At 38.8% G+C, this 60,823-nt stretch overlaps 1 protein-coding gene across 4 annotated transcripts; it reads left to right on the top strand.

Annotated features, from left to right (window-relative positions):
* The first annotated feature begins 24,541 nt into the window (after positions 1-24,541).
* Positions 24,542-60,008, top strand: CNOT10 (CCR4-NOT transcription complex subunit 10). Of its 4 annotated transcripts, XM_074150301.1 has the most exons (19): positions 24,542-24,790; positions 30,176-30,267; positions 33,028-33,189; positions 33,719-33,869; positions 34,864-35,009; positions 35,882-35,968; positions 36,672-36,755; positions 37,798-37,915; positions 39,622-39,771; positions 41,316-41,518; positions 45,119-45,240; positions 45,879-46,055; positions 48,673-48,753; positions 53,807-53,920; positions 55,776-55,906; positions 56,682-56,717; positions 56,832-56,959; positions 58,213-58,288; positions 59,723-60,008. In XM_074150301.1, exons 1-19 carry the CDS (start codon positions 24,769-24,771, stop codon positions 59,875-59,877), a joined length of 2,235 nt encoding a protein of 744 aa, XP_074006402.1. In that variant the 5' UTR covers positions 24,542-24,768; the 3' UTR covers positions 59,878-60,008. The 4 variants fall into 4 exon arrangements, with proteins under 4 accessions (XP_074006402.1, XP_074006404.1, XP_074006403.1 ...); XM_074150303.1 differs by lacking the exon at positions 48,673-48,753 and having other exon boundaries at positions 24,656-24,790; positions 59,723-59,877; XM_074150302.1 differs by lacking the exon at positions 56,682-56,717 and having other exon boundaries at positions 24,656-24,790; positions 59,723-59,877.
* The last annotated feature ends 815 nt before the right edge of the window (positions 60,009-60,823 follow it).

Raw genomic sequence — 60,823 nt, 5'->3', positions numbered from 1 at the left:
AGATGGGTCAAGTCACCATCATTTTCACAACTCAAATCTTACAAAAAGTCCCAAAAGAAGGAGGCAAGCATGTCAACTCGTTTCCCTGAATTTATGGAGGTAATGTGTTCACTAGGGTAACATATAAACAGCTTTACATTCCATAAAAAACTTGATAGGTTTTGTCCCTTTGATTCAGGGAAAATCTAACACAGGGGATGTTTCCTTGTGTACCTGTCTTTCAAACAAACCGTGCACGTTCCCAGAGCCTTTGGGTACAGGAGCTTCTCAGGAACAGGTTGCCCAGAGAAGTTGTGGGTGCCCCATCCCTGGAAGTGTTTAAGGCCAGGCTGGATGGGGCTTTGAGCAACCTGCTCTAGTGGGAGGTGTCCCTGGGGGTTGGAACTAGATGATCTTTAAGGTTCCTTCTAACTCTAACCATTCTATGATTCTATGATATAAAGAAAGGTAGTGGCAGTATTAGCAACTTATGTATGTCAGCAGTTTGTACTTTTTTTTTTTTTTTTCTGGCTGCTGTGTTTAATTTTTACTTTTCCCAGAAAAGACTTCTTTTTAAGTAGTATTTTAAAACAGGAAAAAATTATCTATTTTTTTAATCCATGTGTTTCTCTCAATGGCTTTTTCTATTGCTTTGCAACCCCAACTGTGGACATTCCTTTCATATGTTGTTTTGGTAGAGATCAGGCAAAATCTGGCTGGAACTTGTAGGTCACCTTCTTGAAAGTAAATTTCAGTAAGGTCCTTTAGGTATAAAATAGCTGAAACAGTGGTAGCCATATACTGACTTACAGGTACTTGTCATAACAGATACACAATTATTGGTCAGAAGTATTTCGTTGTGGACAGAATGCAGGTGCAGAAAACTGGCAAAGTTTTGGTGGAGATATGTCATCGAGTAAGCAGTGACCCCTAAATAGAGGAATGCTGCTGAAAAGCCACCAAGAAAAAACACTTGCTGCATGACGCTAATTTTTCCCAAGACAGCGGAGCAAATGAGCTTCTCACAGTTGAAAGAGGGAGTTTCTGCTCCCATCTATTCCCTTCTCTCCATGTGGCCTGCTAGGAATTCCCTTCTTCTGTTATCTGTGGTTTTTATCACTGTTGGGTCAACTGATTTAAATCACTAAAACAGCAGAAAATTGGTTACTAGAATGGTGGAAGAATGATATTCTTCTAGGACTTTTTTGAAACCAGAATGTGTATGACAGCAAGTAATATTTAAATATGTGAAAGTAGTAGAAAATAAAAGGCTACATGGAAGAATGATAATAAGAGCATGTTGCTTTGTGCAGAGTAGGGAACATATTGAGAAAAGATGGTGCAATGTTCCTGCTCTTCTGCTTTTACAGAGGCTAATGTTGCTAGCTGGAAAAAAAATTATATCTGGTGATTGTAAATCTACCAAAGATTATTCACAGTGAAAGACAGACCACCTCTTTTCTTTCTCCCGTCCTCCTTCCCCTGACATCTGTTCACTCTGGAGTCTTTTTTAAGGTGGCTTTCACTGTCTCATCCCCTTGTAATGGAGGATTTTGCTGTTTGCCTTTGAAAGAGATGTATACAATCAAGATTCACTGAGGATTCATTTACCAGATTGTCACACCTGACAGCTCTGATGATGGTTGTGTGGTATATTTGTTACTTTTACCAGAACCAATCCCTCCCTCCTGCCTCCTCTCCATTTTATTTCTCTCCCAGGAGCTGCAGTGGAGAAGGTGAAAATGGAAATGCTTGGTCATTGTACTCTCAGGTTAGGCTAAAAAAAATCAAGATGGAAACAAAAATGTTGAGAGAAGTCTTTGTCAACTCTACAGTATACTAATACAGTATTTCAATTAAATTATTAATAGAGTTAGCTGTGCAGCGTGATAGGAAGAGGAAATCTAGGAAAAGCCTGTAATGAAAATGAAGCAACCATAGAAAAGGAAAAAAAAATCAATAAGACATTATTTCCTTTCCTCCTCTGTAAAATAAGTTTCTGTCTGGCAAAATCATCTTGGGAAAATACGGGAACAACCTCTCTGTGCAGCCTTTTCTGAAAGGTAACAGTGAACAGGAACTGATGTTAATAATGCCCAGCAAACATAAAAGCCTCCAGGTACATTAAATATAAGGTCTTCCCCAGCTATGAAATTGTAAGTTTGAAAGTTACAAGTTTAAAGTATATTTTCTTACTTATAACTACCATTGTGGTTTTATAATATCTTATATCCAGTCGCTGTTACACTTGCAGAGGTAGGTGTGACTATAAAAGACAAACAAAGATAATGAAGGATCAGGTCCGTCAAATGTGATGAAAAATAACATTGTTTCAGCTGTTGATTGTTAGGAACAGTTTTAACTTGAAAAACCATTACCAGTGGCTTAACTACGTGCATCGGTAAGGGCGAAATATGACAACATCTCCTTGGCATTAATAGAGGCATGATCTACATCTGCCTGTGAGCTGCCCTGGGGTGATGTCAAAGTGCAGACCCTGAGAGGGAGTCAGTGGTGTAGCTGTGAGCTGGCAGCTCACAGGGAAGGCATCTCCTCTGCACAGCCAGTTAACAATCGCAGAAATGGGGTCCTGGTTTCTATCATATAATGTGCCTTTTTGGTTTCTGATGCACTTTGATTATCTGTACCCCTCTGCCTGTTCTTAACACCAGGGCTCCTTGCTGACTGTCTCTCTTAAGATAAAAACTTTAGTCCGAGTTACCATTGTATGAAATCCAAAAAGTAAAGGGCCAGCTTCTCTGTCTGCATGTATTGTCAGTGGCCAAATACTATAAAATTGGTTGCAAATTTAGAAGGCATTTTTTTCATAAGCCTGTGGAAATGAATTGTTGTAGTTCAATTACATTTAAAAGATCCATTTTTGGTTGTTAGAGAGATTTTTGCCTTTAGCAATGTTGACCTGGTTGTTGAAATCAAAATCATAAAGGTCACAGTGCTCAATACATACTAGTATTTCACTGTGCAGAAAGCATCTCTTTGAAAAGGCAGCAACGAAGAAGCAGAATACGTAGAATTTCCAACAAGATGTTTTTTTGCCTTTGGTTGTAGTTTATTAAAAAGTACAAGCCTAAACCTTAAAAAGAAAGACAAGTGTGATTTGTCATTATTTGTTGATCTGAATTTGTGTGTAATTACTATTCAGAAAGCGTTCATGAAGATGGTAATGATTTTTGAAAGTGCCTTTTTGTAGTATTAACAGCTAGTCATCTGAAACTTAATCTTGAAAGTGAATTACTGATTTTTTTCTTGTTTACCATGCTCAAATTATTCCATCAGGAAATGAAAAAATATTGTATGACTTATCTGAGCAGTTAACAATAGCACAAATTGCAAATGGATAACTTTAACACAGAATTAATATTTCAATCTGTATGCTGAAATTTGTTACTATAAACTGTATGGATAATACTTAGGAATAGCAAACACGTCTCAGGAGACTTAATGGGATGGATCCATAAGAAATATTAGACTATGAGCAGTTTTGTGTATCACATTTCTGTTTTTCATTTGACCAAGTATAAGTCTTGCTAGTCATCCAATAATGTTTTTTGCTGATTGGTAATATAAGCTCTGCAGACCATACAGCAATGTACCACTTCTAAATTTATTTTCTACATACTGCAACGTAAATTTTTAAGAATGTGCAGGCTAACTAATTTTATGAAGCAGAGTATTATGGCCTGCTGCAAAGGAGACTAAGACTGTTTTGTTTCACAGACACAATGTTTTATTTCTTTGATCTAAATTTGTTGCCATTCTGCAACAGAGCACCTTAAACATGTTTAAGTACACCCTTAAATTTGATTGGAATCAATGGATTTAAAATGTGCTTTACATGTCTGGCTGATGATTGAAAATATGCACTTACTATGCATTTATAGAATATAACTATGCAGGATCTGATCAGCTGAATGCCCTTACTTTCCATTGGGAGACCAGGTATATTCCCTCTCAAGGCACATTGAGCTCTTTCAGGGCCACACAGTATATGATTGTTCCTTTGATCTAAGCAGGATTATTTCTTCAAAGAGAGAAACATCTTAGTTACTATTTTTTTTAATGCAATACTGTTTATTCAGAAAAAAATACATACAAATTAATAATTTCTCTGTTTTCTGTAGAGGCAGTCAGCAGCAGGCACTTCCGTGTGCATTATTTACAATTCTGCTCCTTTAGTCAGTTCTTTACCTCAGGGAGCTGAGCGACTGCTTCTTAAGTAGCCAGCTTTATACTGGCTTTTTGGCTGTCAGATGGCATGGCCACTTGGATAGGTTACCATAAAACAAGGAAGGATGTGTGTTTGTGGTGTGGTAGCTACTTCATGCATCATTTTGCATCTTCAGTAGGAATAAGGTAAGATATCTTCCATTTACTGCAAAATCAGTGTTCAGAGAGACAATTGCTGGAGACTAGCTAAAAAAAAGTGTAAACCTGTACTTGGGCTACCACCTTGCAATAATTTATGTAAACATGCTCTTTAAGCAGGGGTTGCCAAACTGTCACCTAACTGCTTGGTTGTGTACTCTGAGAATCTCTCATCTACAGGACTTGGTTTCTAATTGGTCATTTCCCTCTGGCCCAGTCCTTGGGTGGTATTTCCGAAACTATTTATAAAAACTTTTAAAGGGGCTAATGTTTCAAAATTTGGAGTCCTCCTTTGAAGACACTGAGCATTTTTAGGTGACACCTAAGTAAGCATTCTGGAGTGCTTAGCTTGGAAAGAAATATTCTAGTTATGCGAATATTGTATTAAATATATTTTGTTTAGGTTTTCATCATCCCAGTGGCTTAATGATCTTGCGACCTAATCCCATTTTGTCCTGCCTCTGCACGGGAAAGATTAACTTGTTTTGTACAGGTTTTGTTACTTGCCAAAAGACGTCTCAATTTTCAGTTTGCTATCCATTAAAAAGCAAAAACTTTGGAATATACTTTATTTATTTACATAAACCAATGTGATTCCATCCTTTTTTCCCTTTAAAAGTCTAGTTGTTGAAGGTCTACAGAGGTCAGAAATGTACGTGTAGACACACTTTCTTAAACTACTGGGTTAGAGATTGCTATTTTAACTAAGTGATATGTTGTTTCATATGTTGGAGGAAGAAATTATTTTCCATATTTTTCTCTCTGTGAATTGTGAATAACATCTCTGATAAGGATGATGTCCTTTTCAATAAAACTGCCAGTTAAAATCATCCTCAGAACTACATAAAAGAATTATTTTGGTTAGTATAATCAAGTTATGAATGTAAGACTAACCTGTATTCTACTTTCTGTGAATTGGTAGAAAAATATAACCCAAATAGGAAAATAAACAAAAATTGGCAAAATGGAGAATTGCCTTGAATAGACTCACGGTGTCTTAGGATGTTTTCTTTTTCTTAAAAAAAAAAAAAAGTTATTAATGTGATTAGAGGAGAAATACTGGCAGTAAGAGTTCCCACTTGAAAGCAAACTTGAAATAAAAAAATATATTCAGTAAACAGAATCATAAAGGTTCTCTAGAGTGGAAGGAGGCCTGGTTGTTTTGGAGTTTTTTTGGCTTTTATTGAAGTTCTGAAGAAATCTATCCTTATGTTGTATTAAGAGATGTTATGCACAAAAACAATTAGCAGAACTGCACCCAGAGTGCCAAGAAGATGTATTGTCGAGGCACATTTTTAACATATAAGGCAACATTTAAAAAGTAAGATGGGAAAAAAATTCAAGTAATGAGTGGAGAAAATCAGATCTCGGCACCAGGCATTTGTAGCAGTCCTTGAGATAAACAGAGTAATGGGACAGGTTCATGTGGTGGCCATTTGCCTGGCTGGCCAAAAATAAACACTGCACACACTTCATATGCATCTCTCCCGTTAATGTGTGGGAGGACAGAAAAATGCACACGGGAACAGATGCTCCGTTCTTGTCCCTTTCACAGCACCCTCCCTGGTTCTTAGCCCTGCCCTTTGCTCAGTGAAGCTGCGCTCAAGTGAAAGGCTTCTGTTTATTTCTTAGTCCCTATATGATGGAAGCAGGTCTATGGATGTAGTTGAGGATTAACTGGTCTTTTAAAATAATGTTAATTTTATCTGCATTTAAAAGTATGTTATTCAGGCTTTTACATAAAAATAAAATAATTTTTAAAACCCAAACGAGAATATTTTTATAGATTTATTTACTTACAATAAAAGAATAAATCCTGCACCTCAGGGCTAATAAAAAACATTTCTCATTACTTTGGTAAGAATCTTGCCAGTGTAAAGAAAAAGGATCAAATCTTACTTCAGGGAAGTACTGTGCTATGAAACTGATTCACAGCAAGAATACCTGAGTGAGTAGAAGCACCAAAGAAAATAAAGGGAAGATTTTTGTTTTATTCTACATGGCATATTTTATAAGAATATTATTTATAAAAATATTTTATAAGAATATTATTTTATAAGAAATTCAGATTTCTTTGTCAAAAAAAGTGTTTATTGATAGCTGTCCAGACTTGTGTTTCTCACTGGGGGTTGCTGGGTTTGGCGGAGTTTTTTTCTGCAAATTCTTTGCCAGCTGCCAATGTAGCGTCTATCTTTTAGATGATGGTTTATGGTGGAAACTTGCTGACCCTTGACTGCAGGCATACAGTAGAAGTATTTTAGCTAGGTACTCTGAAGGCTTTGAAATGAGTATTGATGTTTATTAAAGCAATGTTCTGTGTTTTGAAAAGACATTAACAGTGGCATTTCAGTTGAAGAATTTGTCTGGTTCACATCACATTGCATTCAGATTGCATACGAAATCTCTGATTGCTTTGTTTTGCCATTGGACGGATATTCAAAATGCTAGTCAGGAACATTAAGGGCTTGTTGCATTGGTATAAGGGTTCAGTGGTGGGACGGTACATTGGAGGGCTGATTTTTCTCCTGACTTGAACTCAATTGTGAAACCTCTCTTAAGCCAGAGGTATTGCAGCAACGCAAAATGAGCGTGAAAGGACAGTCAAGCACAGAGACTTTCTACAGGTTTTTTCCTCTTATCAATTCATTGCTTCAACATGTGAGGAACACAGAAATCAGGTACGGTGCCAATAGGACATCTATCATGATGGCAGAAAGAGAATGAGGGAGTACCACTGCCCTGCTTCCTCTGCTAAGCAAATACAAATATCTCTCTAATTGCATAGCCTGATTTCAGGTACGTGTTTCAGATTTCCAAAATATATGTTAAAGGCTGCAAGTTGTAACCATTATAAATTACTTAAAAATAAACGTTTTGTAGTTTCATATTGTGGTAAATACGTATAATCTGCATATTTGACTTTGGTAATATTTTGCCTTGCTTTCATAAGAATTAATATGCATATACAGCTATATTACTGTTATGTGGTTATAGCTGATAACTAAATTTGTGTAGAAGGCCACACTTTTTTTTTAAAAAATGTCCATTTCAAATGTTGTTCAGTATGTCCTTTTTCCTAATCCAACATGTCTTTCACAGCCCGTCTCATCTCGCTATTTCTAATTCACCTATAAAACATGCATACTTCTCATCCTCTTGTCCACTAAGTCACTCTGGACCATTAGGGTCCTGGAGCTTCTCATGGTTATGCTTTGCTCTTTCTATGTTCCTGTGTTTTGGAGCCCTTTTCTGCCCTCAAATCCTTATTTAAGATTTATGTTGATCTTTGTGCTGGTCTTCCCTTCATGCTTGTGTTCACTTCATGGTAGAGTCCACTGTCCAAGGAATTGCTTCCATTCCCATTCCTAGATCCCTGCCCTTCCTCAGTTCAAAAAAAGTGCTAACTAATGTGACAGTGAAGCGTTCAGTCAGATAAGTGGTAAACTTCCTGAAACCGTTCTCTGTGCCGTGTCTGTTAGTAAGAGTGACTCGTGGTGGCAAATCTGCAGTGTGGAACAGAGCCAGAGAAGCCAGGAAGAATGAAAGATATCCAGGCTGCCTAAGCAAATTAGATTGTATGGGGAAAAGATGGGAATATCTGAGGAATTAAGATAGACTTTTCTTAAAAAAAAACAACCAACCAAAAAACCCCACCAAAGCCCAGAACCATTGTCAAATGTTCTGGCAATCTTAATTTCCTACTGTTTTAACTGCATATCTTTCCTTCTGAGGCATCTCATAGGAACTCTGTGATGGTGATACTAGTTATCTGCCACTACTATATTAAGGAGACGTTTCTTCCAAAATGATAAGCAGTGATGTCATTCTCATAATAGAGTTGTCACTAGGCTTCAAAGTCATTGTGGTGACTTCTAGGGCAAAGCATTCCAGCAAAGCTGTCAGTGCAAACTTACAAAAATCTTGTCAGTTCACATGTCAAAGATTATTATAGACTTTGATATGTATGAAAAAATTAGAGTCTGTTCCATGGAAATTCTGTGTTCCAGAAGGGAAAATCAGTACAGCGCCAGTGACGAGTGAGTATGGTGATCCATGGGATTAGAAGTGTACAGTGTGAGATTAGGAGTATAATTACACTGCACAGTGAAGTATGGCATAGAAATAATTGATCTAACCACCACTAAAGTGGTTCCAGAAGTGAATCAGTACAGCCACATCAGTTTGGCATTGAATACACGTTGAGGAAGCCTGGCTGTCGTGGTGACAGGGCACATTGGCTTGAAAGGAATGTGCTAACATATCTATACAGCTCTTAGAACCAGGGACGTGTGGGTGTCTCTGTGCTGCACTGCCTGCCACGGGGTCCCAATCAGCTTGAACCTCTTCACATTGCGTACCATATTGTAAGATAGATGTGCTCTAAAAGAGTTTGACTTGATTAGCCAGGCAAAATGAGTATTAACAGAAGATACGATTTTTTTCTCTGAATGTACCACCAGAGAGATAAAGCTCTGTTTAAGGGACAGTGTTAGTAGAAGAGAATAAGCCATTGACTGACTAGGAATACATTGAGTCTTAAAATAAAGAAGAATTTTGCTAGGGCAGAGATGCTTTGGGATGGCCATCTGATCAAGTAGTTATAAAAGGGGATTTGGTCAGTTTCTGAAAGGGATTAAGCGATAATTTGCAGTGATTCAGGAGTTCCCTCTAGTCCTATGTTCCTATGTCTTACAATTCTGTTCAAGTGGCAGAGTCAACAATAAATTCCACTTGAATAATCTGGGAAGTGCAGGGTCCTAATTATAACCTTGTGGAGTAATAATCTGCTCCTATCTTTGTACTTCTATTTCAACTGTTGTGTATATATATTTCAGTTACCAGAGTTGAGAGGTGAAAGGAGTGGGTTCTCTGGTAGCCAGAGTATATAACCTTGAAAATGTGTAGGGAATTAGGCTTCTTCAGTTGTACAGTTAATGAAACAATTTTGTTTAATCTTGATTCTTTTTAAATTACAGTGAGAGAACCAGGGAGGTCCTGGTCAAATTTCTTGCAAAAATATGCCAAACAATATATATCATGATTTCAGTCATTGTAGTCATGAGGACTTGAGAACTGTTGAATTCAGCCAGAAGAAAAGTCCACCTAACCTAGTATCCTGTCTTACTAAGTATATACTTATGAAAAAAACTGTACGGAGGCAGTCATGCTTACAGTGATTTTTCCATCGTGCTCTTCTAGCTGTCAGTGGTTAGGAGACTCTTTTGTTTAATAGTTACTGCTGACCTACTGAATAGAACTGCTGAATTCATGAAATCATGATTATTTTTGATCCATGTACAGTTTGGGCCTCGAAATTTCCAATGAAAATCAGTTTGTTTTTTTATTATCAAAAAATGTGCATGACTTCCAATATTTATGTTATGAAAACTGTGAATAACTGTTCCCAGCACACCTTTTCCATAAAATTCATGACTTACTACATCTCTATCATATCCTTCTTCGGATATTTTTCTAATTCTACCATTCTACCAATTTCTAATTCTACCATAATCTTATTAATAACAGAATAACTTAAACTCATATGGTACTCATAATGTGTCTGTGGCCTGAATGTATACTGGGCGGACTTTTTGCATTTGTTCTCTCATAGTTTTTAAATAATTCCTAAGTTTCTGTCCGTTTCTCTAAGTACCAGTTATTATCAGATTTTTTTTTTTCCCTAGTGATACTGACTAACACCCCATGTGTATACATAAATGTGTATTTTCCCTTCCTCTCTTGATGTGCATCACACTCACTGACACTGAATAGCCTCTGGCATTTTATCACCCATTCAGTATTGAACCATCCTCTGAAGCTTTTCACAGTCAGCTTTAGATTTCCTTAGCCTAATATTTTTGTGTCATCTGCTTTTTTTCTTTGTCTTATTATGTGTGTACTTTTCCACATCATTTATGAATATATTTAAGGGCCAGATCTCTCAGTTGAGCCTATGTCAGTGAATCATGATACTTTCTTAGTGTGCACATTCCTTTATGAGGAAAAGAATACAAGGAATATAAAATATGACCCATAAAAATCACTCATCTGTTTTTTGCTTCTTTCACCATTTTAGTTTCATTGTTTATTTATTGCATAAGTAGATCCATTTTTAATTCATTTTCAGGATGTAGTTCTGCTTTTCAAAGGATTCATAGGGTAACGGGAAAACAAGACAACAGAAATTCACTGCTATTTGATAATTTAATTATCACACATGTTGATTTTAATGGCTCTAATTAACATTTTTATTTCATCAGATTATTATTTCATGGATTCTGGCACATACTGACAATTGAGAGTGATTGTCAGTAAAAAGTATGTAAAAGGAACCGTTCTTTTTATTTTTTGAATGTTAGCATGTTAAGGTTGTCTTTGGCTGTCTACAATCTTCTGTTGGCGTAATCCACTATGCTTACTTATTAAGCTATGAATACCTGCAAATCCTTTAAAGGATTAACTGTATCTGCCTGCTAAGCTTTCCAAGGCAGTTAAAAATAACTGCAGGCTGATTCTACTGACACACTAAAAATTGGAGTTACTCTACATTTTATGTTGTACACGCTGCTGCTTTGACAGATGTAATACAGTCTGGAGGTACTTAGACGTTCTATGAAGATTCAGGTTGACCAAGTGCTCTCAAACCTCCCATTATAACTAGCAGCTGTTTTCCCTTACAGCCCATAGAGAATTTTTTGCCTTGCTTTGCCTTATGAAAAATGCCAGTGACCAAGGACATAGAAGGTGGCAAAAGAAATTCAGCTTAGACCAGTGCATGAAATAAAGAAATCCTTCTCTGTGGAAAAGGCCATGACTTGCACAAAGTGGTCTGACCAGTTCCTGCAGTGCAGTAGTTAATGTATCATATGGCTTTTGTTAGCTGCAGTCATTGACTTCAGAAAATGTAGATCTTTTCCACATTTACAGAATTATTATATTCTGATACAGTATGAGCATGTATGCTGGATGCTGCTGGATATTATTAGGACAGGAGCCAAAGAGATGAAATTCACTATAGTGGAAGCCTTACAAGGAATGCACAGTTTCTCGTGGTGCTCTAGAGAGTGTGTGACACAGCAAAACATTAAAATGTGTACTGACTACCTTTTTGCTCTATTATTTCTGCTGGCTATCAGGAATGAAGACTTGGCCTTCACCTTCTTCCTTGGTCAAAGAAGTTAAATTCTATATAAAATGGAAACTTTGAGACAAGGCTTTTCATTATTCATTGTTTTTTGCCAGGTATTTTCTGCCTGATGTCTTGTATTGGTACGACAGAAATTCCAGGCTGCAAAAGGGTATCATAGATACTGGTATTTTCTTGTTGGTAAAGGACAGAATACCTGATGTGAATCCTTCTTTGCTACGGTGATTCCTACCTTCCTTAACAGATTATTTAGGTTCCTGCAAAAAAGCAGAAGTCAGAGTGTGTATAAACCAGTTCTAGCAATTTTAAGAGCTGAAGGAATGTAACATAGCTACTTTGCTCCCAAGTGATAGGCCTCAGGCTAAATAATTCTTAGGTGGGTACATGAATCCTGTATTTGTTCTGAGATGATGATGGAGGAATATTGAAAACCAAATGCGGTGAGATGTAGGTGCTCACAGGAGGCAACCTTGTCAGCATTCCTTATAACGAACTGCTCCTGACTGTAAAGCAATACATCCTTGGGTCATGACTTGCAGCCACCTGGTCAGAGCGTAAAGCATTGTCACCAGTGCAGAAGGAAAATTGGATTCATCAGCATGGATTCAACCTTCAGTCGAAAAATGATGTTTTACACAGAAAGGCTGCTAGAGTTTAACGTTTAGCTACTCCAAGAGCTAAGTAGTTGTTATTTAATTACTTAATTATTATGCTGTTTGGCAATGGAAAGGCTAAAGATTTTCCTGCTCTTCTAAATATGTAAGCAAACCCTGCACAATCCAAGCTGAAGGCTCTAGCTTGGGTACAATAAGCAATATAATTCCATTAACATTAATATGTGCTACTTTATGTCTAAAATGCTTTTGGAGATGGATTAAAGTTTGTGCTGAGAAAACTAAATACTGAGCTAAATCAGGAAATCACATTATCCTTTTTACTCATTCTAGCTAAGGGAAGCCAACAAAAACTTGGGAGAGTGCTAACGTTTTAAACTGCTTTTATGGTCAGTGTCTGCCCGTGGATGGCCCTGGCCTGCCTGAGGAAGCGCCATGGTTAAGCAGAGACATTGCTCGTGATATTTCAGCAATGGGTCTTTGAACTAGTTGTAGAATTTGTACAATGCGCAGTATTGCACTATGCAGGTAATAGATGGCATGGATCTGTCAGGTAGATTATATGGTTCTATTTATTTCAGTGCTATTTTTTCTAATTAGGCATATATTGCTTAATGTGTGGTTTTTATCTGAGCGTAATGAAAATTGTCAGGTTACATTTTATTTGACATGTATTTTGCAGGGAGAAAATGGACTTTTACAAAACGCACTTCCTAATATAAACTATTTAGTACTTCAGTGTGAATAGAAACTAGCATTCTTATGTTTTAAATAAGAAATCTCGTGGAACCCAAGCTTGTCAGTTTTTTGCCAGGAATTTGCTATTTCCCTGCCAGCTCATCTACCCATCTCCCTGGCAGGTTGCCCAGCCCTTCCAAAAGCTGCAGCTGCCTCAGTGTCAAGGATGGCAGCGCTTCCAGGGCTGCAGGCTCCAGAGCAGGTGGCCAGATGGACTTCCTCAGGTACCACCCAAAGCGTCCCCCATCGTCGTGGGGTGGGGTGGTGTGCTGTGTAGACAGCCGCCCGGCAGGGTGGGACACTAAGGAACTTTCAGGGCTGGAGATGTTTTATCTTGTGCTAGCTTTTAGAAGTTTTCTAAGAAATTTTTTTGTAGGTGGACATCCTATTCCTGTCACTAAGGAAGACCTTGTATCGGAAAAGAGGGATGTAGTCATTTAATGTGTTACTTTGTAGCAGTTCTACTTCCAAGGTTCCTTAGAAATGACACAAAATGCAACAGCATGTCTAGAGGAATGTTGCTTTTTAAGGTGGAGTTTGGCTTCTGACAGAGCCTTAGGTTTTGTGTTTTCTTTTTATCTTAACAGATGTTCCTGTTTCTCCTACAAATACCTAATCTTATTTTAGATTCGACCAGACCTCAGCAATATCTTGTGGACTAACATGCAATTTTTTAACCAGTTAAATATTCATGGTAGTTAATTCACCCTTTGTATTAATAATGTATTGTGGAAGGACTGTAATAATAAATAAAAGCTGATAAGCTTCATGTTGATGTGTATGTGGTTGCTGACCTTAAGAGTTTTTTTCTCCTATCCTTATAGTCCTGAGAACAGCACAACTTAATAGCACAGAGCAAAGCTAGTGAAATTTTGGGGATTGTAACTCTTCATGTTTGTATACAAGTAAGTACTAACCATTACTCAAACAGGCTACTAAATAATAAAATCACACAAAGCAATTTTGCTTTCTTTTTCTGATTATTCTTTAATAGTTCACTGCATTTTAAATAGCTTGTTAGAAAACTTATCTTTCCTAGCAGAGCTCTACTCCAAAAATAAATCACTTCCATGACAGTAAGCATGATTGGAAAAGATCTTCTTTTTCTGCTCCAGCTATTGCTTGTATGTTGCTAATAGATGTCATATAAATAAATAAATCTGCATTTTACTGAAGTTAAATAATGATATTGAAAGAGAAATATTAACGTAATAAAGCAACTGTGATATACCAAATATTTTATAGACCGTTGCCTGGAGATGATACTTTTTTTTTATAATTACCCTGAAGGAAATTTAATGAAGAATTTTTAATTAACATAATACTCTAGAGCATAATGTAATTAATGTTCTTGTCATTAATTTGTCAAATAGAAACAATGATACTATAAAAGATGACATTCTGATAGATTTTCTTCTGCTTAGTAACTTTTTTCAGCAACTTAGTAACTTTACTTCATACCTTGTCCCACCAAAGTTAGTAAGCCCATTTCTGAAGTTCATAGTCAGGGAGAATACTGGTTTCAGAATCTAGATAGATAATCTTTTTGCTTGTACAGAGTTATCTAGCAGTGCAAGAACTGAAGAACCAAATGTTGCCTTCTTTGATGGGACCAATTGGACCAATGGCTCATCAAAATCAGTACAAAGGATGGAAACACTATAATTTTAAAATAAAAATTCCTCTCCTGTTTCTCAGCTAATACAATTTGTTGGGGTGGAGAAGGTTGGCCTTGTGCATTTAGCAGGTGCTTCCAATGAGCTGTTCAAAATTAAAGCAAGCTCAATTGATTTGCCGCTGTGCTACTCCAGCTCTATGTGTATGGAAAGCATTGAAGCTATGCTAATGAAAAAATTAGAATGAAATAGAGATAAATCATACACACTATTTCTTGCTGAAATGATGACAAGTAGTTTCTCTTTGATTTTATTATTCTTTAGCTCCAGTCAGTATAAAAATTTTGCTAACATGTTTTTCACAACATTTACAGGTTAAAAGTAGTTGCCTAACTCCATTTCTGCTTACAAAATTAATAACAACATGCTTATATAGAATAGACTATGATGCTTATATCTTCAGGTACATACTGGCATAGCTCCAATGGCATAGCTGTTGACTTCATGAGGATTTAGATACAAACTTGAAGTTAAGCCCATGCTTAACTGCTTTGTCAATGTCTCTCTCTCTCTCTCTCGTTACTCTTAAAATAATTTAAAATCTATGAAATTTAGCTCATGCTGACATACGAATGAATGTTCAGCTATTTCTATATAGAAATATATATTCCCCAAATATTGGTTGATTTAGTCTTGTTTCAAGCCCAAAGAAAAGACTGTGCCCACTGTGACTTCCATAGTGGTATGCTCTGGGTGTGTGCATGTGTGTGTGTATCTGTTCTCAATGTACAGGCCTCTTGTCTAACCAAAACTTCTGTAATCAGATAGACTGTGTTTCAGAACAAACCCTTTCTAGTGAGTCTGCTCCCAAACTCATGCTTTTTGCAGTAGATGTAAATGAAGTCCTCTTCCTTTGTGGCTTTTGATCTAAATTGCTTAATGTTTATCACAGTTATTGATACCTGTTTTTCATTGTATTTAAAAGTGTTTACAGGCAAATATTACATCAGTAATAGTACCAAAGATTTAGAAAGTGAATTGTACAAGAGCTGTCTTATAGCCTGAGACTGTAATCTCATATACAAAACTTAAAAGTTGTTATACAAAGGAAAGTATAATAAAATTATGGCTGTAGGCAGTGACTTTAATAAACAGTATAGGGTTTTCTAATCTTAATAAACTAAGAGATTTTACCAGAAGTGTAACCTCATATTTCTGTGATTTATGTACATTCTTCCCCAAAATAGCATTCATCTACAGTAAGATTTAGTTGGGCATTTATGCCTGACCAAACTAATGAGTGTGATATTAGACTGTCTAGAGAGCTATGGATATATTTAAATAAAAAAAGTTGTAAGTGTTCTAATTATCCTGATAAATCAGGAGCTAAGTGACAATATTGGCATAGACTAGAATAAAAAAATATATTTTTAAGAACAAGTTTCCTTAAATGTAAATTCCTAAAAATTTTGACAGCATGTCCATGTATCTCTTCATATTTTTAGTATTTGCTAGATGTACTGTAGTTTCCCCTGACATATGTGTCCTGTAAGGCAAGGGACAACAGAATCAAGAAATAAACATCTGACCATGTCACAAATCCAATTAACTCTGACAAGGCTAGTAAAGTCAAGTAAATAACAAAGCAATGATGTCTGGAAGCAGCTTTGTATTTTAGATCATACTGGAGATGGTAGGACACCAGCTGGACAAAGCAAAAATACTCCAGGCAGCAGAATTTTTCTGCATCCTCTAAGACCGTCTTATACCCTGACGAGGTCACAGCACTATAGCATTTTCAGGTGTCAGATCTCATCTCTTCACTGTTTCTAAGCAGCAGAGAGGAGGAGGGAAGCATTCCCTCACAGAATGTAAAATATGTGCTAATGTCATTACAAGGTAATGCAGTGAAGCAGAAACTGCAGTTAACATCACACAGCCTCTCCTCAACCACCACCACCGTGATTGGTTATGATAATAACCTTCAATAGATTTCAGTGCAACAATCCTCGGGCAGAAATTCTGGCGATTGTCTAATCCCAGGATTTATGCGTGTAGCTTTCCTTTTTCTGGCTCTTGGTACATGTAGTTATCCTGTGTCCTGTTTAATGAAACCAAATGATCAAATGATTGCTTCACTGGTCTGCTACATTCATTCATGCTTGAGACTCAAAAACTTGGGTGAATTTCTCATCTTGATTATAGCAGTGTCAATCTAGTGACACTCCTTTGGCAAAATTATTTTTGATTTATCTTGAGAGGAGAATCCCTTCCCTGACCTGACTAGAAATCTAAATTCTTCACTACCTGTTTCCATGGGAAGGAAATAGAAAGGAAATACATACTCTGTTTGCTTTATCTATGTAACTTAAACAACACTGTATTACATTTGGAAGTTCTACAGCTTTTTCTCTCTTTTCACTCAAACGTATTTCACAATCATGCAGTACTTTCAAGTAAAATACTCACTTTCCATTTCCACTTGAGTAATAGAAGAAATTTTAGACCCATCAAGTGTTACACAACATTTACTATTACTACTGTTAACTGTTGCTGTTATTTGCAGCTCATAATAACCTACTTTTCTAGTTGCCAGAGTAGTCAAACATGCAGTTTATCAGCTCCAATATGGGCCCTCAAATTGGAACAAATAGCTATCCTCAACTTTGGGGTGGAAGAAGGAACGTTTCTTTGGGAAACATGAGAATTTGGTTAGCTCATGTCTCACAGCTAGTTTGCAACTGACTAGCATTGGAAGTTTCCAGCACTTTTCTTATATTTCTATTAGATTGAAACTAAAATTGTATTAACTTCAGGAAATTTTTCCAAAGGGAGATTTCTTAGGTTTAGAAAGGGATTTCTGATCTAAAAACCAGAAACAAATACATAAAATGGCTCAGTGGTTACGTTATTAAGTGATTAGATCTAGAGCAGGAAGCTGAAACCATTTCCCTTCTCCTAATTCCACGTTTGTATGCATTAGATCTTTTGAATCTTACCCTTCTGCAACCTGAACAGATCGGAGTTTGTTCTCGCATAGAGGCCAAAAAAAGTCCAAGCTTCAGAAAGTCTGTAGTGCCTGTTTTGTAGTTAATCTTAGTGTTGGACCCATCTTTTCTGACACTGAGTATTTAACATGGGGTGAGATGGGTAAATTTGTTTTAACTGTCAGGATGGTCTCAGAGATCTGGTAAAGAAGCAAGGAAAGAATAAATAATGTCTAAGATTGATTCTGCAGAGAATTAAAATGAAACATATCATCATGCTTTTACATTTTTCTAAGTGCCTTGGAACTTGATCTTCTTGCTACAACTTTGGACACAACTAGACTTTAGGAAATGGATCTATGCTGTACATGCAGCACAGGCATATGCTGACATACGATTACCATATGTCAGTCCACAGAGGTTCTCTAGCTCCTGAGACATGCTCCGTTCTTTAAATAGCTTGCCATCTTTTTAACATTTTGGAACATGTGACTACTTTCATTATGCTTTTTTTCTCCTTCCTTTGAAGCCACATTAATTTACAACTGACTTATATTAGGCAGAAAGGACTGATAGAAAGAAGGTAAAATAGCTTTTAGACATTATTACTACAGCTAAATATATTTGGAACTTGAAGTGCCAACATGAACTATTGAAACAAAATAAAATCTACATTGATCTTTATAAGTAAAGAAATGTGGATTGGGATTGTTGTCCTGGATTCATCCAGGATCACATACAACATTTTATTCCTGTTATGTAACACAGCAAGCTAAAATTTAATCCAAAATACAAGAGAAAACCTTTGTAGTTAATCATGTATCATTAAATTTGACTTGAACTGGAGACTGCCTGAGTCAGCACCTTTTGGTCTCACACAGGGAACAATGGAAATACCCTGTTGGTTTTCACAACAACAACAACAACAAAAATTGATATCTTCATATGATCTTTAGATGTGCAGTAGAAAGCGTTTAGGTGCAAGTTTGACAGAGGCCTACTATTTTAGGCAAATAATAGATAAACAAACCTCCTATCTCTTAAAAAAGTAACTCCATCGGAATAGTCTTAACTTCTTTCAGCAAGTTGTGTGACATATAAAATACACTCAATCTTATGTCTTTTAAGTTCCTGAGGGTTTTGGAGGAAAAAATACATTGACTTAAATGCCTGTAAGAACTTTAAAAAAAGGACGTATGCGCAAAGATTTTACAGTTCTGTGTGAAAGCAGAAAAACTGTACTGAACAGTCTTTCGCTTTTGCAATGTCTCATATAGACTTTATCAGCAAAATCCTTCATTTGTATCTTTAGAGAAAAAAGAATTGCTTTAAACATCTTGAGAGAAACCATCTCTTTCTGAATATCTGGAGAAATGCTGAGAATAATAACTGCCACAAACAAGTAATCTTTCTTTCCTAATTTATAGATTATTCCTGCCTGGAGACATAACATAACTTCTCAATAACCTCCAGCTTCCCGACTGTTGCAATCCCAAGGACATCAAACAATAGACCTCCCTACAAAGTATATGTGTCAGCTTAGGCCAGCACAAGAGGAATTCTTAAGACTGGGCTGAAAGAACCAATGTTTACTCAAAAGCCTCTGATTCGACACAGGTAAATTCACTTTCTATTTCTGTATCTCAGAAAGGGCCAAAGTGCTCTGCGAGGCAGAAGGGCGGGAAGTAGCGCTTGATGCATTGGACATAAACACATATGTCATGCAGACATCCTGCTGTTAGGAGTAAATCAGTTCCTGCTTGGGCTAAAAGGCACTGATGAAATTACAAAATGTTTTAAAGACCTGATCCTTTTGCTCTTAACTGTGTGACACTGGAAATTTTGTCCATCTGCAAATTCAGGATTGGACTTCAGTAGGCTTCTGTTGAAATAAAGGCTTTTCTATCAATTTGAACATTTAAGTGGAAACAAAGTTCCAAAAGCTGTAGGCGAGCCTGCTCTACAGGAAAGTAAATAATGCAAAATGTCTCCTGATGTGCGTATAGTTTTCCTTCCACAACTACCGTGATTTCCAGGGTAACTGTAATGGGGTGTGCAGATTTCTTCTGGATGACACCAGAAGGGAAAAATGATAAAGATGATAAAACAATTTTTTGTTTCTTATCCTAGGAAAGTCTTAAAACATAACACAATTTGGGTGATCCCTGGATTTAAACCCATTAACAGAAAATGATAATGAGGCTATCATGAGAGCCAAATGGAGAGAAAATATGTAACAATACCATATACAAGCAAAATCAGAGCAGATCTAGAATGAGAGAAGGGGGAGGTCCGTGATGCCTTGAAGGAGTTATTTATCAGATACTATAATATGAAGAAGAGATAAGCACTTCTTTTCAAAAGGGAAATAAAATTTATTGAGGATATTGTAGCATCATTCCTCTAAATCCCTTATGCTCCATTGTTCTCTATGTTTCGCCTGTGCACCCTGAAGTTTTGCACCCACTTGTTTTCTTTCTACATCCGAATAATGAGATTCTGCCTGTTCTCCCAGGCTCAGCATCTCTATTTGACTGTGAGAAAAGCAGTCACAGTGATAAGCATTGCCATAAAGATATTCTGCCTCTCTTTTTTGTCAGGGAAAACAAGGTGTAAGAAGGACTTACTCCAGGTACTTCCCTGGCACAGCTACTGTAGCTGCAGGGTGAAGGCTAATGTTTCTCCACTGCACCACCAAGCAATGCATGTTCCAGCATCAGAGTGAAGAGCAGGATCAGGAAAAAGTAAACCAGTGTCACTCAAAAAACGCAGGAGTGAGAAAAATTTGAGGGCTGCCTTCCACCTGTGAAGTTTTTATGTAGACAGTGGAGGCTGGTGTAAAACATCTGCGTGAGACAGGTGAAAGGGGCACTTGCTGCTTCCTAGAAGTCCCATGGTTGAGGAAGTTTTGTGAGATAGCTTGACTTCAGGGAGTTTCAGAATGTGCAATGAGATGTGTGGTGCTGGGTACCACGTGCTATACCTGGTGCAAAATAACCTCCGCATGAGAATATACTGGAGATGTGAGGAACCTCAGCACCAGCTGTTTACAGCTGTCAATCAACTCCTGCTGCTTCAAGTGAATTGCTAAAGTAAACACAGCTTATGCTGGTTTATTCACTGCTCACAGACAGAACAAAAACTGTGATAGTTTGTGATGCACCATAATTTTCCAGGAAAATATATTCCATAGCACTGTGAAAGCAGAAATACTGTATTTAAATGAGATTCGCAGCAGTATATTTTATTGACTTTGAGAGACAGATTCAGAAAAAGAGGATTACCGAGCTGAGACTAATAGCTGCATTCAACATACTCAGATTTACACTAGTTTACATTTTAAATAAGAACTCCATCTGTAGGGGGAAAATAGCACTTAAACATGCCTTACTTTATGGTATAGTGCCACCTAGGGGTTAAAAGCTTTTAAATTTTAGAGTGGCAACGGATAGGAAGCCCTATTAATAGCAGAAAAAGTATTTCTTACATTAAATCATTTGTATTTTGGAATTTACTAGGCAAACAAAGTGCTGCCGAGAATTCCATACTGTTGTATCTGGCAAGAGAAGTGTAACTTTCACAGTTCCCTTTGGAGCTGGCTGCACTCCTCTCTCTTTCATAGTCTGGCAGTGATTGGGGATGTCGCAAATCCTGATTTTCTCTTCTACGAGCCAGGTCTTGCTGGTGTGATTGGTGGAGAGGTTATCTACACCTGCTGCTGCAAGGCCGGGTAGGAGATTGCCGTCTTGCTGGTTATGAGTCTTAAAATAGAGCCTTGAAAAGTTTGCTTTGTGAGGCCAAAATCAGAGAGGAAACCTTGGCCTACTTCTACTTAATCTAGTCTACTCCGGGAAGGTACTGTACAAGGGAGGAATGGGATGTTGGGACTACCCTCTGTCCGTGAGCAGATAAGCTTTATTCCTCCCGAAACTTCCCTTCCACCTCCCCTCCCCTTGCACATTACAAATTACAGTTGGCTCCTTTATGCTTCTTTTGATTTAGCCTAGAAATGGGCAAAAGAAACGTAGAAAACCCTGCCCATCTCTGTACCGTGTTTGTTTTTTCAAACTGACTTTTGAGTTAAAAGCCTGGATGTGGTAATTTCTTTCCTGAAAAACCAAAACTCCAGGAGAGGTGGTGTTTTAGAGGAAATGTTTTTTTCACACACTTTTTTTATTCTCTCAAATGGTATTTGATTTTATTCTGTATCTCCCACAGCAGATGGCGTACCTGCCACATGGAGACCAGAGACTCTTTCTGTGATCTCACTTGGCAAGGGCTGTTGTACCTCAGGCAGAATGCAAATTATATGTAGTCAAGAAACTCTCTCCCCTGTCCTTAGAGGAAGGTAGTGATGCTATCACAATATTTTTCAAGGAAGAATGTAAATACCATTTTTGATGTCATGACTGTATGCTTGAACTGCAGTGCTAATGAAGGGCATGTGTCTCTTCCTTCAGTACCCTCCACACACATAAGCAATTAAGATTTGATTATTAATAAGAAGGGCGGGAAAAACTGATTTTATTCGTGTTGAGTTCCTTTTTAAAATCGTCTGTACTGCAAACAAGAAAAAAGGCCAGCAGACAAAAATTGCTTTGTCTGTCCCTTAGAAATGGGAAAAAAAAGATAATTATTTTGGAACTACAAGCCACAAAGATGGCAAAAGTGACGCTGGAAGATAGACCAAAGATTGCTGTAAGTACCCCTCAGGTAAACAAGCCCTGTGGTAAAATCACAGCATGATGCATAAAGCAAATTCTTTTGACTGTCTCTAGATGCCATGATGTAGAAGAGATGAGGGGCCGGATGCCAGGGCTGCCATACTTGAAGCTGAATGAGCTTTGACAAGATTGTTAAAGAAAAAGGACAGTAGGGAACAGTAAATTCATAGTGGTACCCACCTCGACGTGGCAGGCTCTGGAACAAACAGGCTACTGGTTAGATACTGGCGACAACACCCTACCAAGAATGAGAGAAAGGCAGACGTACGCTCACATCCACATTAGACATTCTTGCTCTGCCACTCAGGGTGGATTTTTGATGACTTTCTTGTTTTGATAAAAGTCAGAGAGAATATGCAGTTCCAGCAGTAGTACTGTGCTTTTGCCTTTAAAGGTTCTATTGCTTAACAAAACAGCATGGTTTTTACATATGTTTGTGTATCTATGTGTATATAAATATACATATAAATAAATAAATAAAATGCCAGTATAAATAAATAATTACACTAGTAAATATTTACACATTAGGAGGGCTTGCTATTACAACTTTATTGGCAGATATTCTCTAATACAGATACGGCGCAATGGTCTGGGCCAGCAGCTCTTTCTTACAAAAGAAGATACAACAAAGTCAGAGACTTGGAATAAGATACTTACGAGTCAGGATTGCAGGATTCTCTCACACATATATATATGTCTAAAAGAAAGTCTGAAGATGAGCGTTTACTGAGGAGGAATTGGAGAAGTGGTGATTAATAAAAGTCATTAAACGTAATTTGGAATATTCAGAATTTCAATTACAAATGAAAAGAATCTTGCTGTTCTTGAAATTCCTGAAATCATGTTTTCAGGATATTTTTTTACAGGGCCTGGCTCGTTAAAAGCTGTGATGGTTTGAAAGTGTTCAGAGCTGGTGTGTCTAAACGCCTGTTTCTTTCTTTCCAACTGTACCCCTCTGTTAAACAAAGTATCACCTTTCCTTACCAACCTTACCTCTCTGAGGTGCCCGACAGCAGAGTCAGGGAAAACATCGCAGCTGGAGGCCTACCTCAAGAAGAAATCCTGCTTCCACTAAATCGCTTTTGCCATCGACTTCCCCAAGGACAAGGGGAGCGTGACCAGCAGGTCGAGGGAAGAGATTCTGCCCCTCTACTCCGCTCTGGTGAGACCCCACCTGGAGTACTGCATCCAGCTCTGGAGTCCTCAGCACAAGAAGGACATGGTCCTGCTGGAGCGAGTCCAGCGGAGGGCCACGAAATACCGTCAGAGGGCTGGAGCACCTCTCCTATGAAGACAGGCTGAGAGAGCTGGGGTTGTTCAGTCTGGAGAGGAGAAGACTCCGGGGAGACCTTAGAGCAAGCCTTCCAGTATCTGAAGGGAGCCTACAGGAAAGGTGGGGAGGGACTTCTTACAAGGGCATGTGGTGATAGGACGAGGGGTAGTGGCTTCAAACTGGAAGAGGGTAGATTTAGGTTAGATCTCAGAAGAAATTTTTCCCTGTGAGGGTGGTGAGACACTGGAACGGGTTGCCCAGAGAAGTTGTGGATCATCCATCCCTGGAGGTGTTCAAGGCCAGGCTGGATGGGGCTTTGAGCAACCTGGTCTGGTGGGAGGTGTCCCTGCCCATGGCAGGGAGTTGGAACTAGATGGTCTTCCAACCTAAACCACTGTGATTATAAACAGTTAAGAATCTTTAGTATTTATGACATTACCAATTTAATTTATCCCATGTCTGGTACTTAAATGACAAAAAGACAACAATAATCCACGCTAATTGGAGCCTTCAGTCCGATGAGGGTCACTTTGCCCCCATGCAGCAGATCCCGCAGTCGGAGCCGGGCTCCCCCCGGTCCCTGGGGGGACACTGGGGCTCCAACACCCCTTTGGGAAGGAATTCCGCCTACAGACACCAGGCCGCCCTGTCGGCCCTCATTCCTGTGGCGGTGAGCAACTTAACGACGCTGAAAGGCTGATAACCCACATAAAAACACATACGCCAGCGGGTATTTTGAAGGTTTCCTCGTCACCAGCTGGTGACACCCGAAGGAAGCCCCCGGGTCACCGCTACCGGCACTGGCTGCTCCGGAGCCGGTGCCCAGCACCTCTGAATCGGCCAGAAAAGATAAAATACGTTAGGGGCAGCGGCCGACAGTCGCCGAGCGACTCCGTGCCGAGGAGGAGCACCCACGCAGGGGCTACTCGGGCTGCTCCCGCACGGCAACATGGCGTCCCCGCGCCGGGGCGGGAGGCAACGCGCATGCGCGAAACCGCCCTCACCGCCTCCACCGCCCGGCGGGAAGCGCCGTGGCGTCCTGACGTCAGATGCGCGGTCCCCCGGCAACGGCCGGACGTCGCGAGGCCGCCAGGAACCCGGAAGCGGCGGGCGAATAGGAGCGAGTGGCGCAGCCAGCGGGGCGGGCTCGGCGCGCGGAGGGCAGCGGCGGCAAAGTAGTCCGGCGTGGGGGGGGGGCCAGCGTCCGGTTGGCTGTGGTGCGGTCGGCGCTCGGCGCAGCGCGGGGGGAGCCTCGGGCCTGTCGGCGTGTCGAGACTGCGCGGCCGCACGGCGCAGCCGGGGAGATGGCGGCGGACAAGGCTGCAGGTGAGTGCGGGGGGAGCTGCCGCGGCCGACCCTGTTCGCCCGTGGCCTGGGCCGCCGGGTGCGGAGGGATACGCTCCCGCGCGGGGGGCGGCGAGTGCCGGTACGTCGCGGACGGAAGGAGAAAGGGAGGCCTGTCCGGCTCTGTGCTCTTTCCTTCCGCCGAGGAAGAAGTGTCTCTGGGGCGGCGGGGCTGCGGGTGGCCGGGGTGGCCGGTGTGAGGTGCTGGCGAGGCCCGCCGCCTGTGGGCCAGTGTCCGGGCGTGTTGGCGGCGGGGCCGGGGCCTTCCGTGCCCTCGGCGAGGGGGGCTGAGCCGTTGCACCCGCCTGGCCTGGAAGGGCTCCGTGGGGAGGGCGTTACGGGCCCATTGGCCGGGGTAGGTGTCTCCCGGAGCTCCGTAACGGCTACAGAAGTTGAGCTTCTGGGTTAGTTTATTAAACTGGGACGTTCGGAAGGCGCTGGGAAGATCCGAACGCTTCGTGTTGCCACTGAATCTCTGGAGTTCAGTCAGGTTTCCTCTGAGTTGCCGCTTTGGTTTTAGGGGATGAGGGGGTCTTTCCTAAACTCCGACCTGAAAGGACACTGTAGGGAGAAATCACTGAAATTAAAACATAGATGATCTTCTGGTAAACACCCCAAACAAACCTCAAATACGGCTGCTGCGTAACTCGTTAGCATTGATAAGCTAGTGCTCGTCCATCTCCCGTAAGAATACCCTTCATGGAAGGAGTCCTCTTTGCAGGAAAGGTCCTTCCCTCAGATGGCAGCTCAGTGGGGACAGGGAAGAGGGCGATGTGGAGGAAAGCCAAAGGGATCTTTTGGGGGTTTTTGAGTTGGTTTTCTGTGGTGGGAGCATTATTTAAGATCATGTCAAGCTTTTTTTCTCTGGATGCTAAATTTGAAACTCCTCAGTGTCTGAAAAGGACTGTGGGGAAAAGTTAGTGTACTATACTGAGTGATGCGTACTAAACTGCCCTGTGTTTATTTATAAGCATTGTAAGTGTCTCCTCAACTACAAAGAAAAAAAGAATTCTCAGTAAGTTTTTTCTGGTGGGTTTTTTTTTTTTTTTTTTTGTTGTTCTTGGCATTGTTGAAGGAACTTTTCAGTTATACTTTCTTAAAAGGAAAATATGTGCCCAAATGAATCAACGACATGAGCTATGGCAAGATTTTCTACACACTGTACTTGTTCATAGCAGTGAGTTGCAAATAACTTTCCACTAAGAAGTGTTTGCTTTTTGTTGTACAGCATTGAAGAAGTCTTTTATATTTATACTATAGTGTATAGTAGTGCAGTGCTGCTTAGAAAAATGTAGTCTTGGTGCCACAAACTGTCATTATCTTATAAAGGCTGAACACTCTGGCTGGTCTTCATACCCTTCAAAATGCTTTTGGAGCAAGAGCCATGTGATAGATTCCTCCCCTTCCAAGGAAGAGATTATCCCTCTGCCTGTAGAGTTTGGAAATAAAAGATAATTCCAGAGATGCTCTGGTATTCATCAGCACAGTTCATGCAAGATGCAATTTACAGGGCCTAAGAACAAGAGAGCTCAGGAAGAGCAGTCCTTGGAGATATGGAGAACAGGTGTGAGAAGGATAACGATTGCAGTCACTCTCCAGGTGTCTTCATGTATGTGGGAGATGTCTTGTTGCTTACATGATGTGGCAGCAAGCTGATGAGGAGAGTCATTTGCACCCTTTCCAGGTGGCAGTTTCATGCTTTTTCTCTTTCTCTTCTCATGGAGCCAGTTTTCCCAAAGTTCTGCTGTCCACCATGATGTAACTCCTGCAGTAGGAACAACTGCCTGCTTGTGCAAAGCAAACAAGCCTCCGCGACGTAGTGTTTTTGTTGCTCAGCCCCAGGACTGCTAACTAGGAAGATAACCTCCTGACTTGCTTCTTTAACTTCAGACTCAGTGCAGCAGCTTCCTCCAGATCAAAATCTGAGCAGCTGAATTTTACATCCTTTTCCAGGTTGCCCCTTTTGCCCCGCATCACTAGCGTGACAAGTGTTAGGTTTATAGTTGCTATGTACTTGTAAAAGTTGGACAAAATGAAAAGTTAAACAAGCAGGTCTGTGTGGAAATACAATTTGCAGAGATAAATCAAGTCCTGTCATTTGCAAAGCAGAGGATCTGCATTGTTTCTGGTATTTCAGCTGGTAATTGTGCTACTGTATGGATCAGAGCATGTCGGTAGTGAGTGGTGTGCGTGTGTTACTGGCACCACTTGCTTCTGCAAGAATGCTGAAAGTGACTAGACCTGAGTGAGCAAGTGGCGTGCTGTGTATTTTGCCAGGGAACAGCACACCTACCTGTTTCATTTTCAAATGCTTCAAGAAATATAGAAGTAATATTTTTATTTGCAAGCACTAGGTAGCCATTTGCAGCCAAGAGAGCAAGACTACTTTTTTCTCCCCCCCGTTTAGGTGGAATTGGAGGGTTCTTTTCAGTGTCTTGCACTAACCAGCATTTAGGTGATTCTTGTCTGTGAGATCCATTGATAGTTAGGATCAACTGAAGCAGTAGATCCTGGTTTAAATAAATGGCAGGATTGCAGTAGATTAGAAGGACCTTTAGCTCTTTAACAGGTTTCAAGCGTGCTTGGGCAGAAAGGGTAGAGAGTAGCCAAAGTGGGTTTTTTTCAAAGGAAAGAGCTGTGCTGTGAATTACACCAGCTGGACTTTAGTTTTATTCTTTCTTGATAAGCTTCCAGGTCAGGTTTTGCAAACTTGCTTTGTTTACTGAGTCATAGTAGGTGCAGTTGATCAGATTACAGCCATAAAACTGACTTTATAGGAGAAGGGACAACTCTGTTTTTGCTTGAAGTGGTCCCCAGTTTAATTTTGGATGTTTTTTTAACGTACCAGCAGACTTAGAGACACAGTGAAATCTGTAAACCTGTCCTGATTTTTCCCAAGGAAATACATCAAACAGCTATATAAACGGTGCTTTTATTGCACAACTCAGACAACAGTTTGTCTGGTTCATTCTTCACTTAACTGAAAACATTTTCCTTCAGGATTCAGACTTCCATAAGCCCACCTTCATTTGAGATGCTTGTTTTACGGACTTGCATACAATGGCAGTACCAGTAACACACTCAGTAGGTGATGACACTCTGTATGTGAGGAACCTCTAGACCAGACCGAGTGTTATCAAATTCAAAAGTTTGAGAGTCCCAAGTCTTCACACTATGGCTATTTTTACTAGCATAATCTGAAAAGCAAGCTGAGCAAGTAAAGCAGATAACATAACTTTTAGCATGAAAGATGTGTTTGCTTATTTGCTGCTGTTTTAGAGATCCTTGGAGGGTAATAGCTTTCTGTCCACCTGTATAACTGCAAGATTTAGAGCAGGAACAGATCTATTCTTTATTTAGCTTGAAGGAGAGGTGCTTCTTGTTTCTTTTCTCTTTTCCCGCAGAAAACCTTGGCACATCAAAAGTTTTCTGAGCTGTTTCGTGTTTTAGTTTTCTCTCCTGCCTTTCCCTTTCAAGGAAAGGCACTGCAAGTGGTGTTGATGAATGCCTTATGTGCAGTCAGATTTTATAGCAGGTGCATGGAGTTCTGCAGCCCCTTGAGGATCCCTCCAGAGTACTGAAACTGCTGAATTCTGAATTTTATCTAAATCACAGTGGGATACTTTGTAACTCACGGGTGTAAGATTGTTGAGATTTTAAAATCTGAACTTTGTTGGCATCTTGATGCAGGATGAAAGTCACAGCCAAATATTTACAGTTCTTGCTCAAATGTGTTATTGCATAGGGCAATGGAAGGGATCTTGCTATCTTCCCAGGAACAAGCAAAAACTATGAGTAGATTACTAAGTCTGCTTTATTCCTGCTGTGGATGTTAATTGATGAATCTTCTGAGGTTTGGCTGCCCCTTACTCTTGTCTGTTGTATATTTTTAAATTTTCGTAGTCAGTAGAAGATGATGCAGATATATTGGCGATGATGGGGAATGGATTTTGCAGTGGAGTTCACAGATAAGTGTTTTCATTGGTTCAAAGTGGAAAAAAAAAAAAAGCTGAGTTCACATTGCATCTGTGAATTCTAGGGGAAAGAAAGAAAACAGTAAATTTACAAAGCCTACCTAGCCTATTAAGATAGCAAAAAGTAGGGTAGAGCAAAGCTTTCACTCTGAAATTCAAGAAATTATTTTCTGCAAAAGTGGAAACCCTTGCTGGTTTATGAAGTCTTTGTCTCAAAAACATTAAATGATTTTTGTGTGTTCTAGCACAAGAGTATATGTTTCTATAAGTGGTGGTTGTGTGGTGGTTTTGGGTTGGGTTTTTTTTTCCTCCAGTAGTTTGTGTTCAGTACAGGGAAGGGTTTGGTGGGCTTTTTTTCAGCTTTGACATGGAATGTCTGTACTGTGGTTTATAATGCAGCTTCACTGAATTCTTAATTATATGATGGCAAAAGGGTTCAGTAGACTTCTTTCTGAAAAATATGCTCAATGGGGACCAAAAGGTAAAACATTAGGAATTTTATGTCAAAGAAACTGAAGACAAGTAAGACCATATTATAGTGCTATATTAATGCTTAAAGGGGCCACCATCATAATTGCTACATGCTGTTCTTGGTGTCTTAATCTGGAAATGGATATAGTTTAGTTTTTTCTGGGGAAAACCCACATGATGCAGAATAAGCTGCCTGCTCACCTCAGAAGAGAGATGGTTCAAAGGAAGATCTGTAAGATCAGGAGTGAGACTGAAAAAGTGAATAGGCAGCATTTGCTTGTGTCTTGCAGTATAATCACTGGATAGCGTTTGATGGAGTTGTTGAAGAGTACAAAAGTATAGAGACTTTTAAAAGTATATATCAGGTCTGTCAGTGATTATTAACAATGATGGTTCTATTGCAGCCTTATATTTAGGGAGAGTTTTTCTTCCAAAGCAGGGAGCTGGGTGGAAGTTCCAGTGTTTGCTCTGTTTTTTATGTTGTTCCCTAAAGCATCCATTGCTTGCTGTTCAGGAAGCAGCACATGCGATGCATGGGTTTTTCATGTGTGGTACTTATTTTATGATGTGTGGCTGTCACTGCTAATTTTTGCACAAATAAAGACAATCCTAATATATGGTTGGAGCTTTAAAGATAAATCTAAAATGTATGCATTGACAGTAAACTTGCAGGATTTTAGTTATTGACTGAGCACAGTAATTTAGCTGGGATTATTACATTTGCATTTTATTGAGAGGAATTCACTAGGAGTATAGGGTAACTTGAGATATTTTAGTGTGGCAGGGAGACAGTGCTGCAGTTATCTGAAAAGTTACTTGTACCAGCAGGAGGATCTTGAGAACTGGAGGAAACAAAATTTTTAAGCTGAATAGCTGTCATGATATTTGCAAACTTTCTTGTAATCTTCTGTCCACTTTACAGATCAAGGTACTGAGAAACATGAAGGAGCAGGTACTTCTGGGATTACTGATCAGGAAAAAGAATTGTCGAGCAGTGCGTTACAAGCTTTTCTGGTAAGACAAAGCCAAACTCTGAGACTTTTAATTTACCACGTAACTGCTAAATGAGCTTATATAATTATTTTTCCTGTTTTCTTAGCACAGTTGCAAATCTGTTAGCGGGATATTCTATCAAAAGTAGCACATGTGTGTAAAGCCAGCACATGCGTTTTCTGTCTGCTATGATATGAGAAGACTGAAGGGAATATTTGAATAAAGTGCATAAGAGCACCTTTAATCTTGATTCTCAAAACTCAGTAGCCTTAAAAGCTATATGGTGAGTTAATTAGAAGAACGAGGCTGCTATTTTGTATCAGCATGATCTCTCTGAAGAATTAATCGCTTCAAGCTAAAAATGTTGTGCTGAAGGGTTTAAAGGAAATGCATGTTTAAAAAAAACAGCAAACAAACCTCTTTGATGTAGCATCTTGTTATATTCTTTCACAAAAAGCATTGTATACTGTTCTGTCACTTTATATTAAAACATATTCTTCAACACATAACACCTACAGGCAATATTTAGTGTTTTGTGTTTCTTGGAAGATTTTTTTGTATGTTTTATAAGTCAGGCACCAGGTCTTTCAGTTTGTTTCTTTCTTTGCAATGTCTCCTAATTTTATTTAGTGTAGCAAGTGACAGAAAGTATAATTTGATTTTCTTTCAATTGCTGTATCTCTATCTCTGCAGTGCCTTGCATAATTCAGTTTTGGATGTGTTAAATAGGTCAGGGGAAGAATTTAAGTACTGTCTTTTGAGATTCCTCCCTGTATATTTCATTCATTACTTTTATTTTGTATGGAATGTTGTTACATGAAGTGCATGTAGTTGGTCCTTAAACAGACTACTGCTGATGTTGTTCACTGATGTCCTTTTGAGTGCTTTCTAGCTCAATTAACTCTTTTTAAGTAACTTTTTCTCATTGGCATTTGATCCTGACAACTAAAGGCACACGGGAGGGTCATCTGTTTTCTACCTTGCCCACAGATCTATATGCCTAAGATACTTCTCATCTGCTGATGACTTCATCTTTAGTTTTATACTTGTCCAGTGTATCTTGTTTGTCTCATGATTATTTTTTTTCTTGGTTTAAGAACTCCCTAAGTTCACGGAGTTGTGAGGTGGTGACAGATGTGAGCAGAAATAATCTTGTGCCTTGTTTGCCAATTTTGCTTGCTATTGAGTTGCTGTAAATAGCTTTGTGGACTATCTCGCATGGTGCTTTATCATATTGCACTTCCAATTTCAGTCTTGATAGAATTATTATAGAATTGTCTATTATATTCTATATCCTGTCTAGTAGAGTGGAGTAAAGGACTGTTAGCTGAGGGCAAACATCACAGAATAAGCTGAGCATTTGAGGGTTCAAGATTTTTAGTCCAACTGTGGTTAGAAATCTTGTTGCTGTGATCTGAAAGCTACTCCTGTTGAAGAGAAGCTCTGAGCTTGAACACGTGAAGAAAACCACTGGGAGATGAACTGTCTCAATTAAAGAACATGCCAGCAGTTGAGTTGCAAGTCCTTGTGTTTATGCACATGATCAAGAGCAATCCATGCTCTTGATACTTTGAGTTGTGGAAATACTGCATATCAATGTCTTGCTACCCATCTCTGTAAATTGTATAACTGTACTTTCACAGGAGACTGAAGGAGCTGGGATGGTACTGTTGAGAGTAGCTGCAGAATGGCAACTTCCATGGGCAGAGCAGAAGGACCAGAGAGCCTTTGTGTGTTATCATTCTTCCCTTAATAGAGGAAGTTAGGCAGGAGCCCAGGAGAAGCTCCATGGAACAGCATTTAAAAAGGAGCAGGAAGTGGAGAGTGGTCGTGGTACTCAAGAGCATAGCTTTTGATTGTGAAGCGTTAACAGAGATGGAAACGAATCTGCTTATCTGAGTGACCAGATTGGAAGTAACCCTGATATGCAAGAGGTGAAGGTGATTTTTCCTGTATAGGAATTGAACAGTACAGAGTGAGGGATCACTTAGGCTTAACATAGTTGAAAGAGTCTGTAGTTCTCTTTCATTCCTCGGTGCTGCTGAATTCCTCCAGCACAAACACAGAAAAGACTAAAACTGAAAGCTGAAAGAGGTGAGGCATTCTGAAGTCCTTGCCTATTCCCAAGGTCTTCATTAAATCACATCTCAGAGGAGCATCATGCTTGCGTCCTAGTTTCTGTTTAGGCATGCTTAGATGATTGAGTACTTCATTCAACAGCTAAAACTTGTAAAAATATTAAATAAACCTGTACTGGGAAAGTGACACCCTCTTTTTCCGACGTGTCTTAAGCTGATTTCCATAAACTGAATTGTAACTCAGTCTCTCCAGATGATGTGAAGGATGAACATAAAATTATGGGCTGGGACCTCTGTAAGCAACTGCAGCAACTCAATGTACATATGATGGGGAAAGATTATGAAAACTGAGGAAATAAAGAACCTTGAAAGTGAAAATGATATGATGAAGAGAAATCGGAGTAACACTTTTCATGGAAACATCTTTTTATAATAATCAACTACTCCATTTGTCCTTCCTCCACAAAATTCTTTTTGAAGTTTGGATATGACCTCAACTTTTAGACTTACTTCTCATACATGTTAATCTGCAGAAATGAAGAAGTGTGTGTGTAGATGCTTAATTCGTTTCACTTGCTGTTGATAAAGGAAATACTACTTTTCTCTCTAAAGTTACAGAGGATACTTTCATTGAAACTTAGTCGGCTGGTATTTAAACTTTGTATCTTCTAATGCACGTTTCTGGTATGTGTGCAATTTCCAGGCGGGAAACTATGATACTTGTTTACAACACCTAAATACCCTTCAAGACATAAACAAAGATGACTACAAAATAACTTTGAATACGGCTGTTGCTGAGTTCTGTAAAAGTAACCAGACGACAACAGACAACTTGAGACAAACCCTTAACCAGCTGAAGAACCAGGTAATGCGAACATATCGAGATGGTACTTGATTTTGAGTACTATTAACGGTGACGAAATCTTCCAGTGAAATGGGAATAAAACTTCTGCCCCTTGCACCCTAGATTTAATAAAGGAATATGAATGTAACTTTAAACGCTCTGAGTCTATTTAATCATTTTCGACATTGATTTTATAGTTCTGTTTTTAGTTATTGTTGAAATTGATCTGAAGCTGAAACATTTCAGGAGATTATAACTGTAGGAACACCTGCTATATTCTTTCAATAGAAAGTTCCTTTTTGAACCTGAAATAGTTTTTGAAATAATAAAAAAGTGAAAATGTTACTTCACTACTCAATTGACAGCTTTCTATTTCAGCTGCAAAATTTTGCTGGATTTATGTGGAATAACAATAAAGTTTATTAGCTTATAACTCTTACTGACCTATTTTTAGACACATTAATACCTTTGGATTATTTTTTTAAAATAGTTGATGCTTTTTAAAATCATAGGAATTGAAAGTTTAATGAAATGAGTTCTTTTTTTTTAGGTCCACTCTGTTGTTGAAGAAATGGATGGTTTAGATGATGTTGAAAACAGTATGCTGTACTACAATCAAGCTGTTATTTTGTATCATCTGCGTCAGTATACTGAAGCTATATCAGTTGGGGAGAAGCTGTACCAGTTTATAGAGCCTTTCGGTATGTAGACAGAAGAGTTTTGATCATGTGGTAACTGCAGAAAGATCATTCAGTCTTTCTCACTGTTAGACAAGTGATTTGTAATTTGCCTAATATGGTTCTAAAAAAGTCAGTAGGTTTCATAATGAAGAATATGTTTTACTTATAACAAGCTCAACGATTGAGTTAGTGGGGAAGGTACTTCAGAGACATTTAGCAGGTGAGTATAATGAAACTGAAATGGATTTTTGACAACTTTAAAAGGTATTTATGTGAATAAAATGTACAAGCTAATTAAATGATTTAAGATCTAGTATTTTGAGTCATCATACAACTTAATGGGTGGGTGTGTATTTGTCAGGGCACTCACATTTTTAAATAACTGCATTAGGTCATACATAATTATATGTGCTACATCTGAATATGAAGTCTCCAACTTTTATGAGCTATTGCACCCTTTGTAGTGGAGTTGCCATACTTGTATGAAATAACTTCATAACCCTCGTTGAATTTTAGAGGTCACAAGGCTGAAGGATGTATGTGTGTGGGTCTCAATAAATTAAATGCTACTGTGTTTCTCCTTCAATTCCTCCCAGTTTTCAATCTGCCTATTTGGGACTTGTTCTGTGAAGGAAGCCAAGCAGAGGTGTGTTTCTGTGGAATCTTTTCAAGTTCTATGGGATTCTGCGTATACATACGGCTCCATCTGTCTGTTTAGACACTGTATCTTTGGTACTGATCAGCTTAGACCTATTCTCAAAATCTATAAACATGAAATACATGTTAAGCTGCGTTGAGTCTATGCTGTAACAGTGATGCTGTTTGAACGAATTACCTTTTCAGTATATATATGATATTGTGTAGGTCTCTGCATTTTTTTTTCTGATTTTAATATATTGATTTTGCTCATAATGTTGCATAGATGCACTTCGTGGTAACTTTTTTTTCTTCAGTCATGGTTGGAAGGATTGGTATTAGAGCTGTAAAATCATTTTAACTTCTTTGCTTTATATAGAAGAGAAGTTTGCCCAGGCTGTGTGCTTCTTGCTTGTAGACTTATACCTGCTAACTTACCAAGCTGAGAAAGCCTTGCATCTGCTTGCTGTTCTGGAAAAAATGATTTCACAGGGCAACAATAACAGCAAGAATGGAAAAAATGAGGTAAGCTTAAAATCATATGGATGCCACTAAGTCTTTACCAGAAGTATGCTCTAACTCAATCCAAAATTACTCTTTTAAAATCAGAAAGTAACGTATACATGTTAGTAACTGAGTTAATTGTATACAGCTGCTGTTTATTTCCTCTCTTTCACTCTTTTCTCCTACTACCAGGGAGCTAAGAAGTGTTTGTGAAGTCAGAGACTTGCACTGCAAGGACAGTTGTCTTCAGGGTCAAATATTCATGGTTTTCCTTGCTTGTCTTGGATTATGACCGTATGAGACCCTGAGTTTGAAAGGGAAGTGAGTGTCAGAGAGGAATTGCAGTTGTGTACCATAGTATGGGAAATGAAGCATCTTTTTTATATAGGATCTAAAAGTATGGGACATACTTTCAAATGAAATATTTGTTGTACATCTTTTGGAAAAATCAGTAGAATGAGTAGTGGCTTGGAAGTGAAAAGAGGGCACTTCAGTCTTTTCCCATTGATGGAATGTCACATTTAAGATAAAACATTTTATCTCCAAGTATATAATAATTCTACTGAAGAAAATATTACAGAGAGACTATAGAATGTGTGTATCATCATTCTGGGTAAGAGAATTCTTAGAATACCTCAATTGCGGACAAACATAGCGAAATACTAATGTTAATATAGAATTCTGTTCTTCGTAGGCTGTTGTGATTGTTAGTGGATTTTGACTGTTAAGCTCAAATTACAGTATTTGGGGGTGTGTGTATTTTTTTCTATTATTAAATTCTTATTTTTCCTGTGAGTTTGATGAAAATAGCTTATAAAAGAATCTGTAAATTGAATTTAAAAGGTGACTAATAGTAAAACTTCCTCTTTTTTTTTTTTTTGTTTGATACTCAGTCAGGTAATAATACAAATAAAGATTCCTCAAATCAAAAAGCTGAAAGTGGAGCTTTAATAGAAGTTGCTAAATCTAAGATACATCAGGTAAGTGTCTGTGTGTTATTTATTCAAGAACATCAGTTCAAGTTTTTCTTAAAACTGAGTGCCATCTGCTCCAATCTAGTTCAGCATGAATTATGATACTCTTGTCTCTCCTTGAATTTCATGTTGTAAAACAAAAGAGTGAATTTGTCTAGCTCTTCCTTTTTGTAAGATCCATGTACAGGAAAAACTGACCTAACATAAAAAAGAATCTATTTCACTCCCTGCAGTTTATCATAATTTTTTTTAAACGGCAGTTAGCTGCACTGACTTTATAACTATTAGATCTCCAATAGTCTAAATCGGCTGAGGTTTTATTTCACCATACTGTTCTGTGGAAAAATATGTGAAGAAACAAAACGCTTCTCTCTGAGCATTCGCTTATTGGTGTTTTCAGTTTAGTAGGTAAATGTCTGGAATTAAGAGGTTAGATTATTCCCGTTAGTTTGTCATTTTAAGTGCTAGTATCTGTGTTTGAATATAGACCATTGAACGAAATGTGCCTCTGCTTACTGTAAATACAAAGCCTATAAACTTGTTGAAAGTCTGAATAGAATTTCTTTTTTAGGAAGACTTTCTAAACAGCTTTTTGCCACCTATTTTTAAGATGTATATAAAATATTCAGTATTGAATCTCTAGATGTGGTTCATCTTGCAAACCTGCACAGGTTACTGCTTTTTATTGAACAAATTTAATTTTTAACAGTATAAGGTGAGAGCGTATATCCAGATGAAGTCACTAAAAGCATGCAAAAGGGAGATCAAGTCTGTTATGAATACAGCTGGGAATGTAAGTATTCTTAAGGCTATTGCTTTTCTAATCTAGATCTGTTGTCTATCTTAAAACTGAATTTGCTAACTTTCTTTACAAAGAATGGTCTTATTGAGAATCATTGTCTGAAATAAGGCTTTATGTAGTCAGTTGGGTTTGTAATCTCTTTTCTGCAAGTGTAATTAATGTAGAGTTTTCTTACCTGTGCTGATTTCAGTTGCTCAGAAAAATGCACTTTATTGTTAACAATACCAAAATAACAGTGAATCATTATATAATAAACATGTTTGGTTTGCTTTATAATTTAAGCAGCGCAAAACAAGTTTTAGTTTACTATAAACTAGTTACAGGTATTACAAACTTGTGATGTCATTGGTGGTTTAAACCAGTTCATAAAAGAAGAATTCTGGGATACGCATTATTTTTTTGTTTGGTGGTATTTTGTTTTTTGGGTTTTTTTTTTTGGTGAAATTTTTGGAGGCTTACCTCTTGCTAGAAAGCAGTTTCTTTTTTTACATAGGAGTTCTCAACTCAGAATTACATCCACCATCCCAGATAAATTCTACATTAACTGAGGAGCAGGGACTAGGAGGAGAGCGCTTCCCTTTTGTTGCTGGTCTCAACAGCTGCTAGTTTGACAGAAATCATTCTGGATCATGAGGTCTCTGTTGGCAGACCAGGAAGATCACGGCCCAGGAGGAAGTTGTTGAACTCCGCAGGGAGGGAAGCGTGGGGAGGAGTGTACTAGAAGACAGGTTGGAGAAAGATCCTCTTAAACAAAAAGAGGATCTTCTGCACTTAGCCATTGCCGTGACAGAGTTCTCTAGAATAATGTTGGGTTTTAGAGCAGTAACAAAGAATGTGCAGTGTTGTATGCAGTTCAGAGGAGGGGAGTGTTAATCATGTGCTCAACAAAGAAATGCTACTTCTTAAAAGTACTAGGGTCTAAACCTATATATTTTTAAATGGTAGCAGAGGCAAGCCATTTGTGGAGTGATTTAGCACTAGAACTAGAAATCATAAAACAAGAGGTGATTAACTATTGTTTTCTCCTTCACAGTCAGCTCCTTCTCTCTTTCTTAAGAGCAATTTTGAATATTTGAGGGGCAATTACCGTAAAGCAGTCAAACTCTTAAACAGTGCAAACATTGCTGAACATCCAGGCTTCATGAAAACAGGTAAAATAGAAAAGCTTCATCCTGCAAGTATTTAAATGTGTAGTATAACTGGACTACTCGTTAATATTACTTTTAAGCATATTAATGATTACTTAAGGGAGTAGGCCCTGAATGTCATGGGTTTATATGCTGGATGTGTTTTCATCTTTCTTGTCCTCCCTCACGTAACACTGTTGTGTTTTTCATTGAACGTTCTTCTTGACAACGCAGCGGTTGTCTATGAAAATGGATTTGTGAAGGTGTCAATGTAATATTTGCAAGGCTCATACTTGGGTCTCAAAATCAAGACATGAAACAAAAGACAATGTTCTAGATCTAGAAATGAGATTTCAGATTGTACTCAGGATACCATAGCAGTTGAAATGATGATTGTGGGGGGAAATGCAAATGTTTCATGAAGTGTTAAGGTTTGACTTCTGTGGTATGCCATTTTAAGTTACTTTTATATCTGGAAAGTGTATATGTGTAGACATGCGCAGAAATATAACAGCACATAAATATGTATAATCTTTTAGATATACAAGTTACTTATATATGCTGTGTTTATATACACTCACTGTATATGTATTGAAATATATTTGAGATTTTAGTTGACTTTAAAACATCAATTGACAAATACAGAGAGAAAGCTGTCTTGTGTCAATAAAGAGTTAGAGTTTAAAAAATTACTTGTACTGTAAAACTACCGAATTTCTTTACTACTTTGTTCGATGCTGTTTTTATGATAGTTCTCTGAATTTCTTGTGCTGTAAGATCTTTTATCTAGTAGGTATTGATGCATAGATTGCAATTAGATGACGGAAGTCACAGGGTTGGCCCTCTGAGTAAATTTTTTAAACTTCTGCATTTACAGATAAGTTTTATAGAAAACATTCCAAATATTTGCCAGAATGCCTATTCTGCCATGTTTTGACACTTCTTTGGAGTTTACTGTAACTTATTTCTGACAGGTTTTATGCTTAAAATTCTCTTTATAACTTAAAATTTCTGGAAAGTTTTATTTTGATATAATTTTTTTTTTTTGCACAGCAGAATGTTCACTTAATAGTCTTCTTAGGTTATGATTAAAATAATGCCTGGTTACTTTGTTAATGGTCAGTTTCTTGGTTGTTTGGATTTTTAGTTTGCCTTTTTTTTTTTCTTTTTTATCAATGGTAACCCTGTAAACCCTCAATTACCAGCAGATAAATCAAAAGTTTATTTTTCTGTTCTTTTCTATTTAGAAGGAATTTCTTACTTTGTTACTTGAACATGATATATTTAGGAAGGAGTGCATTTCCTGTTTGTGTGGTTAGGTTGACGTGTTTGTTTATTTTATAAAATTATTTGATAATTTCCTTTTTACAAGAGAAAACGTCAAGTGCTTGCATGCTAAGTTCTGTGAAACCCTCCAGGTGAACTTACTTCACTTGCAATCTGTCAAATTGGCTTTATACCCGGCTCTCCTAGAATACGGTGCTCAAGATCTGGAAATCTGTGGCTGCTTATATATATATATTGGTCCTTCCAGGTCAACTGTCCAAGAGAACTAGAATGGTATACAGAAATGTAGGTTATTAAAATGCTTCTGAGGCAGGGATGTAACTGCATCTCACTGAAGAACATTTAATAGACTACCATAATATACTGACCCATGAGAGAGCGGTGGGAGCATTTTATGGGCTCAGTGACGTTTTTCAGTTTCTTGGTCTTTTGTGTTCTCTCAGGTGAATGCTTAAGGTGTATGTTCTGGAACAATCTTGGCTGCATCCATTTTGCAATGGGAAAGCACAATTTAGGAATTTTTTACTTTAAAAAAGCCTTGCAAGAGAACGATAATGCGTGTGCGCAGCTAGGAACAAGCAGCTCAGATCCAGGTAAGACTTTTAAGAGATGAAAACAGATGGTGGAAGAGGGGTGGATGAATCAAGAAAATAAAGGATAGAAGCTTTCAGTAATTATATAAGCAAAATTCCTGTTCCATCTCTTTGCAGGGGACAGGATAAGGAGGGTGAGAGTTTTAATTGTAACTTGATTTCAGACTATAGTTGCTGTTGCCAGAAATAGATGATGATGATGAAATATATTCTTTTTTTGCTGTTTTCTTTGACGTGCCATGGGGCTGGGGCAATTACTTCTGTCTCCTTTATAATCTTTGACCGTCAGTCGGGGGGTTATATTACAAAATAAAGTCTCTGTGAACTATTATGCATCATTAAAGTTATTTATAGTCCTGCCTATATGCTACCTGTAGGTAGAATCATCTTGAAGGACTTGGAAGATATAGAAAATGTGGAGTGCAATACTATTAAATTAGCATTTGGAAGATAGTGTGTTTCTCAAAATTTCTTACTGAACAATTCCCATACTTGTATGAGAAATGTGTATCTATTGTTTAGTTTTATGGTTAGTTTTAGCCATCTCCTTTTGTTTTTAAGTATACAAAAGGCAAGAAAATGAATATTATAATGTTTTCTTGCTTTGATTAATAATACTTAAGGTTTCTTTCTCTTCCAAGTAAATTATTTCATGATGAAGTGATATTTTTTCATTTCTTGTTTCTTTAAAATCTAGTTACTATCAAGCATTTTATTGCTTTTCCCTATTCCTCTGCTGGTCCTGTACCTAAGTGCAGTCTTAGGTGCCAGTGTGAAGACACAAAATGTTTTATGCTTGTTAACAGCAAAGTGGTTTTCTTCTGGAATCTGTATGAGTAACAAAGATGTATATTCTCACACTATTATTATCACAGAATCACAGAATCACCTAGGTTGGAAGGGACCTTTTAAGATCATCTAGTCCAACCGATTAAACAAACAAACAAACAAAAAAAAAACCACACACACACACAAAAAAACAAACAAACAAAAAAAAAAACAACAAAAAAAAAACCACACACAAAAAAAACCCACTAACCACCAAACCCAACAAAAAAAACCAAACAAAAAAACACACACAAAACACCACCCAACACTAATCCATATCCCTGAGCACTATGTCAACTCCTCTCTTGAATACCTCCAGGGATGGTGCCTCAACCACTTTCCTGGGCAGCCCATTCCAATGTCTGACAACCCTTTCAGTAAAGAAATATTTCCTAATATCTAACCTGAACCTCCCCTGGCGTAACTTGAAGCCATTGCCCCTTGTCCTATCATCTGTAACTTGGGAGAAGAGACCGACCCCCGCCTTATTATGTAACATTTAGCTTGCATGACAAGGAACTTAAATGGTTAGCATTTAACGTACTTCAGTCTTTATTAAGAATACAATTAATTTGTCTTTTGTATCTGGAATTTCTGCAGTTAAAGGGATTTTTGGTAGTTTTTGGGTGTTACCCACAGCTTCCCTCTTCTTCCCAGAGTTATGTTTTTGGCTCTCTTGAGCTGCACATCCAATGTGATGTAATCCTTTTCTGCAGGTAAAAAATTTTCAGGGAGACCCATGTGTACGCTACTGACTAACAAACGGTATGAGTTGCTCTACAATTGTGGAATTCAGCTGTTGCATATTGGGAGGCCCTTGGCTGCCTTTGAATGCCTGATTGAGGCAGTCCAGGTTTATCACTCAAACCCTCGTCTTTGGCTGAGAATAGCAGAATGCTGCATTGCTGCCAATAAAGGGGTAAGTAGATTTGCAAATTCCTTATTTTGATTGTAGTTACGAAATGAATGGGTAATCCTGAATTGATTTGAAGCACATAATATTTCTCCAAGTCATCTGATGGTTTACCTTACTTTGTCTTGAAATAATTTTAGAAATAAACATAAAGATATTTTTTGTAAATAAGCTTGTGTTATTCTCTAATGAAGCATCACTTTGTAACAGGAAGCAATATGTTCTTTCTGTAGTGAGTACTCTTTACTAAAAATGTAGATACTACCATTAATAGTTTGACATGATATTCATGGATATTTTATGGTGCCTCAGCTTTCCACAGTCATTTCATACTGGTTGCAAAATCCTGGGGTTTAGGTATAATTATAACATATATTTTATATGGGTTTTGTGTGTGTGTGTATATATATAGAGAGAGAGAGAGAAAACCACCACCACCAGAACAACCCCTTTAAGTAATTCTGTCTTTTTTTTGTGTGAACAGAAGAATTAAACTTGCTCAAGATATTTTCTCTGTACTTCAAAGTATTTCTGTTCCTGCTTGCAGAAATAGTAAGGCGAGATTGGAGTCAGTGACCATTTGTAGTATCTAAGGAAGGAAATTTTTGGGGCTGCTCTTGGAGGTTTGATACTCACTTTGAGGTCTGATGCACAGAAACAACTTTTGTTGCTAATACTTTGAGGTGAAAGGGTTGTTTTTCTTTTTTTTTTTAACTTTTGGCTGAAACATCTTGAATTTTTAGGTTTAGACTCTAGAAATTGCATTACTGCTTCTGAAACAACAAAGTTCTAGCTTAAATTTTAGCTGGAGTAGTAGGAGAAAACATACATTTATCCAGTAGAGATCCTTTGCCTCTATGGCTGAAAGGATGTTGCTACTGTTTTAGCAGACAGTAAGGTTAGTCTTTTGATGTTTTAATGAATGTGGTTATTGGATCCGACTGGTGAAAAATCTTGTTTAAAATCAAAATATAGCACCATGTCCTAAACTTTACTGGAAGATGCAAAGACTCTTGTAGAGGACTAGTAAAATATTTGGTTAAAGAGAAGCTTTCTTCCTGGCATAATGTTCTTGATTATTTACAGTTTTCTTGATGTACAACTGATATAAACTCCTTAAACTTCTTTTTTAATTCTGTCTACTGTAAATCCACTATCGAAATTCAGATGTCACTCCATTTTATAGGACTAAGCTGGATGAAGATAACAAGATGTGCTCTGATTTCCACTGAAGTCTTTGCACATGATCTTCCTTCTCTTCATGGAGCCAAAACTCATAAAAAGCTTTGTTTTTTCCTCACTGAATAGCTGCTAGAGGTTGAGAGGGTGAGAGACTGTAGCGTGGGTAGCCTGTAAGTGACATAGGCTGAGGAAGCCGAGATCAGCCTTTCCCATCCTGAAGGAGTGGTGACCACAGCTGCTGGGAAGCTGAATCCCAAACTGCCGAGACCTGTCATTCCTCTGCGGGCAAAGTTTGTGAAAACCTGCTGAGAGCAGATGTATTGCATGTCCAATGGGGCATCTTGGTTTCAACCTCTTGATCCATGTCTGTTTAGGATAAGACCCTATGTTACAATTCAGAGGGATGGGGACAGGGTCATTCGTTCTTAGAACAGAAAACTGCACCAAAATAGTACATCTGTGAAATTAAGATACTGTGCTTGGTTCCTTATGAAACTGTAATTCTCCCCTCGTGTGTGGGCCTTATGATGTAATCTATAATTGCATGATCCCATGCAGTTATTTCCACAGCATGTCCGTTTCACAGTGCATGGGATGGGTGGGATGAATTGAACAAATGGCTATATTCACTCTATTCACCCCCACCCCCCGAATTCTCTGTTTTCCCTCTCTGGGTGGCCTCTGCGCCTTTATTTACTGCACAGTATCCAAATCCTTCCAAATGCAAAATTTGTAACTTTTCCCTTGGGAATTTTAATGGTGCTGACTATTTTGGTATCTCTATTTCAGAAAATTTAAGATATTCAGAGCTTTATAGGAGAGGTTTGATTATATCCCCATTTCACAGGCACAGCACTCAAGTTTCAAGAGTGTTGGGTCAAAAAGGGAGTGACTTTGATTGTGTAAGTGCTAGCTGTTGTCAGATAGTTCTGAGTACTTAGTTTTACAAAGCACAGCGAATGCAGGAAGAACAGCTTTCTTCATACTCATTTTGCAATTTTCTGTGTCTATCCTAATAGTTACAAGTCACATATAGATAAAGAAGACACAGCTAATCGATCATCTCTAGTGGAAAGCTGGCTGTGAGGGACTGGATTAGCATAGGTTTTGTGGCAAAAAACAAAGCTAGGATTCTGTTTAGAAGGACGATGTCTCACAGTCTGAAAAAGGGAAATATAGACCCTTACAGGGCACTTCTTTATTTACTGCAGGCTTGCCAAAGCAGTAGATGATGTCAGGCTCCTTAAGCCTGGCCTTCCTCCTGCTACAGTGGGGATGTTGTGTGGTGTACCAGAGGGATTGAATTCATGTCACAAAAACAGCGTGCTGTTTCCTAAATTTGTAAACTTACAAGAAAAAAAATTAACTTTGGATACTGTTAATATTAAAAGCAAAGGGGAAATGTCTTTAAATTATAAGACTTGCAACATGACAAGTGAGGCCCTAAAATCAACAGTATGTTTAATTTGACCTTGTAACTCCATTTGCAATAATCTTGCTTGATATCTAAGTATCGATTCATATTTATACTCTGAACGTGATACAGAAAAGTATTTTGATTTATAAAATATAGATGGAAGATGATTCCCTTTCTGCAGTTTTTTTAACACCTTTTCCAAAATAATGTGCTTTGTTTCCAAACTTATTGCATGCAATTTTTTATTTGACAGTAAATGCCATTATAATGTCAATATTCTTCTTCACAATAGATTCTGATAAATTTTCTGGAAAGCGATAGCTATTTAAATTGCAGATTTAGGATAAGTTTTTTCCTTACAAGTGCAACTTTTCATCACTAACTTTACTTAGCAACAAAGTTGTGAAGATGGCTTATGGTAAAATAAACAAACTCCAGTAAATATGGTGCAGAGATAATTCTTGGGACTGACAGGGTGCTTTAAGTTCATTTGACCCTCAGAACATCTGCATACTCAAAAATCTGTTAATTTATTTAACTTTGCATATGTTGTGGTTCAGCTGCATGCTCCCCTTGGAACGATTTGAGAGCAGCTTTTTCAGAGAGCATTTGGAATGCTGTGTAAGCAGGGAGAGAAGACGGCAGGTGTTACAGTGCCAATTCTGAATATTATTTGATTTCTCTTTAGATATCCTAGCAGTTCTCTTAATACGACTTGGTTCATTGTTCTTTTGCTTTCAGAACGGAGGAGAAACTAGGTCAGTAGGCTATCAGACAAGCTGTCAGGACTAATCTGTGGTTACACTGTGTGCAGTAAAATCCCTCTGCAATACAAAGACAATAGAAGGTGCCTGAACCTTTGTGATATTTAAGATTTAAAACTCTACTCATATAAACTATTAATTCTTACATTTTAGCAGGATTCAAAGTCTTCCAGCTTTTACTTATTTTATCAAGCTGTTGTTCAGCAGCCTTGGTATTTTAGTCTTTTTTTTTTTTCCTTTTAGACATCAGAACAAGAGACTAAAGGTCTTCCCAGCAAAAAGGGAATTGTGCAATCTATAGTAGGTCAAGGCTACCACCGTAAGATAGTCCTAGCATCCCAGTCAATACAGAATGTCGTTTATAAGTAAGTATCTTTTCCATGGGCTCTATATTTTTTTATCTTACCTTTGTTAAGGATACATATCTGTTTATCAGGAGGCTTTAAAACTGCCATGGAATAACTGTACATTTTGGAATTATTAATGTAGTGAAGAGAGAGGCATGTGAAAATGATGAGTCTTACTTGAATGTCACTTGGATGCCTTCTCTATGATGGCCAGCAGAGGGCTTAACTGTGTATTCGTTGTGACTAAGGAGGCCATTAAAGCTTAAAAGTTATTTATCTGAAACTTGTATTTCCAGTTAGCTAAATCTGTCCGCTTTTTCTCTTAAAGATACATATTTCAGTAATCCACTCTAGAAAAGTGCTGAAAATATAGTTGATCTGTCATAAAACTTCAGGAAGCAAAGTAAAGAGAAACTTCTTGTCATTACATAGTTGAATCTGCTCATTGTATGTGGGCATCGTGGTGTACTTTCCATATATAAGAATAGCAAGATACATATGTCTTCATAAATTAAACGTGTTATATTAAAACATGATTTAAATTTTTTAGGTAAAGTTTTCTCTGGAATCAGATCTTTCTGGAGCTCTGTTTTTAGTTTTTTTTTTTTAATTTAGTAGGATTGCTACTCATTGGTTAACTTCTGTGTCTCTTTAAGTGATGGGCAGTCCTCAGCAATACCTGTAGCCAGTATGGAATTTGCAGCGATTTGTCTAAGAAATGCCTTGCTGCTACTGCCAGAAGATCAGCAGGAGCCAAAGCAGGAAAATGGATCTAAAACTAGTAGCCAGCTGGGGGGAAATACAGAAAACAGTGAAAGCAGTGAAGCATGCAGGTAAACAGAATTGCATGTAAACCTTTCTTTATGTCCACAGTAATTCTGGGCTGACAGTCTGTGTCTGCTACCTGTGCTGTTTGGCCAGCAGAAAAAAAAATGTAAATTCTCAGCAGTGTTGGGATATCCAAGGAAATTTAGTTGCTTGTTGTTTTAATTGCTGGTATGCTAATTTAAGAAAATACCCAGTTGATTCCTACCAGTCCTAACAACCTTAATAAATTAGACAGTGAAATTCTTTTTTTTCCCTCTGGCCATCTTATTTTCTTTGCTGCAAATGTTATGTTTTCCCACACCCTCCTGCAGTGCATATTGGTATTTTTCTAATTGTAAGTGAAGTTTCAGATGTTACAGTGATTCTGTGTACATGTGTGTGCGCATGTGCACCACCAGGTACTTGATTCAATGTATAAATGTCTAGCAATTCAGTAGTAAGCATTTCCCTGTGATCAGATCCAACATTCGTCAGCCCTAGTATGCTTTGTTGTGTTTGTTTTAGACTAGAAACGGGAAATTATATTTAGAAGGTAAGTAGGAACGCAGCACAGAGCTATTCCTTAATAAATTGCATGTTACAAAAAAGAGTTTAAGAAAAATCTCTTTTCTTCTCCTTAAAGCTTCAGAAAAACTTGTAGACAATATATGTCAAATGTTAAATAGCAGAAAGGTGTCTTAATTTTTTGTGTTGATCCTGATGTTTTCCGAACTTCATTTTGAAGAGTAACTTTGTTGGCTCTAGACTGTACTTTCATTAATGACCATTTTGAGAAAGGAAGAGTTACAATAACTAATCTGGAAAAAGTGTCTGTGCTAGAACTTGAACTACTTAGAGTAATGAAAAAACACGTTTTTGTCAGACCCAAGTACAGATGAATTTTAAGAAGATAAGATCCTTTTGTCACACGGCAAGATTTACTGCACATACGCTGTGCTGCGCAGGCACAAGGTGCATCCCCACATGTTCTGAGGTTGCCTGGGAGAGGCTGGGGCTGGGTGTTGGTGGCTGCTACTGCTACAACAGTATTTGAAGGCTATTCTCTGTAACCCTTTTTTTCCCCCAATGGCAGTCTTTCCTGTCAAGTGACCAAATAATGTATAAACTTTTGAGGTGGGAAGAGGTGTTTCTTTTTCACTTATCAAGGTTAGAGGTTGTGAACTAACCTCCCCTGGCAACCTGTATGCAGCCCATTGAGGTGAAGCTCTTCTAGTTTAAGCAAGACTTCTATTTTAAGCTTATGGAGCCCACTGAATGGCAGTGATGAAAACAACATGGTGGCCCTTACTCAGACAAGACCTCCTTTTTTTTTTTAATTTTGTTTTGGAGTTTGTTTTTTGTTTTTGTAGGAGTGAGGAAAGGAAAATATGCCCTGTATGGGAAGATCCTTTACTGCCTTCTGCTTTCAAAACCAGATTCTTTTTCTGCTTAAAAAAAATATTAAAGACTCCCTTATATCTCTCAGTGGTCACTGCCAGTTTCAAAATGTCCAGCAACAAAGGCTGTTCTTCAGTTTGTGTGTCACATTCTGAAAGGTTCTCTAAGGATTTGTTCCTTCTGACATGGGATCCTCTGCAAGAGAACATTGGAAGATAGAAGGCAGTTGAAGAAAATCACGCTAATTGAACAGGATGGTTTTGAAGCAAATCCCACTAATTGCACAGGCTGACTCTCAGACAGATTCTGCTGTTATTCACAGGAAAACAATGAATACTTTCAGTGGTTAAGGGTATTTTTTAACCTAATTTTTGGCAAAGGCATGAGGTATATACACTACAGCAGTGTTGAGTACAGGTTTCCTTGGAGTCTGTTGCTATCTGTTTTGAAGGTCTAAGTTAGAGTTATCTTACCTGTTTGTAATAAACAGATATGAAACTACATCAATGAAAAAGTTCTTGTTAGGTGGACAGACTCAGTCTCAATTCTGATTTTTTGATCTGTTGTTTCTAACCCTCAGTGTCTCTCTCTGCCAAGGTGCAGCTGTTAACCTTCTCTTCAATTCTCATTCCAGAAGGTTGTTGCCTTTCAGCTTATTGGAGAACAAAGTTGCACACTTTTTAAGTAGAGCAAATACTTATTCCAAAAAAAAAGCCTAGTGTAACTTTAAGAAAGTGGAAATTTTTATTTATTTTTTTTAAAAAGTATTTTGAAATAAAGGCAGCTCGAAGTCAAAAGGAAGCTGGAGCACTGTGGATTATCTTTCTAGAATATTTAGGTAATTAGTTTTTAAAATGCCTAGGGAGAGAACTAGTTTACTGCTTTTCTTACAGGCTAAAAGAAGAGAGGCTACAAATGCAGCGAGTTCTGCATCTCTCCAGTTTCAAGTTCTTGTCCGACACCAAGCATAATAAATAGCTTGAGACTGTGGAGAATGGCGTGGGTGGTTTGGTCTGTCAGTCAAATCCTTCCCAGCAAATGTCCCCCTTCTTCCTTCTCAAATAGAATGGTTAGGATAAGAGCATATGCCTCAGGTTTTGCATAGTTTCATTTCCCTGTTTTTTAGGCAATAGAATTTTTCCTGTCCTTTTAAATGGAGTGTATAAATATCAGTGCTTATTGTGTATAGAATTTTTTAATTATTTATAGTCACTCCCTATAATTAATACACTGATTTTATTCTAGCAATAAAAGTCATGAAGGGGATAAATTCATTGCAGCTCCACCTTCTTCGCCTTTGAAGAAACAGGAATTAGAAAATTTAAGGTAAGTAAATAATATAAAATATCCACCACAAAATGAGCCCCCTCTTAAACTCTGCATTGATTCTGGAGTCATTGCTAGATTTTATTATTATTTTTTTTTTAGGTATTGCAATGTTGATTTTTAACTGTTAATCTAAGGATGCCTTTTTTCAAATGTGTGTGCTTCCTTTTTTCTGGGCTTTGAGTCTGAACAAATAGAAACCATCCAGAATGTCAATTCAGAAGGCAGATCAGTTTGTCTGATTCCACTCTTATTTGCTTGGCATTATATATTGGGCAAAACTAAAAAAAATCAAGTCCCATAAATTTACACAATTTTACACAATTTTAGACAAAACTAAAAACCTGACGATGGCTACTGTGATTGGTGGAAGGGGTGGAAATTACTGTATGGTGGTACCTTTTCCCTTTATAGCCTTGATAAGGTTAGTTTGGAATTCAGCCCCCACAACATTATGTGCTTGTTGGAGGGGGAGAAAAAATGGAAGTGGTAAAAGCAGCTATGCTGCTTTCAGATGAGAATGGTGCTCCTTGCAGCAGGAGTAAATTCTTAGTTTGCATAAAATAGAAAAATTGCTTCTGTCCAGGCGTTTGACTTCCTCACCATGGAAGAACATAGGTAAAATTTGACTGCAGTCTTTTTCATGTTCTCAAAGATCCTTAAACTACTTGTTCAGCAGCCTGAGTGCTCTCCACACAGAATAACTCCTACGTGTCTAAATAAGTATCATGTTATCTGGAACCTCTTTACTTTTCCCCAACAAGATTATCATTTGCTGGCAACATTAATTATTTCAGGTGGCTGCCAGCCTGTTGAAAATTTCTCTTACTATAAAGCTTGCACCTGCTTAGAAAAAAGAAATCTGTTTTAAGTTTCCATTATGGACAAAGCATACAGTAATTTCCCACTTAAACTCTTGGGTAAACACTCTGTTCCAGCCTAACCCCAGGTAACCTGTGTTTTCTAATGACCAGCTTAACCTTTACTTTGCTCCACTACATGTAGCAAATCTACCTGTATTCATTTAAAAGCAATTTAGCAGGAATATATGAGGAAACATTACTGAGACCTTGATTATTTATTCTGAAGTGGTACAAGAGTACGCTACTCGAAATAGAGAGCACTGGATTAAAAACAGTGATGTGGGTTGGTTGTGGTTTCTCCTTTTTTTTTTTTTCTCCTGACTGTTGAAAATGTGGTTGCCACATGTCAAAATGATAGTGTCACATTGTGATTTTTTTTTTTTTAAATACATAGTCTTTTATTTCACAATCAGCTGTTGTTATCTACTGATGAAACCTGACAACATGCCAGGAAAAACTTCCCAGTTTAGCAAGAATTACACTACTCCTTCTGGTAAAGAACATCATGTAAGGAAAGGAAAAGCATTGATTTATTTTTTTGTGATACTTCCTCTGGATTTAACCACCAAAGCACTAGATATCCCTAGAGAGTGATTCTACTAAAGCTATTTCTAAGTTTCTGCAGATAGCTGTGAAAAGCAAAATGCATTGCCTTCAAATGTTAGTATATTCCTGTAGTCTTGCTCACTAAGGAGCTAAGTGAGAAAATTAAAATTCTTGTCTAGTCAGGGAAAATTAAGCAAAAAACATTCTGAATGTTGTCAAGGATTATCCTGAGGAATAGGTGTCTATTCAATTCAGTCTTTCCCTGTTAAGTCACTGGACTGAAAAGCCTCTAATGCATCAAAACTGAAATGGGCAACTTAAATGCTTTTTTTTGCATGAATTTGTACAGTTGCGCATCCTAATAAGTTTAAAATGACTGAGTTTGTCCCTAAAAAGTTCTTAAAAATTAAAGATACTATCTATAAAATGCTTACGCATCATATGTATTGTTTGGTACTTGTGCACAGATTAGTTGAGCAGACTGTTCTCATAATAAGCAGTAATTCAATTGCAAGGTTTTAAAAGCTGCAATCAAAAGTTGCTAAGAATTTGTCCATAGGAAGTGGAAACTCCAGACTTTTCTTCTGAGTTTCTTCTAAACGATTCTGCTCTTCGCTGCTTCTCATCCTGCGAGAAGCCAATTCCCCTGCTCAGCTCTCAGCCTGTGGTGTGTTTCAGCACACTAGAACAACCCCACACTGTCAGGATACACCAGAGTAAAGGAGTTCTGGTAGACCGTGGTGCTACATTTGGAAATTCTTTTTTAGTTTATTGTAGAAGTTGAGGTGGATAGCAACAGACCTTGTTGTAGCCTCTTTCCCTGTAGATTGTGTGAGAATGTTAATTTTCCCTTTCAAAGCAGCTAGACATAAAGGAATAGTTTGATCACCCGCTTTGTCCTGAATAGATTTGGACTGCCAGCCCTTACTATAAGACATGTGAACCAATTTCACCCTTTTTTCCTTTCTTTTGACTCTTCCATTGGCCATCTCCAGTCCATCATTATACTTTATTTACTTACGTATTTTTGAAGTCTGCATACCCTACTATAGTGTTCCAAGAGCATCACTGACTTTGCTAATAATTTCACAGGTAATACTGTAAAGACCCCGCTGCCCACCGATATACCTCGTCTCTCCTCCACACCTACCCAGTTTAGCCTCATTTATCCACTTAAAGGTTGCTGTGGGCTGTTTGGCCTTGTCACAATGATGGAAGCTTACAATGCTTACCACCCATAGCTGTTTCACACTCTTCTTCCTCACTCTCGGCCACTGGGTAGTTCTTCCTTATCTCCCTTTTGCTGGTGCTGAATTTCCCCATTGAGTAAGGACCATCTGCATTCTGTATTTCTTAGTATTTTGCATTGTTTTGCCTGTGTTGAAATGTATGAAGTAGATAGCACAATAGCAGATAGTTTCTTAGCTAGCTGTTTGAAATTATTTTAGATTAGTGATGTCCTCTGTAGGGTTTAGTAGTGCCATTTTTGGTGCCTTCATAGTAAGTTTCGAAGAATTGGATTTGCTCTGGCTTGCCCTTTGCCTGAGAAATAAGCCAAGTCAGATGTGGAGTTTGGATTCTGTAAACTTGCAGTTGGTGTGGGCTGACAAATCTTGTTGCCTAAACCTGCACAAGAGGCTGTTTGACATAATCTGGCAGTTTAAAAAAACATTTTTCTTTTTCCTAGTGCAAAGGCAGTTTTATTTAGGGCATGCGGAGGCTCAGTGATGCTGGAAGTCTGCCGTGCTCAAAGGCAACCTGTGGAGTTTTGTCAGAATCCTGACCGAGGTGAAAAACTAGTTTGTCTTTTCCCTTGTGGTGCAATTCTTCTGCTCCGGTTAGCTGTCAGGTCTCCTGAGCGTTTGGTTTAACTGGCTCAACAATGGATCCAAGTGCACAAGAACAGTACTGCAGGGAAGAAAACCTGACTATTTCCCTCCTCTTTAGATGGCTGTTGCTGAAGAATCTTGCCAGCTCTTACATGGCTTAAACAGTGACAAACCCTTGGAGCAGAGGAGTAGGTTTCAGTTTTGCTGGACTTGCCTGTTGTGTGATTGGAGTGTGTCTTGTGTTTGAATTTACACTTTCAGAAATAAATATAGGCTTTCAGAAGAGTTGGGGAGAATAGGAGACATATATTGATATAAAGGGTAATAGCAACCAACTCTACAGGCCTTGGCTTGCGTCTAAGGGTATTTAGCTGGTGACATTTAGCATCTCTGCTGGTTTAAAAGCTGTGCTTCCTTAAGGCAGAGACGAAAAGAGGCTAGTTAGAAGCAGGCTGTTATTACAGAGACTTCTTTTTTTTCCCCACGTTCCCTCCCCCTCCCCAGTCACAACCTTTCAGAAATATTTTAGGTTTGGGACTTGAAGCTGGGGAAGCTTTCCTCTCCCTCTCTCAAGCTTTTGTATGTGTTCAGATTTGATGTGACATCTGGGCACGGTAGAGAGGAAGTGGGGGGTAGGGAGAAAACACTGGAGAAGTTTCTTATCCTGCTTGTGCATAATTAAGGAGCATGCCTCCTGGGAAAGGGGAATAAAGGCACCCCAGGTCCTGCCACGAATTACATGACTTACTGCTGGACCAAAAGTGGGCTTGACAGTTGCCAGAAGGTTGCACGGTAATAGCCCACCTACCGGCGGGAGAGTCGAAGGCTCTTCTCCCATCGCTCCCAACGTGAGACCCCGCTAAGAGGATCCGCTCTTCCTCCCTGGAGAAGGACAGAGGCCGTGCTCACAGCAAGGCGTCGCAGCCTGCGGCCGGCAGAGACCCGTGCCCCGAGGACAGGGCAGCCTGCCCTGAATGATGTCTTACGAAGTGGAAAATATCCCCAAGTGCTGTGTCTGGGGAGCCGGGGGGGGAGCTATTACAAAGTGCGAAGCTTGGCCTAATGATGGCATCCTGACGTGGGGTCATTGTTTGAAGATGGAAAATGCGAGTAGCTCAGATTTCGTTACAGGAACTGTCAGAGACTTTGTGGTTTTGGAAAGATAAGTAAGTCTGTGACAGCAACAAAATGCCACGCATCAGTCAGTCTTGGCAGTGGGTTACAGCTCTCAATGGAACACCAAACTGGAAATGCCAGATTCTCCAGCGTTTATTGTCTACCTGTGTGCAAACATTGTACAGCATAACAGTGAAATACATTACAACTTAATTGATTGCTGCTATATGTCTGTAGGTTGTATGCTACAGAAATCTACAAGTCTGCTGCCCTTGGCTGCAGCTGGAGGGGGGGCAGGGAAGCACAAACCGGAGTGCAAGGTAAAATGAATAAAAAGAGAGTGGGAAAGAAGGCTCTCCATAAGAAAAATGACATGTGTAATGAGGTCCATCTTTTTTTAATCTGTTATTTATGGTCAAAATTTCAGAATCTTACTGAGCATAAAGTGGTGGTCCTTGGTTTATACCGGTGGAGTGTGTCTCCTAATTCAGAGAATGCGATTGAGGCTGTAGATAATAAAACACTAGCTCCTTTACTTCATAGTTTGACTCAAAGACATTATTGAAAGTTTATGATTTATTTCTTCATCACTTAACAAGAAATACATCTTACAGCTGCATTTGGAATCATAAAATTCTCCATTTAACATATTGGCTTTCCTCTCCCCCTCCCCCCCCTTTTTTTTTTGTCCCCCTCCAGGTGCTCAATACTTGCGTGTAGTGCTTACGTGGCTCTGGCTTTGGGTGATAACCTTATGGCATTGAATCACGCAGATAAACTTCTTCAGCAACCAAAGCTGTCAGGGTCTCTTAAGTAAGTCTGACGTGGTCATTTCTTCTTTCTCAGCCCTGCTTTTTTGCTGGAGAGTTCTGAGTTGAAGCTTCCAATGTCTGTAGCTGCTTGCCCATTCTGTATCTGATGCAAAGAATTGCTTGGCCTGCTCCTGTTCTTGTTGAAGCCCTGACTAAATGTTCATTGACACGCAGGAACGTGAGTCCCCTTGTTTGTGTATGAATTCCACGTAATTCAGAATCTATTGCTGCCTTTGTTGCTATTGGCTAATCTCCAGCCTTGGGTTCCACCCAGTGGCAGGGCCGTCCGGTCTCTGTCCCGATTCACTGTGGGGCTGCACGTGCTGGTGTTGATGCAGCACGAGGGGCAGGAATGAGCAGCTGGGGACAGACAACATCAGCCCATGCCACCACGCTGCTGAAAGCTCGTTTAGGAAACCACAGCCTAGGAGGGGAAGGTTTGCTCAGTCAGAGGGGTACCAGATCTTGGGTGTTCAGGGCTGTCACTTTAACTGCTACTGTTGCTTATATCGGTTCCATTCTTCCATTTCTCTTTGTCAGTTCTTAATTGGCACTGTATTTTTTTGGAAAGATGTTCAAAGCTCATTCTGTTTCTACCCACCAGCTCCCATACATCTCTGCAAAATCAAGAAAGGCAGCTTTACCCCCATCTTCTGACCTTGTTTGTGCATGTAATTCCTATGTCATACACAGGATAAAATATAGCACAGGTTTTTATGGTCGTAACGGTATTTTTCAAAACTGGTCATGTACTTGCAGAAAGCAAGCTAACCTGTGCTTATTTTTATATGCTGCCAGCATACTCTAAAATGGTCTGTGCCAATTAAATTCTTTGGCTCCCATGCTTCAGACTACTGCAGAAGCTCATCTTTTTGCACGGTCATTGTATAAGCAAGATCTTAGAGGAGTTTGCAAGGTAACATGTCATTTTGTGAAGGCAGTGTTATCATTACAGAATGCTGGTGACAGTTCTTGCAAGGGCAGAGCACCAGGTATCTTGGTCCCAGGAAACTAGGCTTTTGGGCAGATTGGGAGTATTGAACTGTTCCTGTTTTGCTTAAGTGAAATAAATTGCATGTAGAAAGTTACATTTGCTGTATCAGATCTAAATTGCAGAAATTATTTTGGATGACTGACTGATACTTTACCTGATGTTTTGTAATTCATTACAACCAACTATACGGTCAGTTTGCAGTGTACTGTATACAGCTCCATACAACAAGCATGAGCTTTTTTGCTTAACTTTTGTTTCAGATTGAATATTTGCAAACTAAGTACGCTCTCAATCGGCCAGGATTCCTTCTGTTCCAAAGTTGAAAAGGAAAGCTGCTGATAAGCTGAGCTGAACTACAAGTGTCAAACACCAGACTTAATTCTTTTCTAAAACCTGCAGTTGGAAAGATGTCTGTGCCCCATGGACAGGCCTTGTATAGTTGATGTCCTTAGAAATGCATCTTGCTTACAGAATTAGTTTGATTTTTATCAAATATAAAGTTACTTAACACCTCAAATTATAGATGTACCCATATCCTGGGTGTTTTTGTAAGGATTCCTCTTTAAATTCTCTGATATAAAGCCATACCAAGGTAATCTTTCTGGAATGGCAGTTCCTGTGCATGAATGAATTGTCATTATTCAGGTACAGATTTTTTCACCACATTAGTGGTATTATGGGTATATATACCCATATATATGGGTATTATGGCAATACTTTACAAGCCCCCTAACTTCCGTGCAAGTGCTTCAAGTAATAGTTTTCATGTGCTTGAGTTAAAAACTGCATTCGGTTTGTCTTGCATAACAAATTGTGGGGGCTGTTAACGCTGATATTTGTACCAAACCCTTTGCTGTTGTAGGTTTCTTGGGCATTTGTACGCAGCAGAAGCTCTCATCTCTCTAGACAGAATATCTGATGCCATCACTCACTTGAACCCCGAGAACGTCACTGATGTTTCCCTCGGGATCTCTTCAAATGAGCAGGATCAAGGTTAATGAATCCACACTTTATGAGAACCAATTATGCTTTCAGCTGCCTGCCTGCTGTAAACTTCTGTATACAAATATGATGATGATTAAGACATCTGGTTTTAAGCCATAGGTTGTTTGTGTTTTTGTTCCTGTTGTGCTTTTGTTTTCCCAGCTTTAGTTCCTACTTTGTGTTTGGTTTGTCTGTTGCATGTTTGTCTTTCCTTTAAATTAGGTCATTCTGAAACATAAATAGAACTGTATATTGTAGCATTCTGGCTTGTCTGAACGTAACTTTTGAAAGCTGCTTTTGTTAAATATGCAATTATGGTTAAGTTTGGGCTTCATACCTTCTCTTCCAGCTTTTTAGTCTCCAAACTAGGATTTGCAATATCAGTGAAGTCTACTCACTGCGTTTAGTGAGAGATAGGAGTAGGGAGAACTTAGTTAACCTGTATCTTAATTTTCTTGCAGTGCTTCCAGCTGGGAGCGTGTATTCGGTAACAAAAATATTTCAGAGCCCATGTGTATAGTTAAGTCCACAGCAGCGCTGGTTTCAGTGACATGTCTGCAGTTTAAACTTCACTGTTCTCACTGTAGCTTTTAGAGAAGCAAAATATTAAGGATAGAAAGTCTTAAGTGGCATAAACTCTTGAGCAAGCTGGTATGTTTTCCCTTTTTAATGTCAGACCATGAAGAAAGAAGCAAATTTGTACCTCTATATTATTTTTGTAATAAGTTTTTAAAAAGTTTACAGATCATGATGAATTTTGTTGTTTGTTTTTTTTTCTTTGCAGGGTCTGACAAAGGAGAGAATGAGGCGATGGAATCTTGTAAGTACCAGCCACCGCCATCAGCAGAGAACAGGAACGAACTTGGCCAGTTCAAAAGAAAAGAGTAAGGGAGAAGAATGGTTTTCTTATTTTTTTTTTTTTTTTTAATTGCAGCTGGGAAGCAGACCCCACAGTGTTACCCCAGTTCGGTCACATCTGCGCGGACAATGATGTTGTTTAACCTTGGAAGTGCTTACTGCTTGAGGAGTGAATACGACAAAGCGCGCAAGTGTCTTCATCAGGTATGGAAAACAAATGTACTTCCTTCAGAGCACCATTTAGATCACAGCACATCCTGGTGATTTCATAGCTTGGGTTTATTTGCTGACATGGCAGCACTCTTCTCTCTCTATGAACCAATCTTTATTAGTAACATAAAATAAAGGAATTGCAGACTCACTTGTGCAAATAGTTCAGTACCACTATGGGAAGGTGGTTTTTTTGGGTCAGTTTGTTTGTTTTTAGATTATATCAAACCAGTGAAATGTAACTAGAGCCATGTGACTTTTTCTAAGGTTTGGGTTGGTTTTTTATCTTCCAATAGTAATTGTTGTATTTCGGAGGAGAAAGTTCTTGAGTTTACTTCTCTCTAATCAGTTAATAACACCATTTAAGCTATTAATTTTAAGGCTGTGAGAACAAACTGCAGTTCTGCTGGAGGTATGTTTCTTGCCTGTCTCTTGTCCTGAGAATTCTCAAGTACTGCTTTTGAAACTCTCCGCCTTCACTTACCCCGTGTCATTCGGTCTGTCTTATAGCTGAGACTGACCTTTCAACGACAATATATTTGTCTCTTTGCAGCCATTCCCGTCTGTCAGGAAGACTGCTCAAATGCATTGTTGAGCTGCAAACTGAAACAGCGGTCTTCCAGATTACTTCACAGTAGTTGTATCAGTGAACAGGCTCAAACTGCGTGAAGTTCTCAACTGCTTAAGGCCCTTGTCTTACTTTTTCTTTTCTCTGGGGGCCTCTTAGGGTTGGGCAGGTGTCTGTGCTTGGGACTCTGTGGCACATGTGTAAAGCCCAAAGGAGTGTAAGGCCATCTGTGGATGTAAAGCATAGTATGTCTCTGCATCTACAATAAATTGACTTCATAGCTGAAAAAGATTTGTATATGGAAAGATAATGAACAATCCTTGTTAAGTTTGTATTCTGAACTTTGGAGCAGTGGAGGTTACCTTCTTCACTTGTCATCTCACCACAAAACCACAGTAGAGTGGCCCAGGAATTACAGACTCCTATTAACATAAGCATACAGCAGATGGTGCTGCTAATTAGTGGGAAACAGTCTTGCAATGCAGATAATCTTTCAGTCTCTTCTTGCATGCATAAACCTGATGGAGTGTATTAGTTTGAAAAAAATCTTATCTTAGTTTATGAATTATTTGTTTTTGTTAACCAAGATGAAGGTAACAGCCTTCTCAAGGGGCACTTTCATTGAGCTGGATGTTTCTCTTAAGCACTTTTTCTCCCCACCCTCTTCTTTTTCACTAAGGCTGCTTCACTGATCCACCCCAAAGAGATCCCTCCAGAGGCTATTCTGCTGGCTGTGTATCTTGAATTACAGAATGGTAAGTTTTGAAATGCTCTGACCTAAATTTGGGATACAAGGGGAGGAGGGCAGTAGTCATTACTCCTAGTCTTTTTAGAGCTGTGCCAGTATTTGAATGACACCTGTTAGAACCTGTCTCCACTTCACGCTGCTGTGGATCCATGCAGCTGCACCTTCATTTCCATGGTTTATTGCCATCCTGTACACTCCAGATTTCTTAAACATTCATTTTCTGAGCTGAAGTCTTCTATACTTCGTGCAGAAATCGGCAGCCTTGAGTAGGCTCAGTAAAACCCTTGATGAGGTTTATGCTCTGAAGAGGGCTTGAAAGGCTTTTCATTAAAAGACAACTACAGTCCAAGTTTCCTGAAGAACCCATGTCAAGAGCCACGTAGCAAGTACTGTAATAAAGCGTGTCATATTGGTAACTCTCTCTTCCAAAATCGTTCCTTTTGAAGGCTCACTGTGTTTGCATGGGAAAAAGCCTCTACATAATGGGAAACTGGAAAAATTGCACTTGAATTCTCCAATGTGAGCAGACTGGTACAGCTCAGCTGCACCACTGAAGCTGCCATGGTTGTGGACCTGTGCCCCTTGAGGCTTTATGTCCTGGTGGTGTGACTTGTTCAGTGCATTTGTTCCCCTTTGGTTGTCTTGCACTGCAGGTGGCAGAGGACATGAGCATTTGTATTCAGAATTGAGATGTCTACAATTTTCTTATAAAGGTGTTTTCTACATTGGAATTTTGGAAACCTTTCTTTCTGCAACCAAGTAGTGTAGAGCAGAAGAAAGTGGGATTTACATCTCTCACCCCCTTATAAGTATATAACCGAAAGGAGCTAAGGCAACAGAGCGGTGCATCTCTTCTGAAACTGAAACTTTAGTGAAAGAAAAGTATTTGATAAGAGGGAGAAATGTTCTTTTTAGAACCTAGTGGTTTTTTTCTCCTACAATTTAATAGGTTTAATTTTTAACAATAAATTTTACATTTATATTGGTGTTTATTTGATGTACCATGCACACAGCTAAAAATCAGATCTCTTCTTTCAAAAACATGTTTTATATACACCCTTGACATTCACATTACCGTCTGCCATGTCACATGGTGAGGGCATTTTGTGTGAGCTCTGCGTGAGCCTCACTGCACAGATGGGAGAGAGAAGAGGTGCCCTCCAGGAGTTCAGCAGGTGCTCGAGCGTCTTCCAGCTCCAAGGTAAAAGCTTGATGTCTTCAGCTAAGAACAGGTAGACTCAAGCAATACTGTGTTTTCAAATTTACCTTCGTCTAATGCTTTTCCTGTCCATGTTGGCGTTTCAATGAATATGAAGAGGGTTGAGGTACGTGGCCTGGGCCCAGGGCTGGCTTGTCACCTCGCTTCCAAGAACAGTGATGCAAAGTCATATGAAGGTACTTTTCGGTTTTGGGTTCTTTTTAATGGAAAGGCATCTTGTAGGTAACACACAGCTGGCACTGCAGATCATCAAGAGAAACCAGCTCCTCCCTTCAGTGAAGACACTCTCCGACATGCGGAAGAAGCCCGTCTTCCAGCCAGTCCACTCAATCCAGCCCATTCAGATGCCAGCTTTCACCACCGTTCAAAGGAAGTGAGCTGCTGCTTCAACCTGCTGCTGCCCAGCCCAGGAGGGCTTGGGATTTTGTATATTTTTTTTAACCTAGGACACCTGCATACCCCAACTGCTGGAGTGTGTTCATTTATGTAAATTTTTAATAAAACATGTAAACAAAAAGGCTTGCTTGGAGGTGTTTGTAAAGGTTATTTCCTGAAGGAAAAGAAGTTGCCATTTGTTTTGAATGTGAGTGGCAGTTCACTTGTGTATTTTGATTGCGTAATTTGGCTCTTTTTGAAGAGAATGTATGGAAGGGAAGTGAGGGGAGGGAGAATACCATTTACCTGCTGAAACAGCAGCCGAGCTGTTGTGTTGGCTGCTGTGTTTTGACATGAGCTATGGTTTTGTGTTCCTCGAAGAAGAGTATTTTGTTATGGTGACGTAGCTACAGTCCACTGCCCTGCAGCAGCTGGGCCTTTGGGCACAAGGACAGGGTGGGGGGAGGAACATGTGGAGGTAAATGGCCTTAGTTGTAAGGAAAGACTTTTTTTCTGCAGGTCATAGACCAGTGGTGGAAGAGGTTCATGCCCCTTATGCCGCCCCTGTGAGTTTCCTGTGGTTACCTTATTAAGCTTATTTTTAGTGCAAAGAGCACAGCTCCAGCGTTAACAGCACAAGTTAGCAGCGTTGAGAAAAGCATCTTTCTATTCCCCCTTTAAAGGAGGAGCTGTGCTGCTGGCCTGCAGGGGTAGCAGGTCCCTGGAGCTAAGAGGTTGTGCTGTAAGGACACTAAGGCCCTTAACAGCCTTCAACAGTGCCACTGTAGTACACTCTAAAGCAGCAGAGACTTAACTGTCGTTAGTATGTAATTAGTACAAGCCAACCTTGCAAAAAAAAAAAAAAAAAAAAGGGCAGCAAAAAAAAAACACCTGACAAAAAAAAAGGCAAAAAAAAAAAAAATCAAACCCCAACAAACAGTCTGTCCC

Source organism: Numenius arquata, chromosome 7 (genome assembly GCF_964106895.1).
Source record: "Numenius arquata chromosome 7, bNumArq3.hap1.1, whole genome shotgun sequence".
Classification (NCBI taxonomy): domain Eukaryota; kingdom Metazoa; phylum Chordata; class Aves; order Charadriiformes; family Scolopacidae; genus Numenius; species Numenius arquata.
This window is presented reverse-complemented; position numbering and strand designations above follow the sequence as displayed.

Coding starts and splice junctions, on each gene's coding strand:
- CNOT10 (XM_074150301.1), top strand. CDS start 24,769: ATGGCGGCGGACAAGGCTGCAG. Junction 33,190..33,718: donor TTAACCAGCTGAAGAACCAG/GTAATGCGAACA, acceptor CTTTTTTTTTAG/GTCCACTCTGTTGTTGAAGA. Junction 39,772..41,315: donor AACAAGCAGCTCAGATCCAG/GTAAGACTTTTA, acceptor CCTTTTCTGCAG/GTAAAAAATTTTCAGGGAGA.